General features: G+C 44.2%; 1 protein-coding gene across 1 annotated transcript; it reads right to left on the bottom strand.

Moving 5' to 3' along the window:
- Positions 1-18064: 18064 nt before the first annotated feature.
- On the bottom strand, positions 18065-69292 carry LOC133275274 (alanine aminotransferase 2-like). Its single transcript, XM_061465129.1, has 11 exons — positions 68595-69292; positions 52369-52458; positions 50724-50832; positions 43750-43883; positions 35504-35747; positions 34845-34924; positions 34144-34280; positions 33278-33452; positions 32285-32440; positions 29087-29199; positions 18065-18508 (listed from the first exon to the last, which is right to left on the bottom strand). The coding sequence occupies exons 1-11, from the start codon at positions 68847-68849 to the stop codon at positions 18418-18420; spliced, it is 1584 nt and encodes a 527-aa protein (XP_061321113.1). The 5' UTR covers positions 68850-69292; the 3' UTR covers positions 18065-18417.
- Positions 69293-72089: the final 2797 nt, after the last annotated feature.

Raw genomic sequence — 72089 nt, 5'->3', positions numbered from 1 at the left:
GAGAAGAGACTGATACAGATTGACTTCACAACTCGTTAAAGTTGTAAAGTAGGTATGCTTTTTATTCAGCGCTAAGGCGCACAAGGATAATTCCTCCAAACGCATGCGCATCTCAATGTTGTTTCCCTCTACATTTATTCTCTAAAGTTATACATATTCATAAGGTTACATGATATGCCTATACATATTCATGTCCTATCCCCGCTTCGTATTATAATGAGCTAGAAGGTCCTTCATGCCTGCGCAGTGCCCCCCTAGTCATGGGCAAGGGTCTCAAGATGAAGTAAATGAGTCTTCCTCTTGTGAGTGGGGGTCTTTAAAATGAAGTAAATGAGTCTTCCTCGAGCCTGAACTTTTTACCTCTAGCCGTCATGCATGCTCTCTAGGAATCTGGTCAAAGTGCAAATTGCGAAGCTGGTTTTAATCATAAGTCTGGTCAAAGTTCAAACCACACAGCTGGTTTTAATCAGTAAGCATGATAGGTGTTTGCTGAGCAAGCAGAACTTTTGTTAAGCAAGCATAATTCTTTTAACCCCCCTGTACAAGCCCCCTGTATATTAACTAAACCTCTGTATCAGTCCCCCCTTTTCTATAAAGTGAGTAAATTCCTTTACTCTTCAGACAAGTTCCTTGCGGAAGGTGTCTCTCAGTGCTTTACCATGTGTGTTTAACAGAGAAGTCAAACCCATTATGCGCTGTAACATTTGCCAGTTCCAAACAAATAATCCAATAGACAATACGAAACTAATACTAACTAATATTAAAAAAAGCAAAAATAGGGTGACACAACGTATTCAGTACACCAGTTGCAGTTGGTGACCATCCGAAAAGTACATCCCACCAATGGTGGCTTGTATCTTGTTCTACCCTTAATAAAACTTTGCATATTTCTTCTGTGTCATGATGAACTGTAATTAAAGTTTTCTTTCCGTTTTCCTGGACCTCTTTCATTATGTTTATCAGGGCAGGATGTTTTGTTAATTGCCTCACCAGCGTAAGGTTCATTCCAATGGGGGCAGGTGATAGCTTGTGGTACATTGTGTAATTGGATTTTATCAGTTAGTGGGATACAACTGGTGCTGAATACGTAGTCACATCCAACAATCTTAATAAAGTTGCAAATACACAAATTAGAACGGTTCTTAGCAGCTACGATTTAGTTATCGTCTATCTTGGTCAATTGCTGAGGTGAGTAGCTCGAGAGAGGACACCTTCAACACCGGAGCGGGGGGGAGATCAGCGTCCAGGAGCCCCAACTCAGAGCGACAAGAGCCACGGAGGGAGCCTCAAGTCCTTGACAGGACCTGCCCAGGAGCCGGCAGCTCAGCTGACACCAGCAGCTGACTCACACGGGGCGGAGCCTGAAGCAGCGGCACCAACCCTGATCTCAAACCAGTTCCTCTCCTACAGTGGGCACAAGGTCTTCATTCTCACAGTCCGTGCATCTGCCTTCCAAGACTTGGGTGGTGCAGTCAGAGCCTTTGGCAGTGAAGACTGAGGCAAAGAAGTCATTCAGAACCTCAGCCTTCTCCAAATCCTGTGTAGCTAATTCTCCCGAGAGCTTCCTGAGGGGGCCTACATTCTCCCTAGTCTGTTTTTTATTTGCTATGTACCTGTAGAATCCCTTCCTGTTATCTTTAATATTTCTAGCTACGTTTAATTCTAAATGAGCCTTAGCTTTCCTAACCTGGTCCCTAGCTTCTCGGACAATATCCCTGTACTCTTCCCATGCCACCCGTCCTTGCTTCCACCTTTTATAAGCCTCTTTTTTCAATTGAATTTTCCTCAGGAGCTCCTTATCCATCCAAGGAGGTCTCCTGGCCCTCCTGCTGCACTTCCTTCTGGTTGGGATGCAACACTCCTGAGCTTGCAGCAGGTGATCCTTGAATATCAACCAACAGTCTTGGGCCCCTCTGCCCTCTAGGGCTGTATCCCATGGAACCTTCCGAAGCAGGTTCCTGAAGAGGCCAAAGTCTGCTCTTTTGAAGTCCAGGGCAGTGAGCTTGCTGCACGCTCTTCTCACTGTCCTGAGGATCTCAAATTCGAGCATCTCATGATCGCTGCATCCAAGGCTGCCCTGGAGCATCACATTTCCAACGAGCCTTTCCCTGTTGGTGAGCAGGAGGTCAAGCATGGCACCTCTCCTTGTCAGCTCCTCTATTACTTGCAGAAGGAAGTTGTCTTCTACACAATCGAGGAACCTCCTGGATTGCTTGTGTCAGGCTATACCGTCCTTCCAACAGATGTCAGGGTGGTTGAAGTCACCCATGCGAACAAGGGCCTGAGAGTGTGAAGCTTTTCCTATCTGTCTATAGAGTGCTTCATCCACAGGTTCTCCTTGATCAGGCGGTCTGTAACAGATGCCCACAGTAATGTCTCCCATAGCTATATTCCCTTTAACCCTGACCCACAAACTCTCTGTGGACTGCTCACCTGTTCCCAGACAGAGTTGCATATTCTCCAGCCTATCCCTAACATAAAGGGCAACTCCCCCTCCCCGCCCGCTAGGCCTGTCCTTCCTAAAGAGCCTGTAACCTTCCATTCCAACACTCCAGTCATAGGAGCCATCCCACCATGTTTCTGCAATGCCTATTATATCATACCCCTGTAGATGTGCCCACATCTCTAATTCCTCTTGTTTGTTCCCCATGCTACGGGCATTTGTATAGAGGCATCTGAGCCGAGCTCCAAATGAAGCCGGCTCATTGGCTGGAGCAGCTGGGATATCTCTACATTGCTCCAGGCATTTATTATAGGTTCTGGCAACTGACTGGGTGTGTTGGAATGGAATGATGCTCCCCTCCCCCAACACATCTAGTTTAAAGCCTCCTTGACCTGTCTGGCAAGCCTCCTACCAAAACTGTTCTTTCCCTTCTTTATCAGAGCAGCTCTACCAGCCCCCAGTAGACCTGGCCTACAAGCTTGGGTCCCATGTTCAAGACACCCAAACCCCTGACTATGACACCACCCTTTTAACCATTTATTAACCTGGCTAATCCTCCTAGCTTTTTTTAGGTCCTCCCCTGTACCCTGGAGAATTGATGAAAAGACCACCTGAGCTCCAGAGCCCCTAACCACCTCTCCCATGGCTCTGTAGTCCTTTATGTTCCCCAGGCTGCTACTATCTATGTCCCTAGCACCCACATGTATCACCAGGAGTGGGTAATAATCCGTGGGATTTACTAGAGCAGGCAGCCTTTCTGCCACATCCCTGATCCGTGCCCCCAGTAGGCAACACACCTCCCTTGAGACGGGGTCTGGCCGGCGGACAAGTGCTTCTGTCCCTTTTAGTGTAGAGTCCCCTACTACTACGACCCGCCGCTTTTTCCTAGCAGCACCAGTAGAGATCTTTAGCAGAGCCTCAGCCGGTTGTTTCTGGCTCGAGTGCGCTTCCTCATTAGCCCCCTGCAGGACAGCAAAGCTGTTCTGCATGGAGACAGGGGATTTAGGGGGAAGCCCCTCACTTTTGATTGTCCTTTTCCTTCTTTTTTTTTTTTGTCACTAATTCCCAGCTTCCCGGGTTAACGGCCTCTTTCTTTCCTTCATGAGGTAGAGGTGAAGCTCGAGGCCACTGGACAGTTTGGGCGTGGAGCAAGCATTCCTGCTTCCTCTCAGCTTCCCTGACATCTCGCAGTCTATTAACAGTATCCCGCAGCTCAGCCAGCTGCTGCAGGAGCACCTCCACCAGGGAGCACCGAGTGCAGCCCTGCCCATTGTGCACCCTCCCCTCAGGAGACCAGTGCAGGCACTTTCTACACTCAGAGCTCTGCACTGCAGCCTCCCCTCTCATCGGCTCTGTCTGGGTGCCTATGCTGGCCACCACCGGGGCAGCCAGAGCAGAGCTCCCAGACCGGGCCCTGATCATACGACAAGTGCTCACCATCCCGCTCTCCTGCCCGTGCAAACTGCCGCGCAAACTGCCTCAACCCGCTCTGTTCGCCACGCTCCTGGCCTGTTTGGACATCTTTGTCGCTGACATGGACAGTGGGATTGAGTGCGCCCTCAGCAAGTTTGCCGATGACACCAAGCTGTGTGGTTCGGTTGATACCCTGGAGGGAAGGAATGCCATCCAGAGGGAACTTGACACACTTGTGAGGTGGGCTGATGCCAACCTCATGAGGTTTAACCATGCCAAGTGCAAGGTCCTACACCTGGGTCGGAGCAATCTCAGGCACAGCTACAGGTTGGGCAGAGAAAAGATTCAGAGCAGCCCTGTGGAGAAGGACTTGGGGGTGTTGGTTGATGAGAAAATGAACATGAGCCGGCAGTGTGCGCTTGCAGCCCAGAAAGCGAACCCTATCCTGGGCTGCATCAAAAGGAGCGTGACCAGCAGGTCAAAGGAGGTGATCCTGCCCCTCTACTCTGCTCTTGTGAGACCTCACCTGGAGTACTGTGTGCAGTTCTGGTGTCCTCAACATAAAAAGAACATGGAACTGTTGGAACAAGTCCAGAGAAGGGCCACGAGGATAATCAGAGGACTGGAGCACCTCCCGTATGAAGACAGGTTGAGGAAATTTGGGCTGTTCAGCCTGGAGAAGAGAAGGCTTTGTGGAGACCTCATAGCAGCCTTCCAGTGTCTGAAGGGGGCCTATAGGGATGCTGGAGAGGGACTCTTCATTAGAGACTGTAGTGACAGGACAAGGGGTAACGGGTTAAATCTCAAACGGGAAGTTTAGGTTGGATATAAGAAGGAAATTCTTTCCTGTTAGGGTGGTGAGGCACTGGAATAGGTTGCCCAGGGAGGTTGTGAATGCTGCATCCCTAGCAGTGTTCAAGGCCTTGGGTGATATGATTTAGCGTAAGGTGTCCCTGCCCATGGCAGGGGGGCTGGAACTAGATGATCTTAAGGTCCTTTCCAACCCTAACAATTCTATGATTCTATGATTCTATCATGTTGACAAAAGCACAAGCAGTTTGTTAACATATGCAGCCTTGGCCAATATATACAAGCACAGTTTTTTGAATAATATCTGGATGAACTTCAAAATGACAAATGCCTTGTTCTATATCAAGACATATGTCCTTAGCATCAATTGTGTTACCCTCACAAATGAATCCCTGTTCTTCTCGTGTAATACAAGACTGTAAATTTATAGTCTGCCACTTCTCATTTTCCTCCTGAGCCAGGGCCCACAACCTATGTTCAGAGGTGCAAAGTATTGTTCCCTCATGATTCAACCCTAATGCAATAATGGGGTGGATAGTGTAAATTGTGGCATTATGTATAGTGAGCACAAATGCTGTAACCATGTTTGTATAGTAGGATCATAGGTGAAATTTACTAGGGTCCACCAAGATTGGAGCTTTCTTTCGAGATCATTATCATTATCCCAAACAGCTTTTTGGAACTCAACAGGAAAAACCCTTTCACTTCCTTCCCTTATAATTAAGGCGGCTACTGATTGCATCCACAATTGTGCTTGTATACAATTAAGGGCCATTGTATACATTGTCCTGGGCCATGTCAAGCGCATCTATTATCAAACTTTGGTCCTGTTCCTCAACCTTTTTCCATTTTGTTAACACTTCTGAAACTTGCCACTGGCTAGTTCCTAATGCTAGTAGAGAAGACTGTAGGGGTTGTTGGAGTTTTGTCAAGTCACTGGTTGCAGTGGCCAGTTTATCCATTAGTCCTTCTGAATCGATTCCATTTAGGACCCCCAGTCCCATTCCTAACATCCCAGTCAAATCCCTCCACTTTCTACCTTTGAGGGGTGCTTGTCTTTGTGACCATATTGTCCAGCCTTCAAAGGATGTCTTTAGGAAAGGAGAACAGGCTGGCTGAATTTCAGAGATATTGGCTTGCATTAATAATTCAACACGTTTGAGAGACCATTCTGGGTTAAATATCAGTTGTTGTTGGCCCGTATTTCTTATTACATATGGACCAATTTCATAAAGTTTATGTTCGGGTGGCATAACAGTTGTAATAGTGGGTTCAGACACAATACTCTTAGGGGGGGTTGTTGTGGGAGGTCCAATATCTATAAAAAAAATGAATTCGATCCCTTTTGAATTATCTTTATCTTGCCAAGCACAAATTATGTTCGCTGATTGGGTCAATGTAAAATTATACCAACAGCTATTTTTGGGTTGTTTTTCACTATCACAGGTCACTTCTCCACGTCGGGTGCCATCCCCTAGAATTAGGGTTGGTTACTGGGGATCATGTGGATTTTCACTAGAAAAGTCAAAGAATTGGCATCTCACTTCAATTTTTTCTCCCATGTTTCCCCAGACCTTACTATTTGAGGAGTATGTCATCCGGTCTCCTGCTGCCTTTGCTCTCTCCCAGAATATCCTTTTGTCAGCTGATGTAAGGCTAAAGGCATATTCTGTTTGGTCTCCATGAAGGACCATTATGTCTAGGGGTAGAGGTTGTTTTAATAGTTCGTGTACATCTGATTCGGTAATCCCCTCTCCTTCTAAGCACATGGTTATCACATATAGAGTAATTCCACTCCAGAAATTTCTGAGTGTTGCACTCATGGTACACTTATCTTGTTCGCGTAAGCTTTACTTTCAGTTCATTGTGGCCCGGTGTGACTTTCCAAGGGGCTCCTGGAGCTTTCTTTATTCGAGTATGATGAATCCAGGCATTCTGCTCCTTAATTTTAATAGCCGTGAAAGTCGTGAGTAACATCTGGAATGGTCCTTTCCATCTTGGTTCAAGGTCTTCTTCTCCTGCAGGTTTGAAAGACTTTACGTACACATAATATCCAGGTTGTATATTATGTACTGGACTATTCAATCCCCTGCTCCAAGTTCCAGCCATGTATTTTTCAGTTTTTCTAAGTTGTTTCCCTAATTCAGTTATATTGGTGCCCATGATCTCTTCTCCCGCTTGGGGAGATGTTCCTTGTTGAACCCTATATAGTCTGCCATATAAAATTTTGAAGGGGCTCAACCCTTCTTGTGTTCTTGGTTTAGTCCGAATTCTCAGCAGGGCCAGTGGGAGTGCCTGGGGCCAAGGTAGACTTGCCTCTTGGCCTAGTTTCACAATTTTTTGTTTGATCAAATGATTAATTTTCTCCACTTGAGCGCTCGACTGAGGATGATAGGGGGTATGAAGTTGCCAATCAGTACACAAATATTTGCTAATTTGCTGTACCACATTTAAAATTAAATGTGCTCCCCTGTCTGAAGATATAGTGGCTGGGACTCTGTACCATGGTATTATTTCCTGTAACAATTTCTTTGTTACTTCTTGGGCTTTTGCACTTCTAGTTGGAAAGGCTTCTGGCCACCCTGAAAAGGTATCTGTTAATACCAACAAATGTCTATACCCCCCTTTTCTTGGCAGTTCCGTAAAATCAATCTGCCACTGCTGTCCTGATCCATTACCTCTACCAATTTGGCCCTCTTTGGGTTTAGGAGTATTTTGGGGATTTGTTTGAAGGCAGAGATCACATTGGTGAGTTACTTGTTGAATGGTGGCATATAAGTTTCTAGCCATAATTTTGTTTATCAAATATTTATGCAAGGCATCCACTCCCCAATGTGTTTTTTTGATGTTCATTCCTCACTAGGGACCATAACAATGATGAGGGAACAATTATTCTCCCTTGTGGTGTGTGAGCCCACCCATCCTCATTGACTACTCCATCTTGATCTGTAATTAATTTTTGATCCTCCTTATTATAATTTGTCTTACCTTCCAGGGAGATGTTCCCATCAGAAATTAGGACTCCTTCACTAATTACTTCACCCCTTGCTGCTGCTTTTGCCTCTCTGTCCGCAAACTCATTCCCTTCTTCCAGCTCTGAGCTCACCTTTTGGTGTGCCGTAATGTGCATGATTGCTACCTTCTCAGTCAGTTGGACCGCTTCCAACAGTCTCACAATTTCTTGTGCGTGTTTAATGTTTTTTCCTTGCAAGTTCAACAGTCCTCTTTCTTTCCAAATGTCTCCATGTGCATGCACAACTCCAAACATGTATTATGAGTCTGTATAGATGTTTATATTTTTTCCTTTTGCTAGTTCCAGAGCTCTAGTTAGTGCGATCAGTTCTGCCTTTTGTGCAGAAGTGTTTGTTGGTAAAAGTCCAGATTCTATTACTTCTCTGCAGGTGGTGACTGCATATCCAGCATGTCGTTTTCCACTGACAACATAGCTGCTTCCGTCAGTAAACCAGGTTTCTACATTGTCCAAAGGAGTATCTTTCAGGTCTGGATGGATGGAATATGTAGCCTCAATGGTTTCCAGGCAATCATGATGTACAGGTTCTCCTTCGTTTCTGCTGAGGAAAGAAGCTGGGTTGACAATGTTAGTTACCACTATCTCTACATCATCTTGTTCCACCATGATGGCTTGATATTTCAGGAACCTTTGAGGGGAAAGCCAATGCTCACCTTTTACTTCCAGTACTGCAGACACTGTATGGGACACTAGCACTGTCATTTTCTGGCCCAGGGTAAATTTGCGAGCTTCTTGGATATTTAGCATGACTGCCACAAGGGCTCTAAGGCACCCAGGCCGTCCTTTGGCCGCAGAGTTCAATTGCTTAGAAAAATAGGAAACTGCTTGCCGATACAGGCCCAAGTCCTGTGCTAGTATCCCCAAGGCAATCCCCGTCTGTGTGAGCTGGGTTTTGTGCCAACTCTTAGGGTTTTCCCATTCGAACACAAAGATTTTCTGGCTGGCTTTGTGGAGAGGGAGGCAAAAGCTGGTTTTAATCGTAAGTCTGGTCAAAGTTCAAACTGCACAGCTGGTTTTAATCAGTAAGCATGATAGGTGTTTGCTGAGCAAGCAGAACTTTTGTTAAGCAAGCAGAATTCTTTTAACCCCCCTGTACAAGCCCCCTGTATGTTAACTAAACCTCTGTATCAAGACTAACCGCCACATCACTACAGCCGCCTTTCAGATATCTGTAGAGAGTGATAAGGTCCCCCTGAGCCTTCTCTTCTCCAGACACACCCCCCCCCCCCCCAGTTCCTTCAACCAAGGGACATCCTATGTCACTCAAAAAAAAGCTGTAACAAAATCTGACTGAAAGTTCATAATATAGATTATGAATTAAAATCAGACCATGATGCTCTTGTTTGTAAAACAATCAACCTACTCCCTCAAAAAACAGGAAAATGTTTCTGCTCCAGAAAACACTCAAGTACTCAATACAAATAAGAGAATAGCCTGCTTTGTTTTCTTTTTTGTTTAGTGGTGCTGGCATATGCATGTACGCATAGGGAAGCAGGACTAGCTTCCCTTTCCCTAAACTTAATTTCCTTTTGAATTACCAAACACCACTAAAGTCACCTGAGGTATCCCTGCAAAAAGACAACATTATGTTGCTCTGCAAGTTTAATCTCATACAAGCCATGTTAGAAGTTTTTTTTAGAAGGAAACAACTGCTAATACCAAACAAACCCCTCATCAAAACTTTCAGGCCACAACTGATCAGCCTTACCTGACCGATTGATCCCCTCTATGAAGAGAGAAGTCTGGCTTGCTGTTCTGGGTTCAGCAGTAGCAGTCATGTTTTTTCCTTTGTGGTAGCTGGTGCAGTGCTGTGTTTTGACTTCCAGCATGAGAACGGTGTTGGTGAAGCCGAAGTTTTCAGTTGTTGCTAAGTAATGTCATCAGGAGTCATCATCACATGACGAAGAAGAAGAAGAAGAGGTAACTTCTCGACCTCGGACCTCAACCGAGCTGCGGAATATGCAAAAAGATTTTACTCGTCAACCAGGGGAGCACATCATCACCTGGTTACTCCGATGCTGGGACAATGGGGCCGATGGTCACGAACTAGAAGGTACAGAAGCCAAGCAGCTGGGATCACTTGCTAGAGAAGGGGGAATTGACAAAGCAATTGCAAGAGAGAAAAAGTCCCTCAGCCTTTGGAGGCGGCTCTTGGCAGCTGTGAAAGAAAGGTTTCCGTACAAGGACGATGTTACGAGTCGTTCGGCCAAGTGGACTACTATAGACAAAGGCATCCAGTCTCTGAGGGAATCGGCCATCGTAGAGATGATCTATCACATCAAGCCGAATAACGGGGATACACCCATAGATCCAGATGAAGTTGAATGTACACGACCCATGCGGCGAAAACTTACACGGAATGCACCGTCATCATATGCCCATTCATTGGCAACAGTAACCTGGAATGACATAGTACCACTAACAGTGGATGAAATGGTTCATAAACTCCGAGAGTTTGAAGACAATCTCACCCCTTCCATCATCTCAGCTGTGAAAGAAATGTCCCAGGACCTCGAACAATTGAGGGATGATCTATCTGATTTATCCAGCTCCTCACGTGCACCAACACATGTCTCAGCTATTAACAAAAGACGTCCTATTGTTCAAGAGGGGAGATACAGGAGGTATACACCACGGGGTACCCTATGGTTTTACCTGCTGGATCACGGAGAAGACATGACAAAGTGGGATGGAAAACCTACTTCAGCTTTGGAGGAACGGGTGAGTGAACTGAAGAGGGGAGCAAGGGCCAAGACTAATCGTCCCAGGAGAGCTACGGCTTCAGTCTCTGGTGAGCAGTTTCCCATTGCAGTTTCCAGCATGGAAGAGCTGATTTTACTCCAGCTCCTGTGATAACGAAGAATAATTCCTTTCACCACGACTTAAGTGTCCAACACTGTGACGACCATTAGAGGGGCCCTGCCTCCAGCCAGGTGGAGGTAGGGGACAATCGGATTTACTGGACTGTGTGGATCAGATGGCCTGGCACATCAGTCCCACAGAAGTATAAGGCTCTAGTAGATACTGGTGCACAGTGTACCCTGATGCCATCAAGCTGTCAAGGGGTGGAACCCATCTATATTTCTGGAGTAACAGGAGGATCCCAAGAGTTGACTGTACTGGAGGCTGAAATCAGCCTGACTGGGAGGGAATGGCAAAAGCACCCTATTGTGACTGGTCCAGAGGCTCCATGCTTCCTCGGCATAGACTACCTCAAGAGAGGGTACTTCAAAGACCCAAAAGGGTACCGGTGGGCTTTTGGTATTGCTGCTTTGGAGACTGAGGAAATTGAGCAGCTGTCCACCTTGCCTGGTCTCTCAGAAGATCCCTCTGCTGTGGGGTTGCTGAAAGTTGAAGAACAACAAGTGCCAATTGCAACCACAACAGTGCACAGGCGGCAATATCGCACCAACCGAGACTCCCTGATTCCCATCCATCAGCTGATCCGTAGACTGGAGAGTCAGGGGGTGATCAGCAGGACCCGCTCACCCTTTAATAGCCCCATATGGCCAGTGCGAAAGAATGGAGACTAACAGTAGACTATCGTGGCCTGAATGAAGTCACACCACCATTGAGTGCTGCCGTACCGGACATGCTAGAACTTCAGTATGAACTAGAGTCAAAGGCAGCCAAGCGGTATGCCACGATTGATATTGCCAATGCATTTTTCTCAATTCCTGTGGCAGCAGAGTGCAGGCCACAGTTTGCTTTTACTTGGAGGGGTGTCCAGTTCACTTGGAACCGACTGCCCCAGGGGTGGAAACACAGCCCTACCATTTGCCATGGACTGATCCAGACTGCACTGGAACAGGGGCAAGCTCCAGAACACCTGCAATACATTGATGACATTATTGTGTGGGGCGATACAGCAGAAGAAGTCTTTGAGAAAGGGAGGAAAATAATCCAAATCCTGCTGAAAGCCGGTTTTGCCATAAAACGGAGTAAGGTCAAGGGACCTGCACAGGAGATTCAATTTTTGGGAATAAAATGGCAAGATGGACATAGACAGATCCCCACAGATGTGATCAACAAGATAACAGCAATGTCTCCACCAACTAATAAGAAAGAAATGCAAGCTTTCTTGGGTGCTGTGGGGTTCTGGAGAATGCACAGCCAAAATTACAGTTCGATAGTAAGCCCTCTCTATCATGTGACCCGGAAGAATAATGATTTTGAATGGGGCCCTGAGCAGCAACAAGCCTTTGAGAAAATTAAACGTGAGATAGTTCATGCAGTAGCCCTTGGACCAGTCCGGACCGGGCCAAATGTAAAAAGTGTACTGTACACTGCAGCTGGGGAGAACGGTCCTACCTGGAGCCTCTGGCAGAAAGCTCCAGGGGAGACTCGAGGTCGACCCCTCGGCTTTTGGAGTTGGGGATATAAAGGATCTGAGGCCAGCTATACCCCAACTGAGAAAGAGATACTGGCAGCCTATGAAGGGGTTCGAGCTGCTTCGGAAGTGATTGGCACTGAAGCACAGCTCCTCCTGGCACCCCAGTTGCCTGTGCTGGGCTGGATGTTCAAAGGCAGGGTCTCCTCTACACATCATGCAACTGATGCTACATGGAGTAAATGGGCTGCACTAATTACACAACGAACTCGAATAGGAAATCTCAGTCGTCCAGGCATTCTAGAAGTCATCATGGACTGGCCAGAGGGCAAAGATTTTGGAATGTCACCAAAGGAGGAGGTGGTGCATGCTGAAGAGGCCCCACCATATAATAAACTGTCAGAAAGTGAAAAGCAGTATGCCTTGTTTACTGATGGCTCTTGCCGTATTGTGGGAAAGCATCGGAGATGGAAGGCAGCTGTATGGACGACAAGTTGCAGAAACTGCTGAAGGAGAGGGTGAATCAAGTCAGTTTGCCGAGGTGAAAGCCATCCAGCTGGCCCTGGACATTGCTGAACGAGAAAAGTGGCCAGTACTTTATCTCTATACTGACTCATGGATGGTGGCAAATGCCCTGTGGGGGTGGTTGAAGCAATGGAAGCAGAGCAACTGGCAACGCAGAGGTAAACCCATCTGGGCTGCTGCACTGTGGAAAGATATTGCTGCCAGGGTGCAGAACCTGGTGGTGAAGGTACATCATGTAGATGCCCATGTACCCAAGAGTCGGGCCACTGAGGAACACCAGAACAACCAAGTGGATAAAGCGGCTAAGATTGAAGTGGCTCAGATGGACTTAGATTGGCAACATAAAGGTGAATTATTTTTGGCCCGGTGGGCCCATGACACTTCAGGCCATCAGGGCAGAGATGCAACATATAGATGGGCCTGTGATCGAGGGGTGGACTTAACAATGGACACTATTGCCCAGGTTATTCATGAGTGTGAAACATGTGCTGCATTTACACAAGCCAAGCGGTTAAAGCCTCTTTGGTATGGATGACGATGGTTGAAGTATAAATATGGGGAGGCCTGGCAGATTGACTATATCACACTGCCACCAACCCGCCAAGGCAAGCGCCATGTGCTTACCATGGTGGAAGCAACCACCGGGTGGCTGGAAACACATGCTGTGCCCCATGCCACTGCCCGGAACACTATCCTGGGCCTTGAGAAACAGATTTTGTGGTGACACGGCACCCCAGAGAGAATTGAGTCAGACAATGGGACTCATTTCCGGAATAACCTTATAGATATTTGGGCCAAAGAGCATGGCATTGAGTGGGTATATCACATCCCCTACCATGCACCAGCCTCTGGGAAAATCGAACGGTACAATGGGCTGTTAAAAACTACACTGAGAGCAATGGGTGGGGGAACTTTCAAGCATTGGGATACACACTTACCAAAGGCCACCTGGTTGGTCAACACCAGAGGATCTGCCAACAGGGCCGGCCCAGCCCAGTCAGAACTTTTACATATTGTAGAGGGGGACAAAGTTCCCGTGGTGCATATGAAGAATTTGCTGGGGAAGACAGTCTGGGTTATTCCTGCTTCAGGTAAAGGCAAACCCACTCGTGGGATTGCTTTTGCTCAGGGACCTGGATATACTTGGTGGGTAATGCGGGAAGATGGGGAAGTCCGATGCATACCTCAAGGGGATTTGATTTTAGGGGAAAACAGCCAGTGAACTCAATTGTATGCTGTTGCCTGCTGTGTAATGCTTTTATAGCCCATCAACTAGATGTCTCCAGGTCACCAGCGACTGGCCCTGACTTCCCTCCAGCCATCATCCCAACAGAGAATGAACTTTGAACATCATGGACCGAATGGACTCGGCAGCATTATAGGTATTGGTCCATGCACTAAGAAAATGATTTTTTCCTCTTGGTCTGTATGTATATGGATGTATATATGTGGGAGAGCGATGGTGTATTGAAAATGTGGGATCTGAGCACGACGTGAATGGTATGGAATAAGGGGTGGATAATGTCCTGGGTTCAGCAGTAGCAGTCATGTTTTTTCTTTGTGGTAGCTGGTGCAGTGCTGTGTTTTGACTTCCAGCCTGAGAACAGTGTTGGTGAAGCCGATGTTTTCGGTTGTTGCTAAGTGATGTTTACCCTGACCAAGGACTTTGTGATGCTCATGCTCTGCCAGGGAGGAGGGGAGGCTGTGAGGAAGCAGAGACGGGGCGCCTGACCCGGGCTAGCCAGGGAGGTATTCCATACCACAGCACGTCATGGCCGGGGTGGGGGGTAACTGGGAGTTACCCGGAAGGACACGGGCTTCCGGGTGGAATTCGTTTTCTTGGCCGGTGTTATCGTATTCTCTTCCCTTGTTATTTTCCCTTATCATTGTTGTAGTTGATAGTAGCGGTGGTGATTTGTGTTGTACATTGGTTGCTGGACTGTTCTTGTCTCAACCCGTAGGAGTTGCACTCTTTCGATCCTCCTCCCCGTTCCTCCGGGAGCGGGGAAGGGGAGAGCCCCGGTGCGGGGGGGGGGACAGACCTCGATTGTTGTCAGCTCGACACCACTCACTGGGAGTTTGTGAACAAGTTACCTGACTGGGTTTAAACCACGACACTTGCTTAGCTCCTGGTTACAACTCCTTACATAAAAAGGTATAATTAATTATGAGCATAAAACATGCCTAAGACCGTCTCTGTGTCCAGAGAATAGTTTTGTGGTAACAAGTTTGACAAATTTCAAGTCCATAAATTGGAGTGATGCAGAAATTAATGATCAAGTACATGGATATGTAAATACTATTTGAACATGAAGTTCAATGCTTCATAGTTGTCCTGGGTTCAGCAGTAGCAGTCATTTTTCTCCTTCTTAGTAGCTGGTGTAGTGCTGTGTTTTTGACTTTCAGCCTGGGAGCAATGCTGATAACACCAATGGTTGTAGTTGTTGCTCAGTAATGTTTACTCTGACCAAGGACTTTCTGAGTCTCATGCTCTGCCAGGGAGGAGGGGAAGTCGAAAGGAAACAGAGACAGGACACCTGACCCAAAGTAGCCAAAGGGGTATTCCATACCACATCACGTCATGCCCAGTATATAAACTGAGGGGAGTTACCCAGAAGGGTTAGATCACTGCTCTGGTCAGGCTGGGTATCGGTCAGCAGGTGGCGAGTGGTTATATTCTCTTCCCTTGTTATTTCCCTCATCATTGTTATTATTATTGGTGGTAGGAGTAGTGGTTTTGTGTTATACCTTAGTTACTGGACTGTTCTTATCTCAACCCATGGGAGTTACATTCTTTCAGTTCTCCTCCCCATCCCTCTGGGAGCAGGGGGAAGAAGGGAGGGGGAGTGAGCAAGTGGCTGCATGGTTCTGGGTTGCCTGCTGAGCTTAAACCATGACAATAGTGCAATCCAGCAAGTGCAGCTTCAGTGACGTAGGAATTGGAGAAATATTACTTTTTCTTTAACATGTGCTTTATTATTTGGAAGTCTCATACATCTGAAGTACCTGTAGGAGAATCAAACTTAGAAGCATGCATTTGAAAGCAAGGATTGTCTGTTACTAATGAAATATTTCAAAGACATTGAAAATAAGCATCTTTTCTTAGGTTTACAGGATTGTTCCACAAAAATGTACATTAACCTTATCTGAATACATACAAATATTGTGGATGGATAATAGAAATCACCACCCTTCCATATAAGATGCATCAGGAACAAATAGTTATCCCTTATAATGTCAGAAACATAAAAGGCCCCATAATAGAATGTTTAGAAAAAACAGAGTTGATGAGATTATATTTTGATTTAAAAGTGTAAGAATTCTGGTCCCAACTTAAAACAAAAAGCCTTTCACACCTGTAAATTATTAGAAACTTTTAAACCTTTAAATTTTTTTTCCAGAAGTATCAGGTGCAAATGCAAGGCAAATATAAAATCTGTTGACTTATTAGATTACAAACACTACCCCATGAAATAGCTGCAGTTAGAAAAATATTAAAAAAAATATTCTAACTCCTGATGTTAGATCTTAGCTTCAGTCTACACTGCATTACAAGTCCAAAGCCAGATTTGATTTGGACACATTTCTAGAACAGGAATGTGCTGTTTACCTCATTTTTACATCCATATTCTGGTTCTGTTCTGGTGCCCTCAACCCAGACTTCTCTCCAGTATCTGAAGGGGGCCTATAGGGATGCTGGAGAGGGACTCTCCATTAGGGACTGTAGTGACAAGACAAGGGGTAAGGGGTTTGAACTTACTTAAACAGGGGAAGTTTAGATTATATATAAGGAAGAAATTCTTTCCTGTTAGGGTGGTAAGGCACTGGAATGGGTTGCCCAGGGAGGTTGTGAATGCTCCCTCCATCCCTGGCCGTGTTAAAGGCCAGGTTGGACAGAGCCTTGAGTGACCTGGTTTAGTGTGAGGTGTCCCTGCCCATGGCAGGGTGGATGGAACTATATGATCTTAAGGTCCTTTCCAACCCTAACTATTCTATGATTCTGACCTCTTAGTATGGTTTTGCTTTCTGAATTTGTTTTATTAGTGCATATTAAGGATGTAGAGAGTGCTAACAGATAAAAGGTTGTATTTATCAACAGATAGTAGCAACATAAGTATTCTCAGTCTGCTGACCTCCAAAAAGTCCATTTCTACATGGATAAAAGGATTTTTTAATTAATTTTTTTTTCTCTACGCCTCCATAGTGGCTTTGTCTAGCAGTGTGCCATTTTAATTTATGAACCTGGAACCACTGGTAGGTGACTGAGAAGTACTAAATTCTTCTCACAGACTTCAGTAAAGAATTGTGAGAAGTATACCAGCTGCTAATGCTATGTCATAGACCAGTGGCTGCTGTTGCAAGGACAATTATTGGCAACATCTCATCTTCTGCACATAATAGATTGGCACAGGCTTTATCCCTATGGTGATTCTCTAGCCCTTGGCTTTAGTAACCTGGATCAGCACAGGAAGTTGAACCAGCTACAAAGGCAGCCTAACAAAGTGCTTGTAGACATAAAAATGGGTTTACTTCTAAATAATAACTTAAACATAATGACTAGATTAAATGAGACATTCTTAATGATTAAACATTGTAAATGCTGAGCCTAAGGCCTGACAAATTCTAATCCTTTCATGGCTGAATACTGGAAGCTATCTTCTTTCAGTCCTTTATCAGTGCTAGAAGAAGGTGTTCATCTTCCAACTCTAGAGAAACAGAAGCTTTCTTTTGTTGTGCAGGGAAACTGGCATAGATTAGTAGAGTAATATAGCTGTACTCCTAGATGGCAACGTTTTCTTTAATACTGGGTTTTAATAAGCACTCGGGGTCATCAGCCAGCAGTATGACTGTGGAAGATTTAAGTGAGCTGTACTACTGTCTTGCACCAAGCATAAAGATATTTTCATTTAAATACCTTTTCCTTCATTAGCAAGCACCCCCAGCCTTTCTCCTGCTAAAGAACATTTGTTAATCCTTGCCATTCAAGCAGGATTTTGGCCAGCTAATGGGTCTCTTGTGGTTCCAAACAAATGGTGTTCAATGTATATATAAGATATGAGCTAACAGGAGACTCATGGAGTTGTTATGAAAGGAAGTGTTCAGTGCCCTTATGCTGGGATAGCATGTTGAACAGCATGAACAAGAAGCTAATATTCCTCATCATGTTTTGGTTTCGTAAAAATAGGGTTCAAGGAGACACCATGTTCACTCCTCTGATCAGAACTGTATGTTCCAGTCATATTATGCTGTGATGGCAGGATTTCTTTTAACAGAAGTTCAAAGGTACACATCTGTCAAAGATTTATTTATTTTTTTTTTAATAAGCAAACTGTACCTACATTCTTAATCAGATTTGGAGAACACTTCATATTTAACATCACCAAAAAAAACCAACAAAACCACAAATAATACTTATAATGTAGGCTTTTGAATTTTTGTTTAGTAGAATTTTAAGATGGGAAACATGTTCCTAGGTAAACAATTGCTCTTTGCATTTTTTTTGTCAAAAAAACCCACACAACAGTAGCATTTTTAATGAGCAACTCCTTTCCCCAGCCTATTGAATCAAAAGTTCATGAATATAGCTTCCAGTCAAGGCACAAAATCCTTTACTGACTTTGTCTTCTCACCACTTTCTTCATGTTCTTCCCTTTCCCTTAAAAAAAAAAAAAAGTTGGTGTAACAACATATTGTATACCAGACATTAAATTTAATAGTCCAATAAGTTGTAGCAGTATTGGAAATTGGTTCTACCTATGCTGAATTTAGTTAAATTAGATGAACAGCACATTCTCAGCATATTTTTGTTCATTTTCTGCATTCACCTTGAAGTGGAGGGGATGAGGAGAAAAAGCCACAGTAGTTTCATGCATATTTTTCAAGAAACTTTATGTGGAAGTCTTTCATTTTCTCCAGTAGGACCTTCAGCTTCTCTGCTGGAGGAAGAATGGTCATTCTGAAAAATAATATTTAAAGAAAAAACAAAACAACCCACGTTATCTTCAAAACAAACTAAACTGTGATCTTCACACAGATCTTGATTAATCTTGGGACACAGCTAGTAATGTGTTAAGTTTAATATCTGTTTTGATGCAATTACCTTATTTCCTGCATTTATGCTCTAATTAAACTATACTATTAAGCTAGAACAATTTGTTTCAGTTGGTTAATATACAGGAATTCAAGAATTGCTATTTTCTATGGAGTGATAAAGAAGGTTATCAGAAATTACAGCAACTCACTTTCCATCTTTACGGTAGTTCTGCCAATAACATATACTGTTTGAGCTTTAGAGGCAGGCAGTTATGAGTAAATACACATTTCTTTCTGAACTGAAAATGTAATTCAGAAGCATTAAAACAATTCAACATCCCACACTCACAGTCACAGGCTGTGGTCATCGTGGGGGATTTTAACTTCCCTAATGTTTGCTGGAAGGACCACTCGGCAACCCAGCCGCAGTCCAGGAGGTTCCTCCAGTGTATGGATGATAACTTCCTCATGCAAATGGTGGATGAGCCGACCAGGAGAGGAGCGCTGCTGGATCTCATCCTCACTAACAAGGAGGATCTGGTTGAAGCAGTAAGGGTTGAGGGCTGCCTTGGTTGCAGCGACCACGAGATGGTGGAGTTCAGGATCTTGTGTGGTAGGACTAGTACAATATCAAGTAGAATTGCAACCCTGGACTTTAGCAGGGCAAATTTTGGCCTTTTCAAGCAATTGCTAGGGGAAATCCCATGGGCAAGGCGGCTTGAAGGTAAAGGGGCCCAAGATAGTTGGTTGACATTCAAGGACTGCTTTTTCCGTGCTCAAGATCGGAGCATCCCGACATGTAGGAAGTCAAGGAAGAGGGCCAAGAGACCTGCATGGCTAAATAGGGAATTGCTGGGTATGCTCAAGTGGAAGAGGAGAGTTTACAGGTCATGGAAGGAGGGGCTGGCCACTTGGAAGGAATATAAGGCTGCTGCTAGAGGATGTAGGAAGACAGCTAGGAGGACTAAGGCATCCTTAGAATTAAACCTGGCGAGAAGGGTCAAGGACAGCAAAAAGAGCTTTTTCAAATACATGGCAGACAAAACTAACACCAGAGGCAATGTAGGCCCACTGATGAACGGGATGGGTGCCCTGGTGACAGAAGATACATAGATGGCAGAGTTACTGAATGCCTTCTTTGTCTCTGTCTACTCTGCTGCAGGCAGTCCTGAAGAGCCCTGTACCCCTGAGACCTTAGATGAAGTCAGGTCAACGGAGCGGTTTGCCTTAGTCGATGAGGAATGGGTTAGAGATCAGTTGAGCAATCTGGACATCCATAAATCCATGGGTCCAGATGGGATGCACCCACAGGTGCTGAGGGAACTGGCGGAAGTCATTGCTAGACCACTCTCCATCATCTTTACCAAGTCTTGGGAAACGGGAGAGGTGCCTGAGGACTGGAGGAAAGCAAATGTCACTCCAGTCTTCAAAAAGGGCAAGAAGGAGGACCCGGGTAACTATAGACCGGTCAGCCTCACCTCCATCCCTGATAAAGTGATGGAACACCTTATCCTTGGCGCCATCTTAAGGCAGATCAAGGATAAGAGGGTTATGAGGGGCAGTCAACATGGCTTCACCAGGGGGAAATCATGTTTGACCAATCTCTTAGCCTTTTATGAGGAAATAACACGGTGGATGGATGATGGCAGAGCGGTGGATGTAGTCTACCTTGACTTCAGCAAAGCATTTGACACAGTCTCCCACAGCATCCTCACAGCTAAATTGAGGACGTGTGGACTGGATGATCAGGTAGTGAGGTGGACTGCGAACTGGCTGAAGGAGAGAAGCCAGAGAGTTGTAGTCTATGGGGCAGAGTCTAGTTGGAGGCCTGTAACTAGTGGAGTGCCTCAAGGGTCAGTACTGGGACCAGTATTATTTAATATATTCATCAATGATTTAGATGAGGGAATTGAGTGTACTATCAGCAAGTTTGCTGATGACACTAAGCTGGGAGGAGTGGCTGACACGCCAGAAGGCTGTGCTGCCATCCAGCGAGACCTGGACAGGCTGGAGAGTTGGGCAGGGAATAACTTGATGAAATATAACAAGGGAAAGTGTAGAGTCCTGCATCTGGGCAGGAACAACCCCAGGTTCCAGTATAGGTTGGGAAACGACCTGCTAGAGAGCAGTGTAGGGAAGAGGGACCTGGGGGTCCTAGTGGACGACAGGATGACCATGAGTCAACACTGTGCCCTTGTGGCTAAGACGGCCAATGTCATCCTGGGGTGTATTAGAAGGGGGGTGGTTAGTAGGTCGAGAGAGGTCCTCCTTCCCCTCTACTCTGCCCTGGTGAGACCCCATCTGGAATATTGTGTCCAGTTCTGGGCCCCTCAGTTCAAGAAGGACAGGGAGCTGCTGGAGAGAGTCCAGTGAAGGGCATCAAAGATGATTAGGGGAGTGGAGCATCTCCCTTATGAGGCAAGACTGAGGGAGCTGGGTCTGTATAGTTTGGAGAAGAGGAGGCTGAGGGGTGACCTTATAAGTGTCTATAAATATATAAAGGGGGAGTGTCACGAAGATGGAGCCAGGCTCTACTCAGTGGCAAACAATGATAGGACAAGGGGTAATGGGTACAAACTGGAACACAAGAGGTTCCACTTAAACTTGAGAAGAAACTTCTTCTCAGTGAGGGTGACGGAACACTGGAACAGGCTGCCCAGGGAGGTTGTGGAGTCTCCTTCCCTGGAGACATTCAAAACCCGCCTGGACACATTCCTGTGTAACATTATCTAGGTGTTCCTGCTCCGGCAGGGGGATTGGACTAGATGATCTTTTGAGGTCCCTTCCAATCTCTAGCATACTGTGATACTGTGATACTGTGATACTGCAGTTTTTAGTCCGGTTTTGGTTTCGGTTTCTTTTTTTTCTGAATATTGAATATGTATGTAAGACCTGCAGCACAAAATATTTTTCCCACACTTGGTACAGGCATGGACTTGCACTAGCTTGTTCCTGGAGCTGCATGCACCCAGATACCCAATACAAGTATCTGCATTGCAGAGCTTTCACAGCTAAAGTTACCCTCTGCTTCTTTGCTTCAGACCAAAGAAGACTAAAATCCATTATAAATTCTAGCTATCATCAGAGGCTCAGCTGGCATAAATTCCTGTTTGTTGGAAGCAAAAGTAATAGAGTTTATGTTCACAGTTTTGGAATTAGAAGATTTAGTCCAACATCTTGTTTTGCTAAAGCGAAGAATTATTGTCCTGGGTTCAGCTGTAAAAGATATTTTTCTTCTTCTTAGTAGCTGGTGCAGTGCTGTGTTTATGACTCGAGTTTGAGAACAATGCTGACTCATAACACATCAGTGTTTTAGTTATTGCTAACTAATGCTTACCCCAATCAAGGACTTTTCAGTCTCTCATGCTCTGCCAGTGAGGAGGGGCAGAAGAAGCCAGGAGGAAGCAGAGACAGGACATCTGACCCAAAGTAGCCAAAGGAGTATTCCATACCACAACACGTCATGCCCAGTATATAAACTGGGGACAGTCACCGGAAGGCCCAGATCGCTGCTCGGGTGGGGCTGAGTATCGGTCAGTGAGTGGTGAGCAATTGTATTGTGCATCACTTGTGTTTATTGTTTTCTTTTCCTTTTCCCCTTTTATTTTTATATTCTCTTCCCTTGTTATTTCCGTCCTCATCATCATCATCCTCATTATTACTACTATTATTATTACTATTATTATTAGTGGCAGCAGTAGTAGTTTTGTATGGTACCTTAGTTATTGGACTGCTCTTAACTTGTGGGATTTACATTCTTTTGATGCTACTCCCCATCCCTCAGGAGCTGAAGAACGGAGGGAGTGAGCGAGCAGCTGCATGGTTCTGAGTTACCAGCTGGGCTTAAACCATGACAGTCCTTTGTGACACACAGGGTGGGGCACAAAGGGTTAAGATAACAACAGATCTGACCAGAGTGTGTCAAAACATATTTGTGATAAGCATTCAGTGTTTTGGATCAATAGTCACTTATCACACTGTTGATTTACTTGCTCTCAGAGTTGAAGTGCTTGGTCTTAGAGTTTCAGCATGTCACACCTTACATGCAGCCAGTATTTGCTGTTTCAGTGCTTATCAGTTTTGGGGCCTGGGCTAAAGTTCTCATTTGCTGTACTTGATGGTAATGACTTGCAATACAATAGAATCATTGATCATGAAATTGATCTGGTATGGGTTCTCATTGTGGTCTCCACCTCTATATTTTGGGAGGCATATAATGGGGCCCTGAGCAAAAACAAACCTTTGAACAAACTAAACGAGAAATAGTTCATGCAGTAGCCCTTGCACCAGTCCAGACCAGGCAAGATGTGAAAAATGTGCTTTACACTGCAGCCGAGGAGAACGATCCTACCTGGAGCCTCTGGCAGAAAGCTCCAGGGTCACTCAAAGTCGACCCCTCAGCTTTTGGAGTCGAGGATACAGAGGATCCGAGTCCAGCTATACCCCAACTGAAAAAGAGATACTGGCAGCCTATGAAGGGGTTCGAGCTGCTTCGGAAGTGATTGGCACTGAAGCACAGCTCCTCCTTGACACCCTGGTTGCCCATGCTGAGCTGGATGTTCAAAGGCAGGGTCTCTTCTACACATCATGCAACTGATGCTTCATGGAGTAAATGGGTCGCACTAATTAAACAGTGAGCTCGAATAGGAAATCCCAGTCATCCAGGAATTCTAGAAGTCATCATGGACTGGCCAGAGGGCAGAGATTTTGGAATGTCACCAGAGGATGAGGTGATGCATGCTGAAGAGGCCCCACCATATAATAAATTGTCAGAAAGTGAAAAGCAATATACCTTGTTCACTGATGGCTCTTGCCTCATTATGGTAAAGCATCGGAGATGGAAGGCAGCTGTATGGAGTACCCTATGACAAGTTGCAGAAACTGATGAAGGAGAGGAGGAATCAAGTCAGTTTGCAGAGGTGAAAGCCATCCAGTTGGTCTTGGACATTGCTGAAAAATGGCCACTACTTTATACTGACTCATGGATGGTGGCAAATGCCCTGTGGGGGTGGTTGCAGCAACAGAAGAACACTGGCAACGCAGAGGTAAACCTATCTGGGCCGCTGCACTGTGGAACAATATTGCTGCCCAAATGCAGAATCTCGTGGTGAAGGTACGCCACATAAGTGCTCATGTACCCAAGAGCTGGGCCTCTGAGGAACACCAGATCTACCAACAGGAGGATCAAGCTGCTAAGATTGAAGTGGCTCAGATGGATTTAGATTGGCAGCAACAGGGAGAATTATTTTTAGCCCCATGGGTCCATGACACCTCAGGCCATCAAGGCAGAGATGCAACATACAGATGGGCTTGTGATCGAGGGGTGGACTTAACATTGGACCCTATTGTCCATGACGATGGCTGAAGTACAAATAGAGGGAGGCCTGGCAGACTGACTATATCCTACTCCCACCAACCGGCCAAGGCAAGTGCCATGTGCTTACCATGGTGGAAGCAACCACTGGGGTGGCTGGAAACATATGCTGTGCCTCACCCCACTGCCCAGAACACTATCCTGGGCCTTGAGAAACAAGTCTTGTGTTGACGTGGCACCCCAGAGAGAATTCAATCAGACTATAGGACTCATTTATGGAATAACCTTATACACACTTGGACCAAAAAGCAAGGCATCAAGTGGGTGTATCACATCCCCTATCATGCACCAGCCTCTGGGAAAATCGAATGGTACAGTGGGCTGTTAAAAACTACACTGACAGCAATGGGCAGTAGGACTTCCAAACATTGGGATACACATTTATCAAAAGCTACATGGTTGGTCAACACTAGGGGATCTGCCAACAGGGCTGGCCCAGCCCAATCAGAAATTTTACATACTGTAGAGGGGTGTGGAGACAGTGTTCTCACAGGAGAATGCATAATTGGTACATAAACTCTGAATAATCCTGAAAGATACAGCAAGGCCATGAGATGCCTGAAGAAGCTTAAGCAAGCAAGATAAGAAGAAGCCAGAATTCACTGAGTTAATGAGAACTGTTGACTGTTGGCAAGCTTTCAAGGTCAAGTTCTCACACCTGTGCTTAACCAATTATATGTTAGTCACTAAGGGTCTTCAAGACATGTATCCAATCATAATATGCCAAATCACTGTAAGTGCATGTAAGAAATAGTATATAAGGAGTTAAGGCTTTGTAATAAATTTGGCAATAGTTTGATCACATTGATCATCTCTGCGTTGTCCGTGACTCCCGCATCAACAAGTGGCACCCGAACAGGGACCCTCCGATCGGTAACTCAACAAAGACGAGTTTGAAGGTCCAACGAAAAGGAGAGGGCGGAGAGCTGGCTGAAAGTCAGCGCTGCCCCGGCGCTGAGAAGTCTGACGTCTGCAAAACTTCGGGAATCTCGTCCTGATCAGGTGAGCGGCCGGGGAGGAGATGGGGCACTTGCTATCCAAAGAGGAATAGGCGGTGGTGAAGCTCCTCCAACACATTCTCTCTAAGAGAGGACTGCAATATGATAGTGCCACCTTACAGAGGTTGTTAAAGTGGCCCCGTGATCGCGAGGTTAGTAAAGGGACCAAAGGTGCACAGAAACACTCTACGCTTTGGAGATTGGTGTTCGAGACTTTGAAAGAGATGAAATTGGAAAGGGCTGGGGTAGCTTCTGTATTTGCCGCCACAGCTCCAGAAGGGGCTGTCTCCCCTAACCCCCATCATAGTGCTGTGGCTATGACTTTTGCACCTCCTGTGGTACCTGGAACGGTGCTGAGAGAATCAGCGCCCCGAGCCGATGAAAGCAAGAGCCAGGTCCGCAGATGAGACCGAATGAGAGACACCTGACAAGAAAGACATAGCTGCGAACAACGGAGACCCTGAGTTCAACCCAGGATCAGACTCCGAGTCCCCTGAATCTGAGCCAGATATATATCCTCTGCTTCCAGACTCTGACTCTTTGTCTCCCGGGTCGGTCTGCTCAGCTCATCAGCAACTACTCACTGGCCTTGGAGACGCTCAGCTGCAACAATGATGAAAAAGCTTGAAGCCCTCGAGACTGGGATTGAGACATCTCCATCAGTGCCTCCACCTTATCCTCTGTAAAACCGCTTCCTTAAAGAAGGCAAACAGGGGGAGGAGGTGGGAGAGGTATCGGGGGGCACAAATCCTGCGCACTGTTGGCAGGGGTTAATCAAAGATGCGATTATTACTGGTGTTTTTTCTGCAATGGGCCTCTCTGCATATCCTGTGTTTACTACACAGCAGGGGGTTAAACAGTGGGAAGCTTTTGATCTCAAAATAGTTAAGGAGGCCTGACAAGCAGTGACCACATATGGGTTAAAATCCTCTTATACTCAAGCTATATATGTTATGATTTTTTTTGCGATTGACAGGAGACTTTAATGACTCCCCTGCTATAATACATGGTCAGGCATTAGGTTCAGGTTATATGACTAAAACTCTGGGTATTCTGGTCCAGTACAAGGATTTGGAAATCGGCATTTGGAAAGGTCCTGTGGAAGTAAAACTAACAGGTTGAGGTTATATGTGTGTAAATTACAGATTCCAGTTTGCGGTGGGTGCCAGCTTGGTAGGTGTAACCCTGGAAAGAGTCAGCATCACCCCAGGACACCCCCCTTGTCAGTGATTGAATGAATTGAAATTTGAGCTCAGGACATGCGTTTTATGGATGTTTTCAGCCTTTCTTAAAGTGAAGCGAGCAACCTTTTTTTACATTAAAAGTAAAAAAGAAAAAAAAAACACAACAGAAAAAAACACCCACCATCACCACCCCCACCCCCCTCCCCCGAACCTCCAGGGAAGAGAGACCAGCACAGGATACAAACGTATTGTGTGATTTTCTGCTGGTGGGAAGGTCTCTTTAACCAATTATATGTTAGTCACTAAGGGTCTTCAAGACATGTATCCAATCATAATATGCCAAACCACTGTAAGTGCATGTACATAGTATATAAGTATATAAGGAGTTAAGTATATAAGGAGTTAAGGCTTTGTAATAAATTTGGCAATCACTCGATCACATTGATCGTCTCTGCGTTGTCCATGACTCCCGCGTCAACAGAGAGGGATAAAGTACCTGTGGTGCATATGAAGAATTTATTGGGGAAGACAGCCTGGGATATTCCTGCTTCAGGTAAAGGCAAACCCACTTGTGGGATCTCTTTTGCTCAGGGATCCAGATATACTTGGTGGGTAATGCGGGAAGATGGGGAAGTCTGCTGTGTACCTCAAGGGTATTTAATTTTGGGGGAAAACAGCCAATGAACTCAATTATATACTATATAACACTTGTATCGCCCATCAGCTTGATGCCCATGTCTGTCACTCTTTGCTTTGAAAAGAATATATGTGCTCTCATGATCATCAGCAGAGAATAAAGTCATGGGAAAAGCCATGACTGAGGAAAAGTCCCCAAGTCACCATCAACTGACCCTGACTTCCCTCTGATCATCATTCAAAGAAAGAATGAACTTTGATGAAACCAGACAAGCTCAGCAGTGACCAGATGAGTTCAGTGGTGTCGTCAGCAGGCAACAATCCAACACTACACACCATCTCTCCTGCCCTGAAAGACTGTTACAAGAAATGCAGCCTGACACTGTTAGAGAGGGTGAAGTTTTTACAATAAAATAATCATATAAAATAGTAAAATGATTATATTTGAGAAATTTATAAATCAATAGTGAGGCTTTGTATATTAGAAGAAGTTGTAACTTTGCCGTTTTGTATCATAGTAACTCTGTAACTACATGATACAATGGTAGTCTTGGTAGCAAGAGCTAACATAACTGCATATGGTGAGGGGAGTATAGGTGTATGTATTGTAAAACTCTACCCAAGCAGAACCTAAGTTTAAGATAGCCAAAAACAGCATACCACAAGCATCCTGGTGAAGATAAGAGAATGCTAACGTCCGGAAGACGACTGGGACCTGGCCAAGTAGAGGAAAGGTGAAAAGGACAACCCGAGGAAGACTTCTTATTTCATCTGAGGAAGACTCCTTACTTCATCAGGGCGACCACCAGAGGGGGCGGCGCAAGCGCAGAAGAGGCTGATGTCGTAATAGATTGATGTAGCAATCTTTGATGCATATGTATTAGTCAATGATGTAATCTGTGTTGAATATGTATTAGTTACAAAATTTTTAGTGTATAAATTGCGAACGCGATGTGACGGGAATCGGAACCAGATTTGGGTGCGTACCCCTGGTTCCCGGCGCCTCAATAAAGCACCTCATATAACCATTCCGGTGGTTATGTGTCAGTTCTTACGCCAACAACACCATGGACTGAATGAATTCAGCAAACTTCATAGGGATGGTCCATGGACTAAGGAATTATACCTGTCTCTTTGTGTGTGTGTATGTATATATGAGACAAAAAGTGATGGTATATTGAAAAATGTGGGACCTGAGCATGACATGAATGGTATGGAATAAGGGGTGGATACTGTCCTGAGTTCAGCTGTAACAGTTATTTTTCTCCTTCTTAGTAGCTGGTGCAATGCTGTGGTTTTGACTTTCAGCCTGGGAACAACCCTGATAACACACCAGTGTTTTAGTTGTCGCTAACTAAGGCTTACTCCAATCAAGGACTTTTCAGACTTTGCCAGTGAGGAGGGGCAGAAGAAGCCAGGAGGAAGCAGAGACAGGACACCTGACCCAAACTAGCCAAAGGGGCATTCCACGCCACAACACCATATCATGTCCAGTATATAAACTGGTGGGAGTTACCTGGAAGACCCAGATCACTGCTCGGGTTGGGCTGGGTATCAGTCAGTGGGTGGTGAGCAATTGTATTGTGCATCACTTGTGTTTATTGTTTTCTTTTCCTTTTCCCCATTTAGCTTTATATTCTCTCCCCTTGTTATTTCCCTTATCTGTATCGCTATTCCTGGTAGGAGTAGTGGGTTTGTTTTATACCTTAGTTACTGGACTGTTCTTATCTCAACCTGTGGGAGTTACATTCTTTCGATTCTCCTCCCCATCCCTCCGGGAGTGGCAGGGGAAGGAAGAGAGTTGGGAGTGAGCAAGCAGCTGCGTGGTTCTGAGTTACCGGCTGGACATAAACCACGACAATTATTCAGCATGTTTAAGAAGCAGATTTATAGGGAAGATAGATAGTGCATTTTTCATGCGGTTTCTCTGTATGGAAACACTGTTTAAACACACCCCCCCACACCCCCCCAAAAGAAAGCAGGACAATTTTTATAATGCCTTAGGCAACTTTTAAGAGTAGAGTATTAGCTATTATTATTTTTTGTATTCATGGAGCAGGCATTTAAAAGGTCAGTGTATAAAAACAGAATAAAACTATGTCAGCAATCTGTGAAAACACCGTAAAAGCCTGAATAGCTCATCTAGCAGTACAAGTCTTTGGCCGAGTTGTCAGTGCACAGAAAATGTCCAGTAGAAAGACAGACAAGAAACTGAAACAAAAATCCTTATATTTGAACAGAAGAGAAAACACTGCCATGGTACTGAGCTGATTACAGTTTGTTTGATTTTAAAGAACCAGAAACTGTACCTGAAATGGTAGCTTCCTTCTTTTTGGCCGAATCCACTTCCAGGTACAACACATATTCCAGTCTCTTCCAGAAGTTTCATGCAATAGAACATATCGGGTGCCATTTTATGAACCTAAGGGAATGAATGCTTTTGAACTATTGAAGTCAAAATATTCCAAATATATAGAATTTTATTACTGTTTTTCTTCCTGAATCCTTATCTTACAATATTACTTTCCTATTCTGCTTACTAAAGAGAATGAAGAGCAGTTGCTAGTAGGACAGCTCACACTGAATTAAATAAGAGTATCTCATGGAGGAACAAGGCTGAAGAACCTAAACAAAAGAAAGGTTTTAGATATTCTTGGTTTTCCCCTTAACTTGCTTGGAGTATTTTGTCAAATGTCTCAAAATTGAACTTATAAAAATCTAACCAACTGACATTTGACAAGATTAAATTAATTTGAGAGCTGTGTTCCACTTACTATTTTTTCTCCCGAATTATCTACTGACTAAAAGTCTCCTGATTAATAACTATGTAAGTTCTTAAATAGATGCAGGTTATATGCCTAATCAAATAATCAGCTGAAAACTAGACCTATTTTATCCTCAGCTAAGCTGATATATTTCCCTTTAAAAAATATTAGATGTTAGGGAATACAGCTCTAGTTAGGATCAAAAAGACTTGTAATTCAGTAACATAGCTCACTGGCCCAAATACATAAAGGTAAAATTTGTAAGAAAGTTTCCCTCCCTCTTTCCTACACTTCCTGAATGGGGCTTCTTTTGCAGGGTCAGTAGTACACTGCCATTCACAATGCTCGTCACATCTCCTGGCCTACCTAACCCAGGTACAGGCAGCAGCTTGGAATTTGCACAGGTCCAGCTACTTGCCCACTGTATGACAATCTATTTAACACTAACATCCTTGGGCAACATTCTCAACCTGGAAGCCTTACCACTGTGATGAAATGATCAGGCTTGTTTTCCTCTCTTAAAATAAAAGTCATGTTATATTTAAGATCATACATAGTCAATGAAATACTGCTTTTGTAACTATATGTGCTGCAGGTCTTACATACATATTCAATATTCAGAAAAAAAAAGAAACCGAAACCAAAACCGGACTAAAAACTGCAGTATCACAGTATCACAGTATCACAGTATGCTAGAGATTGGAAGGGACCTCAAAAGATCATCTAGTCCAATCCCCCTGCCGGAGCAGGAACACCTAGATAATGTTACACAGGAATGTGTCCAGGCGGGTTTTGAATGTCTCCAGGGAAGGAGACTCCACAACCTCCCTGGGCAGCCTGTTCCAGTGTTCCGTCACCCTCACTGAGAAGAAGTTTCTTCTCAAGTTTAAGTGGAACCTCTTGTGTTCCAGTTTGTACCCATTACCCCTTGTCCTATCATTGTTTGCCACCAAGTAGAGCCTGGCTCCATCCTCGTGACACTCCCCCTTTATATATTTATAGACACTAATAAGGTCATCCCTCAGTCTCCTCCAAACTATAGAGACCCAGCTCCCTCAGTCTTGCCTCATAAGGGAGATGCTCCACTCCCTTAATCATCTTTGTTGCCCTGCGCTGGACTCTCTCCAGCAGCTCCCTGTCCTTCTTGAACTGAGGGGCCCAGAACTGGACACAATATTCCAGATGGGGTCTCACCAGGGCAGAGTAGAGGGGAAGGAGGACCTCTCTTGACCTACTAACCACCCCCCTTCTAATACACCACAGGATGACATTGGCCTTCTTGGCCACAAGGGCACAGTGTTGGCTCATGGTCATCCTGTCGTCCACTAGGACCCCCAGGTCCCTCTCCCCTACACTGCTCTCTAGCAGGTCGTTTCCCAACCTATACTGGAACCTGGGGTTGTTCCTGCCCAGATGCAGGACTCTACACTTTCCCTTGTTATACTTCATCAAGTTATTCCCTGCCCAACTCTCCAGCCTGTCCAGGTCTCGCTGGATGGCAGCACAGCCTTCTGGCGTGTCAGCCACTCCTCCCAGCTTAGTGTCATCAGCAAACTTGCTGATAGCACACTCAATTCCCTCATCTAAATCGTTGATGAATATATTAAATAATACTGGTCCCAGTACTGACCCTTGAGGCACTCCACTAGTTACAGGCCTCCAACTAGACTCTGCCCCATAGACTACAACTCTCTGGCTTCTCTCCTTCAGCCAGTTCGCAGTCCACCTCACTACCTGATCATCCAGTCCACACGTCCTCAATTTAGCTGTGAGGATGCTGTGGGAGACTGTGTCAAATGCTTTGCTGAAGTCAAGGTAGACCACATCCACCGCTCTGCCATCATCCATCCACCGTGTTATTTCCTCATAAAAGGCTAAGAGATTGGTCAAACATGATTTCCCCTTGGTGAAGCCATATTGACTGCCCCTCATAACCCTCTTATCCTTGATATGCCTTAAGATGGCACTAAGGATAAGGTGTTCCATCACTTTACCAGGGATGGAGGTGAGGCTGACCAGTCTATAGTTACCCAGGTCCTCCTTCTTGCCCTTTTTGAAGACTGGAGTGACATTTGCTTTCCTCCAGTCCTCAGGCACCTCTCCTGTTTCCCAAGACTTGGTAAAGATGATGGAGAGTGGTCTAGCAATGACTTCCGCCAGTTCCCTCAGCACCCGCGGGTGCATCCCATCTGGACCCATGGATTTATGGATGTCCAGATTGCTCAACTGATCTCTAACCCATTCCTCATCGACTAAGGCAAACCGCCCCATTGACCTGACTTCATCCGAGGTCTCAGGGGTACAGGGCTCTTCAGGACTGCCTGCAGCAGAGTAGACAGAGACAAAGAAGGCATTCAGTAACTCTGCCATCTCTGTATCTTCTGTCACCAGGGCACCCATCCCGTTCATCAGTGGGCCTACATTGCCTCTGGTGTTAGTTTTATCTGCCATGTATTTGAAAAAGCTCTTTTTGCTGTCCTTGACCCTTCTCGCCAGGTTTAATTCTAAGGAGGCCTTAGTCATCCTATCTTCCTTCCTACATCCTCTAGCAGCAGCCTTATATTCCTCCCAAGTGGCCAGCCCCTCCTTCCATGACCTGTAAACTCTCCTCTTCCACTTGAGCATACCCAGCAATTCCCTATATGAGCTTACTCTATCTCTGGAATAAAATTTCATCATTAGAAATGGCAGGCACAAGTGTGTGAAGGTTAAAATGGACTGGGGTAAAAATGACTGACTGACCTTTGCTTCCTCAATGGCTTTGGAAGGAATAAAGATCCGTGGGAATGCATACATAGCTCCTTGAAGTGGATTGCAGTGCATTCCTGGTATCTTGTTAAACATGTCTTCTGTTAGTTTGGCTTTTTTGGCAAGACTGTTCAAAACAGACTCCTTCTCCTGTTTGAAAGGAAGGTGTTCAGTTTGATGTATTTGAAGCGGCAATAAAAACACCAGAAAAACCTATGATGCTTCAATAAGCCTCCTCAAATTAAGCACTTTCAGGGCTTTGCAGAGCTATTAGAGCAAATCATGTTCCTAATTCCAGTCATACTCTTCAAGACATCAGTGCAAAAATGCATTAGCAGGATACAACTACAAAGCATTGTACATAACCAGTAACCTGCAGAAGTCTCTATTTGCAAGCCCTCTTCTTACATTCTTCCTTTTGAGCATTCAGTCTTGGCTATTTTTTGAAATCACGTTAGTTGAACCTTTGATCTGACTCAATACTGTAATTTCTTAAGGCAGATTCAGTTTCTTTTTTACAAATGAGAAACTATGTATACTTTAATACAGAATGCCATGTTGTTCAGTTTATAGAGGCACTGGATACCTAAGAACAAGGCTGATTTTACAAGTTTATTTGAACTTACATTCCTGTTTAGATTTTAGTAAAAGCAAATCTTAGTAATTCCTATGTCTTGCTAAACACAGGAGAGAAGTTCAGCAAGAAAGCTGATCTGATAATGCCTTCTTAGTTTTTTTTTTTTTTTGGCTTCTAAACAAAGGAACTGTGAAAGGAATAAAAAATACTTTGAAAGGTAGTCATATTGAGTTAATTTAAAAAGGTAGTCATATTGAGTTAATTTAAAATACCCTGCAGAGTTCTGTAAACTGGTGTTATTACATGATTGTTGGAGAAGAAAGGAAAGGAGTCTGGTCTCTGTGCATATTTTGAGTTCACAGTACTTAGGTTTAGGAAATGCACAAAAGAACAAGAATGTTATTGCTGACCTTTATGAACTGTGAATATGATTCTTCTCCAGGTATTGGAGGATTCACTACAACATCCATTGCTGCTTGTCCTGAGACTGGAGGACAAAGGCGAACAGAAAGCAACTTAACAAGCTGTCCTTTAATTTCTGGGTGCAAGTTAAGGACCTCCATATAACCTCCTCTGTAGCCACATCTGTGATTAAAGTGAACAGATCAGTTAACCTCAAATGTTAAAGTACTGGAAAAGCAATGAACGTGACTGCAGAAGTGGAAAGACATGAGGATCTTACAATATGTAACACACAGATTGTTGAAACAGCTGCTATACTGATGTTTTAAGATGGAATTAAATGATATGTCATTAAGCCCTGGTATCCCATCCAGAGAAGAAGGTGTACATGCAGCTTCCCCGTTAGACAAGTTAACAACTAACGTGGACTATTCACTCTTAAGAGCAAGAGCACATGGCTGTAGCAGTATTCATTTAATCAGAAAATTCTTTTTCTTTCATCTCTTCCTCCCCAGAACAACCAAATCCAAACATTTGTAATATTAAACATCCCAGTGATTCTTGAGCTGTTCCCTTGACTGTTGGAGACCGTATTTTCCTTTATCACAGGTCCAGTTTAGGACTGTAGGATTTCACCTTTGTGGAACTGAGGCATTAGGTGTCTGAAATAAATATATTTATTATTTGGCACTTTGAAAACCACTGAGCTAATCCATTACTCTGTGCTTTAAATGCTTGTTTTCCTTTTCTTAATTGTTTTCAGTTAAAATTATAAAAGATGGTGGATTACCATCAAGTCACTAACATAAACGGCCATCCAACCAGATTAATGAGGAAGATGAAATATAAAAAAAAAAAAAAAAAGCAGACTTACTCGCCCATGTATCCCTTAGAGGTGGAGTGAAAAGAGGCCAGCTCAACATTGTTATAGTACTCGGGTCCCATCTCATACAGAATCTTTTTGAAAGAATGAAACTGGCATCCTTCAGAGTACACATTGTCCTGGTAAACCTGAACAGTCAGAAGACATTAATATGCTCTGTTCTCCCAACTAAAGATAAAAGATGACCTTTTAGAGAGCCAGGTCTGAAGAAACAGTGGTAACACTCAAAACTTAAAGCTATTAAAAGACACAAGGTTCTTTGTTAAATAATAGTTACTGTAATGATGCATTTTATCTCATATGGCCATACTTAATAGTTTAGCCTTTGGAAGAACAGTGAGTGTCTTTGTATAACTTAACCTTTATTTGCACTTTTTAATTGATTTTTCTTCTGTTTCTTTCATTTGAAGTAGTCTGAGTATCACATATGTTTCTAGGTCAGTTCCAGCAAAATTACTTCTTGTGTCTCCTTGCTCATTTCCCCTACTCTGTCCAGTTCAAATCCAGATTAAGACACCTCTCATATTAATCCTCTGATATTAAGAATATTGCATGTTTGTTCATGGCTTAAAATGCTAACAGAGAATCTGTTTCCTGCACTTAAAAACCACCAGTACCACACATGGAAAAAAATTACACCTTTGTATGTGTACTCTTATCTGTGCTTTACGGAGAAAAGAATATTCCATTACCTCATCAGCCAGAAGAAAAAGTTTCTCTTCCCAAGCAAAGTGTATCACATCTTCAGTGCACTTTCTGCTTTGCACCTGTCCTATGGTTTGATTTTTAAAGCAAGAAGAAAGTTAGTGGAGCATTTTTATTTATAGAAATCTTTTCACCCAGACCTAGTTAGACTATTAGCTTTTCAGTAAGATATCCTTCTTTCTCAGAAAATTGCTACTGAATTTTGTAATTCAATTTACTAAGTGTGAAATTAAGGAACATCTTTGGAGGAATTATGGTTCAAGGTAACAGTCCATCTCAAGCAAAGGAAATGTGAGATATAGTAATTTAACTTATTAAGAGTACTCTGCGTATAACAGATCATTTGAAATACACATATGATGGTTAAGTGGGAGCTAGTTTCTCACTAATCAACCTCAGCTACTCAAAACCCTAAATTATTCTGAGGAAAGCAGTGGTTGCCACTGAGTTCAGAGTGTTTCCGTAACACTGAAAATAAGTTTCTAAAAGTAAGACATGCTGTCCTACTTAAAGCACTCATCTCTACAATTCAGCTTTACGTATTTCATAGGTATTTAGAATTTGCCTGTGATGTCAAATGAATGGAAGAAGGAAAGAAAACCAAAATGGTGATAAAACCCATCCATTAACCAAAATTGCTACAGACCTGTGGGATTTCCAGGATTGATGATGCAGAGGACTTTTGGATTGCAGTATGCCTTAGCTTCCTTCAAGGAACGGCGAAGTTCATTCACATCTAGAGCCCAGCAATTTTCTTCATCCAAATAGTAGTTCACCTGGATAGCATCTAGGTCAGATATGGCTGCTGAATATAAGGGATACTGTGGTATAGGGATCATCACTCCTGTTCGGGATTTTCCACCTCCTGAGACCAGGATCTTTAAAATGGTCTGGGGAAAAGGTAGGAATAAGGAAGAAAAAGTCACACAGCAGAATTAATAGTATACTCTAGAATAAGTTACTAATCTTCTTAAAAAATCTAGAGTTAAGGTATCTAGAAGCATACAGTCAACTTCTTATATCAAAGGGCATTTATTTATTTCAAGTTAAGTTACTGACTGAGGGAGGATGGTCTAACTCAGCTTAATGGAATTCCTCTGAATGTCGTGGCTTCTAAAGACCATGTCTGATCAACTACAAAATTTAGGAAAAACATTCTGAGCATAAGCCAGAGGGAAAATTGGAAACAGGAATATCAAGATCATGATTTTCCTACAGTCCCTAGTTGTAAACAACCAACAACAAAACCAGCTAGCTCTTGCTTGCGGCCTTCCACTCACCTCACTAACCACATGAGGCCAGTAAATAAACCCAGAAATTAGAACTAGGGCCTGTGGAGGTTCTCCTTTGGAACAGAGACACAGAGAGTAGGAGCAATTGTGGCCAGATGGGAATAAAGCTAGAGACTCACATTATGGTTTCATTTTCAAGTAACTAAAGAGACCAAAAGTCTGCATGTCTTGTGCTAAGGTCTGAAACAAGGAGGCACAAAAGTACAAAATGTAATCAGTTCTAAGTAATGTTAAATTTGATGGCTTTGTAATGGAAAATAACTGCGGTGCTTGAAGGCAGTTGACATAGTTTCAGGCCCTCAGGGCCTCAGTACAAAAGGTGTGAGAAAAGAAGAATAGAAGGACAGGACCTGGGGATGGGGAGTATCTGGGACTATCAGAGGTCCAGGGTAGGCACAGATAAACTAACTGATAAGTAAAGGGACAGGATGATTGCTATGCTTGGGGTGTTAATAAACCCATTAAGCTGGTGTAAGCATCTACTCGGGAGTATCCCAGACTAGCAGATGCTCAGGATGAGAGCAGTTAAACTAACTGATAAGTAGAAAGCCAGGATGTTGTTGATTGCTATGTCTGTAATGTTAATTAAGCTTGTTGGGAAAAGTAAACGACCCTTAAAGGCCACCATATTTTTGTATGCATGCCGGAAACTTTTTGGTAAATTATGTAATATGCTCAGTGACCATATGAGGATGACCTGTATAGCAATTCGGGGACACACGTTAGGAGGAGCTATCCCCCGTGTCTCCCGGCGCCGCAATAAAGAATACCTGCTTGTCAACTTGAAACTCTGCTGGCAAGTTTGTTCCTGGAGTTTTCTCCGAATCAGGTCACTCCAGAGTATTTGCCTGTGCCCAGCGACTGTGTGTCTGTGTGTGTCTGTGTAGGTTCCTTACATGTGAATTAAATAGAGTTCACTTGGTGCAGGAATGGAGAGATTTCTTGCCTTTATAATCAAGGGAGTACTCTGAAGTACAGATTCAATCAAAACAGACATCCTTATCATTATGTAATCGATAGTGTAAAACCAAAAATATCTCTTCAGATATAACAGCAATATACTTGAAGTTTCTTGCTGGTTCTAGAACAAAATCTGCCTTTCTGTGCCTCTTGTCATATACTAACTCAGCTGCTAAGCTAATGATTTATAATCAACATAATTTTGCACCCACCACTAGTTTAAAAATACCAAGTATCCAAAATGTATAATCAGGACAAAGTGCAAATTTAAAAACCCTTTAACACTATCTGTCCACTAAGTTGTTTTATCCTTGGAAGTGCCAAATAATGAGACTCATTGTACTGCTGACTTTTCATCACTAGTAAAATCAAACAAGCATGGTACAGACTTGATATGCTATGCTGCCATTCCTGACAAGCTGCCAGTGTAATGAGTAAATTACTGTTTGTTAATCAAATCTTGCTTGCTTAGGAGTTACTTGCTTAGAGTTACTTGCTTGCTTAATAGTTACTGGAAAATTACAGTGCTTTGACATGTTGCTTATAGACCGCGGGTATCCCTTAAAGTAAATGATGCATGGGGAAGGCGATAAGGAGCCTTCCTCCCCACACCCACCGGGAGACAGAATGAGACCCCTTATCTACAGGTCACACAGATGCAGAGGACGCCAGGAGGTGACACGTATATCGGATGAAGAAGAGTATAAAACCAGTGACTTTGGGGAAGTGGGGTGCGTGCTGTTGGCAGAGCGGAGACTCCCCGGCCGCCCAGCGCTGTTTTGCTTGCTGTTGCTTGCTCAATAAACCGATTTGATTCATTGGTCTGGCTCTCGTCAATTTATTTGAGCCACATTTATAACAATTTTGGTGCCGTGACTCGGATAGAGGCAATCTGGTGCGAAGCCCTACACAGGGGAGGCGCCCCGCTGTATAGTGGCCCTTGCTTGGGTGTTTTCTCACCATACCCTCTACCGACAAATCCTAAATTCGACAGCAAGCAAAAGAAAGCCGGCAACCCCGTAATCTTTGTGCACGAAGCTCCGAACGAAGACGCAGGAGTGCGTAAGTATAGGCCGGTTACCCGTTCGGTTGGGGTTGGGTATCCCGGAGTGTGCCTGTGTGAGATGTCCAATTAAGGACGAAGCGAGTGCGGACCCCTTAGTAGTGCAGCTCTCATCTCCCACGAGGGACTGGGCCACGAACAGGGGCCAAAAAGACTGTGTGCGTGTGAGAAGGCACTCCGGAAAATGGGACAGAAGAAAAGCAAGCCTTCTGATTCCATGGGGGGGTCGGAGCTTAAGGCTAAGCTACCCCAAATACCACCGGATAGTCCGTTGGTATTGATGATTAAATATTGGGATGACTACCCTTCTAGGCGGGGTAAGGACGAAGTAAAAATGGTACATTATTGTATGGAAGTTTGGGGAGGTAAGCTGATTAGAGGTTGTCCTGGGTTCAGCAGTAGCAGTCATGTTGGCGCCCACGTTGGGCGCCAAAAAGAACTGTTGTGGTTTAAACCCAGTCAGGTAACTTGTTCACTCACTCCCAGTGAGTGGTGCCGAGCTGACAACAATCGAGGTCCGTGTCCCCCCCCCCCCCACCGGGGCTCTCCCCTTCCCCGCTCCCAGAGGAACGGGGAGGAGGATTGAAAGAGTGCAACTCCTACGGGTTGAGACAAGAACAGTCCAGCAACCAATGTACAACACAAATCACCACCGCTACTATCAACTACAACAATGATAAGGGAAAATAACAAGGGAAGAGAATACGATACCACCGGCCAAGAAAACGAGTTCCACCCGGAAGCCCGTGTCCTTCCGGGTAACTCCCAGTTACCCCCCACCCCGGCCATGACATGCTGTGGTATGGAATACCTCCCTGGCTAGCCCGGGTCAGGCGCCCCATCTCTGCTTCCTCACAGCTTCCCCTCCTCCTTGGCAGAGCATGAGCCTCACAAAGTCCTTGGTCAGGGTAAACATCACTTAGCAACAACTGAAAACATCGGCTTCACCAACACTGTTCTCAGGCTGGAAGTCAAAACACAGCACTGCACCAGCTACCACAAAGGAAAAAACATGACTGCTACTGCTGAACCCAGGAGAGAGGTGATCATTTATATTGGCCCATATTTGGGTCCTGTAAGGACTGGATCTGCCAGTCTTTAAATATTTACGTTAACACAAAGGAACCATTTAGTTTGGAGGAAAGCAAGTATGCAAGTTTATGGATAGGATCCTAGACTAGGACAAATTTATATCCTTTAAAAGAAAGAAAAGGGGGGGCAAAGAAGAAGACGCGGAGTGAGGATGAAATCCCCATTTCGCCTCCCCTTTATATACCACCACCACTGCCACCGCAGCCCTCTCCTCCTCCAACAGCTCCAAACGACCCCTAGTTCCCCCAAGGAGAACAGGCGGGTGACCCGGAGCCAAAGTAGGGCAAGGGAAAGCAGGGGTAATCTATATCCCCTCCGAGAGGTTGCAATGGGAGGAGCGCAACCTGGTATGGGATATGTCTCTGTCCCTTTAAACTCAGAAGACGTTAGAGACTTTAAGAAGGAAATGGGTAACTTATTAGAGGATCCCCTGGGAGTTGCAGAACGAGTAGACCAGTTTTTGGGGCCCAACGTTTACACCTGGGATGAACTGCAGGCCATATTGGGTATTTTGTTCACAGCAGAAGAAAGGGATATGGTCCGGAGGGCCGGAATGAGAACTTGGGACCAGCAACATCAGCAAGGTCCCTTGGCGGATGTTAAGTGGCCCCTCCAGAGACCTAATTGGAATAATCAAAATGAAATGGATAGAGGCTATATGCAAGACTTAAGGACTATCATAGTTCAGGGGATAAGGGAATCGGTCCCTAGGGGACAAAATATTAACAAAGCCTGCAGTGAACACCAGAAGAAGGATGAAACCCCTACGGAATGGTTAGAGAGACTTAGAAAAAAAAATCTCCAACTTTATTCAGGGCTAGATCCTAGTACTCTGGTAGGGCAAGCCTTACTAAAAACACAATTTGTAGCTAAATCATGGATGGATATTAGGAAGAAGCTGGAAAAAATAGAAGATTGGCAGGACCGCGGTTTAGATGAACTACTGAGAGAAGCTCAGAAGGTATATGTTCGAAGGGAAGAGGAGACGCACAAGAAGCAGGCTAGAATGCTGGTAGTGGTGGTCAGAGAAGGACAGAGGGTACCCCCTCCTAGGAAGGGGCCTGAATCCTGACAATCGGGATCAGGACCCCGGAGGCCTCCAAGGGAAAAAGAACAGGGAACAGTGCTTTGTTTCTATTGTGGAGGAAAAGGACATGTTAAGAAAGACTGTAGAAAGAGGATGATGGATGAGAAGATGTTCAAGGAAGATTAGGGGTGTCAGGCGCTCTATCTGCTGGGGACTCGAGAAAGAACAGAGCCCTTGATAAAATTAAAAGTGGGTCCCTGGCAACAAGAAGTTGAGTTCCTAGTGGACTCAGGAGCGGAAAGATCAACTGCTCAAAAATTGCCCCGAGGATGTAAGATATCCCTGGAGACGGTACAGGTTATTGGAAACAAAGGAAAAACAGGAATAAAAATTGATTATTGAGAATCAGAAAACTGGTGGGCTCATAAGTGCCTTTAAGGGCGGCTACCTATATCCAAAAGGGGAGACGATTGGAACAAGGGGAATATACCCGAGAGCCCTAAACTCTGCCCTCAAGGATATTAGGATTCAACTATGGCCGAGCCCCTGAAGACTGCAACTGCTGCCGAGAAGAAAAATGACCTCGCTGCTCCAGGCAACGGAGTAGGCGATGGAGGCAGAGACGTACTAAGGTGGGGATATAGAAGAGCCATAGTTACCAAAAGTTTAGGGTGGAAACAGGCGATGGGCCAGGTGGGTAGTAAGACCTCTACCAAATTTCAAGGGAAGAACTGGAAATCTGGATTTATGAGAGGAGGTAACCCACCAATTTTCTGGATCATCTATTGGATATGGGGATGGACATTAATCCCGGTAAAAGGATATGTCCATCAACCTTTCAAGTGGACCTTGTACAGATGGGAAGATCAACAAGTAGTTCAAAGTATAACCACATCAGGAGGGCCCACTTTTACTGCTAGCCTCTGTCAACGAGTACCTAGAAGCCCGTGTTTAGATCGTGTGGGATTTTACTTCTGCCCAAGTTTGAATCCAGGAAGAGGATATTGTAATCACCCCGGGGAATATTATTGTGCCTACTGGGGATGTGAAACAATAGCCTCAGATTGGGTCCCTGGAAATCCGGACAAGTTTTTAAGGGTACAATGGGGGCCTTATAAGGAACCAGGAGCCGATAGCAGGGGCCTCATTTTAATAAAGAAGGAACAAATCCCACAAGATCCTAAACCTGTAGGACCTAACAACGTATTAGCAGAAAAACCATCAGAGGAAATTCCTAAAATAGACAAAGTGGGGGTTAAAAATGACACAATAATTTCCAGCAACTCAATGATTCTCGTATTAAATGACAGTCAAAATCCTAAGGACAGTAATGGAGACAACTTTCTTTGGAAATTAATGAAAGCTAGTTACCAGTTGTTAAATGCCACCAATCCCAACCTAACCGAACATTGCTGGCTATGTTATGGGATAAAGCCTCCTTTTTATGAAGCAGTGGGAGTTACTACAAAGGCTAGGCGTGTAAATGGTTCTAACCCAGCAGAATGTACATGGGGAAAGGAAAATCAAGGGATAACATTGACTCAGGTCACTGGGAAGGACAGATGTATAGGAAAAATTCCAAAACGTCAAAAACATCTATGTGAAGTTAATACAATTGCTTCTAAACAGGAAAAAAACAGCTAAGTGGTTATTACCAGCCAAAAACGCCAAGTGGGTTTACTCAAACATAGGTGTAACACCTTGCCTGTCGCTAGAATTGTTTAATGATTCCTCAGATTTTTGTATCCAAGTAATGATAATACCAAGAATTCTTTACCATCCTGAAAATTTTATGTATGACCACCAGACTGCCCAAGACCATCACCTGTTTAAAGGAGAACCTTTCACTGCATTAACGATAGCCGCTTTAATGATCTTGGGAGGTACAGGAGTAGGTACAGGAATAGCCTCATTAGTAAAACAAAGTAAAGAATTTCACACCTTAAGAATGGCTGTAGATGAGGACTTATTCAGAATCAAACAATCCATAAGTGCCCTAGAAAAATCTGTACAGTCGCTATCTGAAGTAGTGTTACAAAATCAAAGAGGATTAGACCTAATGTTCCTACAACAAGGAGGGCTTTGCGCCACACTTAAGGAAGAATGTTGTGTGTATGCTGATCATACTGGAATTGTAAGAGATACCATGACCAAGCTACGAGAAGGACTAGAAAAAAGAAAAAGGGAGCGAGAAGCCCAACAAAGTTGGTATGAGTCATGGTTTAATTACTCTCCATGGTTGACTACATTACTGTCTACCATTGCAGGGCCCTTAATATTGGTAATTCTGGGACTAACTTTTGGCCCCTGTGTGTTTAACAAAGTGATTGTAATTGTAAAAAGCAGGCTAGAGGCCGCCCACTTGATGCTCATTAGGGCTCAATACCAGCCACTAGATAAGGAATCTGCAGTAGAAGATGCCTTAATTTTAAGCCACTCCAAAGATTTGATGAACAAAATGGTAAACAGAAAAAGGGGGGATTGTAATGAGTAAATTCCTGTTTGTTAATCAAATCTTGCTTGCTTAGGAGTTACTTGCTTAGAGTTACTTGCTTTGACAAGTTGCTTATAGACCGCGGGTATCTGTTAAAGTAAACGATGCATGGGGAAGGCGATAAGGAGCCTTCCTCCCCACACCCACTGGGAGACAGAATGAGACCCTTTATCTAACACCCACCGGGAGACAGAATGAGACCCCTTATCTACAGGTCACACAGATGCAGAGGACGCCAGGAGGTGACACGTATATCGGATGACGAAGAGTATAAAACCAGTGACTTTGGGGAAGTGGGGTGCATGCCGTTGGCAGAGCGGAGACTCCCTGGCTGCCCAGCGCTGTTTTGCTTGCTGTCGCTTGCTCAATAAACCGATTTGATTCATTGGTCTGGCTCTCGTCAATTTATTTGAGCCACATTTATAACACCAGGTTAAGACTTGGCATCATAAACTCTGGAAAGCCAATTCACTAAAGACCTTTGGAGAACTGCTTGTGTCAGAACACTGTCATTCTGAACTCTGCCACTAGATGTCATTTTCAATAAAACAACAAAAGCCAAACTTTTACAAACAAGCTGTAAGAAGCTGCCTTAATACACTCATACCTTCTACTCTTCAGTGCTTATTATCTTAACCACTGAGGACACCATTATTTAGTCTGAATGGTATGAATCTCCTAAATTTATATTTAGGTCCCTATGTAGTTTACACTACCTTTTCAAAAGGTACAAGGTAATGTATATTAACAGACTTTGTCTCCATGTGCCTGTTTCTTAGCTGGCATCTTAAATCCACATAATTGGATGTATCGCAAATCCACTTAACTTGACTGCAGTACCTGTTAGATCAAACTCACAGGAGTTGTGAGACCAAATGTTCAACAGAGATTTGTATTTCCAAACAGAGATCTGTATTTCCAAAAAATTACACCAAGAAGAGACAGATTTCATTTTAACGCTTACAGTAATACCATCACTTGCACCAGTGGTAAGATATATGTTATCTGGATCTGCAGGAACCCCTCCATCTCTTCTTTCAATATATGAAGCAACATCTTCGCGGATACAATTTATACCTGGACTGGCAGTGTAAGATCCTGTGAAAAATGAGAAGAGAATTGATTAAAATGAATAATCATATTTTCTGTTTGCTAGCAAAACTCCTGAGCTAATATTGTATGAAGTTGTTTGTATGTATGAAGGCTTTGGACCCCCAGGATTGTTTTTTTGGGGTTTGGGTTTGTTTTTTTTTTGTTTGGGTTTGTTTTTCTAAGAGTAGGAAAGGGTGTTGGTTTGTTCACAGAACAAAAGAGTTCATTTAAAATTAGACAAATATAAGTAGCACTAAAATATAAACATAATAAACTAGACTGGTAAAAAGTAGTATTTAAAGGCTACTAGGCAAACTGGGACAGCAACCCCATTTTTACTAACTCCAAGTTGTTTACTTTATGTTGAAAACCACTGCAGAATGTCAACCAACACCTATTTAACTAATGGGAAAAAGGCAAAGAGGTAGCATGTGATAGAGAAAGGGAAATAACTTCTTTAAATCCATGACAAAAATAAGATTTCTATTGGCAATATGAAAATAATATATACCATTTTCTCCAAGTCTGAAACCCTAAAAATCTTAAACTGCTTCTCTCTCCACCCACAGCCTCTCCCACAACTGCTTTTCAGTTATTTGTACCAGAAGCATTTAAGATCAGCCTAATCTATAGGCCTCGTGCAATTTACAGAGCATAACTAATAATCTTAAATAAAGTAAAATGTCAGATGCCTGTGCATATCATTCCTGAGCATGTGCAATAAATAAAGAGGAAAAATAAGCCTAAGTCAAGGTGAAGAATGGATTCAAATTATGAAGCTAAGACTGATGGACAACAAAGTGACAAGTTGTCCATCATATTTGAAAAAACACGGCAGTCAAGTAAAGTTACCAATGACTGGAAAAGGGAAATATAACCCCCATTTTCAAGAAGGGGAAAATGGAAGATTCAGGGAACTACAGAGCAGTCAGTCACACCTTCGTGCCTGGAAAAATCTTGGAGCAGATTATACTGGAAAGCATGCTAAAGGACATGAAAAAAAACAAGGTGGTTGGTGATAGACAATATGGTTTCACTAAGGGGAAATCATGTCTGACCAATTTGGTGGCCTTCTATGATGGGGCTAGGGAACTGAAGGACAGGGGTAGAGCAGTTGACGTCATCTACCTGGACTCGTGCAAAGCATTCAACACTGTCCCGGATGACATCCTCGTCTCTAAAGTGGAGAGACATCGACTTCACACATGGACCACTCAGTGGATAAAGAATTGTCTGGACGGCCACACGCAAAACTTTAGGTAAATAACCGGGTTTGGGGAAGCCTCCCCTAGACACCCGCACAGGTTTTTTCTCATCTTCTTCTATTGATTCCCAGTGCTTCTACGGAAAGGAATATGGAAAGTCCAGGGATCGTGACTGATTAGGAGTGCGGTGAGGCAGTTTGTGTGGGCAGGTGAGCGGGATGGTGAGCGCTTGTCTTATGACCAGGGCCGGGGCTGGGAGCTCTGCTCTGACTGCCCCGGCGGTGATCAGCGTAGGCACCCAGACAAAACCTATGAGAGGGGAGGCTGCAGCGCAGAGCTCGTTGTGTAGAGGGTGCTTGCACTGGCCTCTTAAGGCGAGGGTGCACAATGGGCAGGGCTGCACTCGGTGTGCCCTGGTGGAGGTTCTCTTGCAGCAGGTGGCTGAGCTGCGGGATGTTGTCAATAGGCTGAAAGATGTCAGAGAAGCTGAGGGGAAGCAGGTGATTTGGAGAAATCTCCAGGAACTCGCCAACAAAGTTTAAGTTGACAAGCAGGTATTCTTTATTATGGTGCCGGGAGACACGGGGGATCACTCCTCCTAGCGTGTCTCATCCAAGCATCAGTCAGGCTGTGATTATATTGTCCTTAAACATACATATTCATTGACTGATTGATGGCTTGGCTTCACGAGCGAAGATTTGGGAAGGGCTTTAACCACGCTTACTACAAGCACGATGACCAAGGGCATGTGGGATATGCAAATCTGGTTTGAAAAAAAAAGGGTGCTTATGCAATCAGGAAGTGTCTGACCAGGACTGTCATCTCCTGAGCGATCTCGAGCTACCCATGCGCTGGTCCGCCCGCATGCAAGGTTGGATCTGCAGCTTCCCATGCACCTTGTCACCTACCGTTTTGATCCTCACCTGTCCATACAGACAAGCGAGAGTAAGCCCTTCCAGCCTGCACAGTGGATTTTTTTAGGGGAGTCACAGCTTGTGCAGAACTGGCCCCACCCTTTACACCTGAGGTTTAACTGCCACGGCCTAGGACGGCGACAGCAAAGTCCACAGGTCGTAGGTTTTGTAAGAGTGCCCTTCTCTTTGATGGAAGACCATACAAGGCTAGACGAGCTCCATCAGCCTGGGTTTGAAGACAGGAGTTTTCCTTCTCCTATGAGGAAGGCCCGTCTTCGCTAACGAAGATTCGGGAAGACCTTTACCCACGCATTCTGAACAAGACTGTCATCTCCTGGGTCAATCACAAGCGACCGATGACGCAATAGCACAACATCAAGCGTCTAGGCGGGATTCTGACTTAGAGGCGTTCAGTCATAAGCCCGCAGATGGTAGCCTCGCGCCAGTGGCTCCTCAGCCAAGCGCACGCACCAGGGGTATGAACCTGCAGTTCCTCTCGTACTGAGCAGGATTACTATTGCAACAACACATCATCAGTAGGGTAAAACTAACCTGTCTCACGACATATTCATTAGATTACATACATTACATCATACTTTTAGAGATTGCTTCCTGCATGCACACTAAAGTGTGGTACTGGGCTTTGGGGCCCCTGGTGGTTCTTTCTTCATCACTTTGTTTTAGGATCCTTGTCATATCAGTAACGCCCAGGCCATTCTGACAAAGCTTATCTTAGTAATTTCCTTTTCTCTATAGTTGATAATGAAGCCTAAGGTACTTGAAGTTACTTATTTACAACCCTATTCTTCAGTCAACCCCCTTCTTCGCAGGAGTGCTTGCTCCAGGCCCAAACCGTGCAGGGGCCTCAAGCCTCCATTGTAGCTCATGGAGGAAAGAAGGAGGCTGTTAACCCAGGAAGCTGGGAAATAGTAACAAAAAAAAAAAAGGAGGAAGAGGACAATTAAAACCAAGGGTCTTCCTCCTAAATCTGGTGTCCCCACCCAGAACTGCTTCCCAGATCTGGAGGGGACTAATGAGGAAACACACTTGCAAAATGAACAATTGGCTGATGCGCTGGTAAAGATCACTAGTGGTGCTGCCAGGAAAAAGCAGCGGGTCATAGTAGTAGGGGACTCTATCTTGGAAGGCACAGAGGCACCCATCTGTCGGCCTGACCCAGTCTCAAGGGAGGTGTGTTGCCTACCAGGGGCTTGGATCAGGGATGTTGCAGACAGGCTGCCTGGTCTAGTAAGTCCCACTATTACCCACTTCTAGTCATCCATGTGGGTGCTAGTGATATAGACAGCAGTAGCCCAGAGAACATTAAGGACTACAGAGCCTTGGGAGAAGTGGTTAGGGGCTCTGGAGCTCAGATAGCCTTTTCATCAATTCTCCAGGATAAAGGGGAAGACCTTAAAAAGGCTTAAGTGGATTTGCCGGGTTAATAAACAGTTAGAACAGTGGTATTGAGAACATGGGACTTGATTTGGGCGGCCAGGTCTACTGGGGGCTGGTGGAGCTGGTCTGACAATAAAGGGGAAGAGCTGTTTTGGTAGGAGGCTTGCCAGGCTGGTCAAGAAAGCTTTAAACTTGTTGGGGGAGGGGGGCATCATTCCATCTCAGCACTCCCAGTCAGGTGCCAGCACCTATAATAAATGCTTGGAGCAATGTAGAGATATTCCAGCTGCTCCAGCCAATGAGCCGGCTTCAGTTGGAGCTTGGCTCATATTCCTCTATACAAACGCCCTGTGGATGAAGCGCTCTATAGACAGATAGGAACAGCCTCACTCTTGCAGGCCCTTTTCCTCATGGGGGACTTCAACCATACTGATATCTGTTGGAGCGACGGTATGGCCCAGCACAAGCAATGCAGGAGGTTCCTCAATTGTGTGGAAGACAGCTTCCTTCTGCAAGTAATAGAGGAGCCGACAAGGAGAGGTGACATGCTTGACCTCCTGCTCACCAAAAGGGAAGGGCTTTTTGGAAATGTGATGCTCCAGGGCAGCCTTTGTTGAAGCGATCATGAGGTAGTCAAGTTTGAGATCCTCAGGACAGTGAGAAGAGCGTGCAGCAAGCTCACTGCCCTGGACTTGAAGAGGGCAGACTTCGGCCTCTTCAGGAACCTGCTTAGTAAGGTTCCATGGGATATAGCCCTAGAGGGCAAGGGGGCCCAAGACTGTTGGTTGATATTCAAGGGTCACCTGCTACAAGCTCAGGAGTGTTGCTTCCCAACTAGAAGGAAGTGCAGCAGGAGGGCCAGGAGACCTCCTTGGATGGATAAGGAGCTGCTGAGGAAACTTCAAAGGAAAAAAGAGGCTTATAAAAGGTGGAAGACAGGCTGAGAAAGTTGGGGCTGTTCAGCCTGGAGAAGAGAAGGCTGCGTGGAGACCTCAGAGCAGCCTTCCAGTATCTGAAGGGGGCCTATAGGGATTGTGGGGAGGGACTCTTCATTAGGGACTGTAGTGATAGGACAAGGAGCAATGGGTTCAAACTTAAACAGGGAAGTTTAGATTGGATATAAGGAAGAAGTTCTTTACTATGAGTGTGGGGAGGCACTGGAATGGGTTGCCCAAGGAAGTTGTGAATGCTCCACCCCTGGCGGTGTTCAAGGCCAGGCTGGACAGAGCCTTGGGTAACATCGTTTAGTGTGAGGTGTGTCTGCCCATGACAGGGGGTTTGGAACTAGATGATCTTAAGGTCCTTTCCAACCCTAACATTTCTAAGATTCTATAAGTTGACTTGTGGATCCTAAAATGCTGTTTGATGTCATCTACCTGGACTTGTTCAAAGCATTCGACACTGTCTCGCATGACATCTTTGTCTCTGAATTGGAGAGAGATCAATTTGATAGATAGACCACTCAGTGGATAAAGAACTGGGTGGATGGCCATATGCAAACAGTTGTGGTCAATGGCTCAGTGTCCAGCCGGAGACCAGTAACGAGTGGTGTCCCTCAGGGATCTTTCTCGGTGACATGGACAGTGGGATTGAGTGCACCCTCAGCAAGTTTGCTGATGACACCAAGCTGTGTGGTTCGGTTGATATGCTGGAGGGAAGGAATGCCATCCAGAGGGACCTTGACACGCTTGTGAGGTGGGCAGATGCCAACATTATGAAATTTGACCATGCCAAGTGCAAGGTCCTACACCTGGGTCGGAGCAATCCCAGCCACAGCTACAGGTTGGGCAGAGAAGAGATTCAGAGCAGCCCTGCGGAGGACTTGGGGATGTTGGTCGATGAGAAACTTAACATGAGCCAGCAGTGTGCACTCACAGCCCAGAAAGCCAACTGTATCCTAGGCTGCATCAAAAGGACTATGATCAGCAGGTTGAAGAAGGTAATCCTGCCCCTCTACTCTGCTCTCATGAGACCTCACTTGGAGTAGTGTGCACAGTTCTCATGTCCTCAGCATAAGAAGGACATGGAACTGTTGGAACAAGTCCAGAGGAAGGCTACAATGATGATCAGCGGACTGGAGCACCTCCCGTATGAAGATAGATAGTCTGCGAAAGTTGGGGCTGTTCAGCCTTGAGAAGGCTGAGTGGAGACCTCATAGCAGCCTTCCAGGATCTGAAGGGGGCCTATAAGGATGCTGGGGAGGGAGTCTTCATTAGGTACTGTAGTGATAGCACAAGGGGTAATGGGTTCAAAGTTAAACAGGGGACATGCTCCATTAAGCATTGAGTCCCACGATTCAGTGAGGATATTCGAGGACCTGAACTCAATTTTCAGGTCTTCTACTCTTAATTTTACTCAACTGATAGCTTAGATCAGAACCCATCTGTTTGCAATGTAGGATGCAAATAAATAAACCCCACCCAAAAAATTGCATGTACCCATATTAGATATTTTTATATGTAGGACAGGGGTAAATTTGTCGACCATTTGTTACCCCACATGCAAAGTAAGTGTTGTCAAAGGAATCCCAGAGTATTTGATTTGAACACAACAGAAGTTGAGGACATACCTAAGCCTTCATATATAGTCTGGGAGTAGCAAGACTCAATATTATGAGTAGAGTTTTGCCAAATAAAATTTCACTGTAAGTGAGGTTATTTAGTTAATATCCAGAGGTCAAGACATTCATATTAACTTTGCAGTTAATACATTTAAAGAGGCCAATATAGATGTGGGAACAATGCTTCAAATGCCTTTACCATATCTAGTGAAGGCACTTTTTTGTTAGATGGACAGCTTTTGAAAATAAGGTTTTATTAGAACACATCACTTCAAGCTACATGGAGGGATCAGGTTTTAACCTTTGCTTTTTCCCATGAAAGCAAATTTCTCATTCCCAGACATGAAGAGAACAGCAGTAAGATGTCATGCTAACAACGAAGTGATAGGAGTCACCTCCATTCAGCTGCACATCCACTTGCCTCAGACTACATGTTTACGGAGTGCTGTACAGAGGCTGATGAGCAACTGAGACCAAGAGGAGGGCCTGATACATGATACTAGAGACAGGGAGGGTGGAGAGAAGGCATAAACCAGTACAGCAGATCAGTAAGGTCTACAGTAGTTTTAGTTTTCAAAAATTTGCACGGTTAGTCACTGCTTATCAGTAGGCCACACCATGAACTCTTCCCCTATCATTTTGCCCTAGGCTACTCCCATTTGACTTGTAATCATATAAAACATGATTAGGAAATTTCAGCACTGCAGATATTGAAACTACCATTGCTGATTCTAGTACAAACAGGAACAACTAAAACTTAGACGCTTACCTAAGCTGTTTCCTCCGCAACCCTGCAAGATCCGTCTGGCTCGCTTTTTGGCATCTTCTGGAAAATTTGGGCTGTCCAACAGGTTTGGGTATGTACACAGTGCCACTACCTAAAGTGCCAAGAAAATGTAAATTGGCCACTTCTCAATGGTTATTTTAAGTTGAAAATATTACTCTTAACTTTCTTTGGAAATTAAAATAACAAATACTAGCTAATTTAAAACAAAGGTTATCGATGAAGAGTTTGCAGTTGTTTTGTTAAGGGTAGTGCTTACAGAAGTAAAGAAATCTTCCTGGGTTCCAAGTTCTGCTCATAAAAACAGTTACAGAATTATTAACTATGAGTATTACAAACAGTGAAGACTGGAGTCCAGGTGAGCTATGCATAGTACAAACACACTAAAACACAGTTAATTATTCATGATATCTCTAAACAGCTCTATCCTCCACTCTTTGTGTATTACTAGCACACTTTATTGACAAGAAACCAAGAGTTTAAAATGGAGCAGAACTGAGAAATATGATCAAATTTTGAAGCCCCAGTTACATGTTCGAATAATCCTTCCCAGAAATAACTTATAGTTATTACTAATTTGAATTTGTATGAAATAATTAATTAAAAAAGAAGTGGTGATATAGAACATAGTAAAAGTAGAAACATGACCTAGCAGTATTAAGTTTATGAAGGAATGTAAGACACAAAGAATCTAGATGGTAGGGGGTTGGAACTAGATGATCTTAAGGTCCTTTCCAACCCTAACTATTCTATGATTCTATATCTGAGATCAGATTAATTTCTTCCAGTGTCTCATTTTTATGCTTACATGGTGTAATATGGATAGGCTGTTGTCATCTTCTGGGACAGTGACTGAAGAATTAATCCATGTGTGCACACAGTCATGGGGAGGAAGAATTTCCCATTTACCCAGTACTTTATTTAATAACATTGGTTCTGAATAATTTGTAAGAAGCTCTGGTCTTCCTAGTTTGCTAACAGTTTGCTGTATAGCTCAATTTTATAATCTCATCACCTGGACCCCCAGTTTGATAGGGCTTCAGTTTGTCTTGGAACTCTGAATTTACATTATTATAGACTGTGAATATTACATGTGTGTGTAAGGGATTCTCAGTAAATAGTGTAATACTAGTTTTAAAATTTGCTTGTGTTTTAGGAATAATACACAAAGGTGAATGCTGTTGTAGTCTTTCCTAAAAGTTAACCAACCAGAGGTAAAATGTGCAAGATCAGCAACATTACAACTAGTTGCACCCAACTGCATGAAGATTTTAAACTGTCAGATGAAGAAAGGCATTTGTTTTTTTCTTTGAAGACAACCACTCTCTTTTTTGAAGTGCATTATTGATAATGAATGTGCCGACTGATAACATAGGAGAATTTTCAGGAGAATGTATGGATGGGGAATATATGAAACATAAGGAAAGCTACTGTGTTGAAAGAGGACATTCAGCAAGCAAGGTATAGGACTTCAGCTCAGAAATCAAAATCTGTAATTCTTTACAAAAGAACTATGTTAAGTCTAAGTGCATCTAGGGAATCATTTATGCTACTACACACACCAGACAGATTTTAAGGCGTTCCTGGTAATCTAATAAAAAATTAAGAATAATATTTTATAATTTCTTACCTGACGGAGGAAGGTGATTGGCCTCTGTCCCATCGCATGCGCATCTCCAATGTTGGCTTTAATTACTTCAGTAAAAGGTTTTTTGATTCCCTAAAAAGAGAATATTCACAATGCATTGTTAGGGATGAAGTAGATGATAAGGAATTCCTCTTTTTTGGTATCTGTCATACGGCTGTACCTAAAGAATGGATAATCTCAGAACAAATAAAGTGTTTAATGTAAAGCTTAAGACATTTCTTATATAATACTGCCAGTAAATCTTAAATGCTTTACATAAAAGATGCTGACCTTTAGTACTTTCTAGAGTAAAACCAGTAAAGATACTGCTTGCTTATTTGTTTTCTCTTTAGATTAAATATTCATTGTGCGATGACCCCATTTTTCCATACATATGTTTTACAAAATATATCATAGTAAGGCCCTATATGAAAAACAGCAGAAGTGCTAAATAATCGCCATGAATACTTAAAAGCTTCCTAATCTTGGAAATCTGAACAGAGAGCTGTTTTTCCTATGAGGGACTGGATACATCATGAGAACAGAGAGAAAACAGTTGATGAATGCTGATTAGCAATCACAGCTCTTTAAAAAGTGAAATAAAGGGGAACAAAGACAAGGAACTGACTGGTAGAAAAAAACAAAAACACACCATTGATTTAAATAAAAAAGATTAACTTAAAGGAAAGGCTAACATTATAAGAAGAATAAATAAGGTAGGCAAAAACAAATTTATAGCTTTTTGAATTTTCTAATGAATATTTAAGTATGGGAGATAGTAGAGAGACTTTCTAACAGCGACAGAAATTTCACGTGGATGAATGAACTGCAAAATTAGACCGATACATTTTCTATACACAATTACCTATAACATACTGCTCTGGCTGTAGACTGAACTCACAAAGCCTCTTCCTGTCCCATATATTTACAAGCAAGTTATTGGATTTGGATATAGAACATGTGGCTGACAAGCCTTAACTAATTTTTGCCTTTCTACCATGTGTTAAGACTTCAAAGACAGAACAGAAACCAGATGTGCAAAGGTAACAATCACCAAAATATTAGCAGTCACCAAGGATGCAAATTCCCAGATATACCAAGATTTGGACATGTACAGCTGTGTAATGTGGCTGAGAGGTTATGCAATAACGTGATTCAAATCCTCAATACAGATCCAGTCCATCATTTAACTGATAGCATTTAAGTTTTTCTTTTGCAATAGAAATAGGTAGTTAGAAATGGCATTAAGACAAGAGAGTTGGACTTTCATGATCCTGACTCAAATGTGTTATTTTTATAGAGACTTAAATTTAGCAGGATTTAAAAAAAAAACAAAAAAACAACCAAACCTGTGGAGACTGTTCTCACGGGAGAATAGATACTTGGTACATAAATTCTGAATAATCCTGAAAGATACAGCAAGGCCATGAGAGGCCCGAGGAAGCTTAAGCAAGAAAGATAAGAAGAAGCTGGAATTCACCGAGTTATGAGAACTGTGGACTGTTGGCAAGCTTTCGAGGTCAAGTTCTCACACCTGTGCTTAACCAATTATATATTAGTCAATAAGGGTCTTCAAGACATGTATCCAATCATAATATGCCAAATCACTGTAAGTGCATGTAAGCAATAATATATAAGGAGTTAAGGCTTTGCAATAAATGGCTTTTGTCTGATCACATTGATCTCTGACTGAGTCCACATATTTTTTCTGCAGCACAAACCTTCACTTAAAATAATTGAAAGTGACACACAGACTCTATCATATCATTTGCTTTTATGTTTGCTGATCTAAGTGAGTGCTTAAATAAGAGTTGTATTTCAACATTAAATAAGGAAATAAGAATAGGGATGCCAGATAAAAATTACAGGTATCTGAGGCTGAAGTTTAGCAATTTGTGAGTAAAGCAAGTAGCTAGAAATAGGTTCTTTTCAAACTATCTGGGGTCCACCGATAGCTCAACATTATTTCATTCAAATTTGAAAATAAGCAGGAAAAGAAGCAAAGAAGCTACATGTAGAAGAACAAATTAAGTTTGCCTGAAAGTAAGAAAAGGTCCCACAGGTTGTGTTTGCATTTGGTCCTTCTTACAGCAAACAGAATCAGCCTCACTAGATTTGCACAGCAAATCAAATTTGGTAAAGAATAAGGGATACATTCTTTGCCTTACATTAGGCAGTCTAAAAAAACACAGCAGTTATCAGTAATAAATGAAATTAAAATACCTTGTTTTACCAGATTAAAACCAGAACAAACCTCTAATAACATAAATACATTATGTTAGACAAATTAGATGGGTTTTGCACACAAATAAATACTATTGTGATCTGCAAAAAAAAAAACCTGCTTCATTGGTTATTGAAATGCTGAAAGGCACTCTGCATTTCATAATGCACCTGTGGAATTTTTATAGTGGTACAGACTTTACAACAAGGTAACAGACCTTTTTGGTGTCCATGTCAAGTTTATTGCGAATTATTTCATAGCTTATTAGCATGGGTACTATGCAGATCTCTGCTAGTGCCCAACTCAGTGTTTATGCCATCACTGCCTTTGGGCATCAACTGCAGCACTTAATCCATAAACCCCACACTACCTTTGCTACTAAAATGATTGATCTGGAGAAAACAGAAAACCATACATAACAGTTATCTTACTGTAAAGTCTTAGTAGAGAAAGAACAATGAGGTTTTCTGTGCTGTACATGCTGCTCCTACATACCTGCTTAAAGGGATGTGGTCTTCTTGACTAATTCGTACTTCTTGGTCTCAGCTACAAGAGATGTTGCCTTTTTTGTCTTTCAAAAGAGAGATATGTTTTTAAATAACTGGGGCCTTCACCTTCCCTGACATGCGTTATTAATATCAGCAATTGCTTAGAACTGTCTTCACAAGATTCACTATATCGCCTCTTAGTGAAACCTAGAAAAAAATGGTTCTGACTACTTGGGTTTTTTCTCATCTTCTTCTATTGATTCCCAGTGTTTCTATGGAAAGGAATATCATAAGTTGTATAGATTTATGTTTGATTCCTCCATAACAAAATATCCCATCTTAGCATTTCAGAAAGAAGGAACAGGAAACAATAAAAGGCAAGAACAAGTGTCAAATGTTAATGAGTCAAATTTTCAAAGCAAATCAGAAGCTGCATCAAGGGAAGTTTAGACAGTGCCTATGACTCTGCAGATGAGTTCAAGGTGGAATTCACTCAAATCCTTAAGACAGAGTAGCATTAGTCACTGGTTACTTGTGTCATGGTTTCCCCTATGTCACCATCTCCTATGGTGATGGCACTAGTGTGCATGAGTATCCAAGGGAAGATTAACATCAAATACATTTTGGAAAGTCTATGAAAAGATCTGTATGAAAGGAGGAAGTGTGAATGTGATGTTGATAACTTCAACATCAGGTTGTAGAACAGTCAGAAACATGCTGCAACAGGACATAGTTTGTTAGGGCAAGATTTATTTCACTGCAGAAGGCTAAGCAGTCTTTGACCACGTCAGCAACATGCCTGTGCTAAGACAATTTATGCCCCTGACAAGCCAAGGAACATGGGGGGGGGGGGGGGGGCAGAAACTAGGCCATTAAATTGTTTTGCTTTCTTCTAGTGATAGAGAGCTGCCCCCATATTCTTCCCTGTTCATGCGCTCTCATATTTTCTGTCTCTTGCATCCGCTCTCTCTCTCTGAGTACAATCAGGCTTTCAAGGTGTGTTGTTGAGGCAGTCTGACTGGATTGTAACTACTCTCTGCCAGTAGGCGGAGATTTGGAAAAGAAGCTTTCAGAACAAGAGCTCTAATAACAAACTTGGGAGCATTAAGTACCAGATTGATACTCATGTCTACTGAAGAGGGTATGAATCACATGAAGGAGGAAAAACAATCCCCAGTCCTTCAAAACAACTACTGCTACAACTTTCTGCCTTTTGTGACACCTCACACTGTCTGAACAACCTGATTCAGCCTCATCTTGGGAACAAAACCAATCTGCTGCCATTCTTTAGAAATTGTTAGCAAAGGGAATAATTGTAGTAGCCATTTTAACAGCTGAAGAAGCCTTCTTGCACTTCGAAATTCAATTGTAAAGTAGAAAATACAAAAATGCCTTTTTTTTTTTCTTCCAGTTGCCATCTTCTTGATAATGAAAGTCTTTTAACTGAATAAAGGACTCTTCCCAGATTTGTAATAAGTTCTTTGGAGATCAGTTCCTTCAACAGTTAGTTCTGTCACTCTCTTCAGAAGAAATGCAGCCCTTTAAGAGACCAGATGAAAAGCCTCTGAAACCTGAAACAGGTCAGACAGGATTATTGTGACTGTCAGTGTTCCGACTATCACAGAAAGCTGGGAGAAGGGATTTTCACATGTGAAACAGAATTCATTGGTGCAAAGTCCACACAAATCTTTATGTAAATAACTGGGTTTGGGGAAGCTTCCCCTAGACACCCCCACAGCCTCAAGAAACCCAGCAGGTCTGGAGTACAGTATGAAATAATGAGCTGTCTCTCAAGGAGAGAAGTCACAAAGCAAGAACTGTTGAGAGAATTATCAAAAAAAAAAAAAAAACAAAAACCCAAACCAAAAAACCACAACTATATGATGCCAGAACATACACTTTCCCAAAGAACTACCATGAAGGCAGTGCATTGCCAAGAGCTGGTTTGTCTCTTTGGAGTTTTAGTATATCTGGAGGTTCCCTTTATGACGGTACCATTTAAGAATGCTGACAAATTGCAAACTAACACTGTGCCCAGAAAGTGTAAAGGGTGCAAAATGACCTAAAGCTGTCTTTGCTGAAGTCTTCAGTGAATTTCAAAGGAAAATCCTCAGTCAGTAGAATGGCTTGTGTGATTGGGTAATAGGAAAGAACTGAAAAGGGTTCCTCTGAAGAGTCCATAAAAGCGTGAAGTTCTTTCAATTCCAGAAAAGCAACATGGCATTTCAGCTATTTCTAAATTTCTGAATTTGTCTACTCTTGGCTGCTCCTTTGTTTCATTTTCATTGCCATTGTTTTGTGCCTCCCTGTGATGATTACCAGGCAGTAACATCACACTATGAAACACTGTGCTATTTCCTTAGCACAAGCTGAGTCTGTTATGCTGTGACTTGCACAAACAAGCTGTATAAGAGAGCTGGCAAAACCAAACATAGTTGAGATCTACACTGTAGTAGGCAAGTTGTTTCCCCCCCAACCCTTCTCAAAGGGCCAAGAAAGCACTACCCAGAGGCTCTTAACTAATAGGGACTTGAAGGCCTAAATTAGCATTCCAATCTTTTTATTAAAACAGCTCACAACAGAAAAATAAACCTGACCTGCTTCCCACAAAGTAAGGCTTTGAGTTTGTGCTACACATGTGTAATTCAGGAAGGGGGAACAAGTGGGGTTCTGGATTTTGACTTGAAATGGCAGTGATGACTTGCATGCCCCCTAATATCAAATGAGAAAAATTGGTAGGGCTGACCATTAACTGGCACATCTGATTCAGGGATTTTGGAACAGGGCTTGTCCTCAAGTTACTTTTGCCTTCTACGGTGTTCACAGTGCATTTGCATTTAAAATTTTGCCGATATGAATAGAGCCCTCGATTTTAACATGACTGTAAATGACAGCATTAAAATAATCCTCATTAGAAGGAGATTAGACATTAGGACCCTCTTAACTTGAAGACCTATTGGTAAAGGGCTATTTTGGAATAGATTCTGTTACTGTATTGAGCAAGAAAAGATTAAATATCTGGATCTTGTGGACTCTGCTTTTTTGAAAGTATGATTTTGGCAATTGTACTCTTAAAACTTATTTTCTTTCATATTCATCTGCAGTAGTTTCACCCTGCTAAAAAATGTGGGGTTTACTACAGATTCTCTTCCACATGCAACATGTACAGGCAACTGAGGAACAACAGGTCTTAATGAAGTCAAATGCTCTTGCTTAGAAGATACTTTCTTAGTGTGCACACAGGCATGCATTCAAGGCAAGAAATTATAGGATGGTAATTTAAACTTAACATCTTTCATTACTGGGTGTACTGGTCAACCTTGTATCTTTTTCTTGGCATGTCAAATTATATTTCTGCATGTCAAGCTCTAAACTGTTTTATCTTTCCACAACTCTCAGGGACACTGTCAACTTATATTTACAATGAAGTCTGTATTCTAAGTCAGATTTTTTCCTATTCAATTTAAAAACCTAAAGAATTAGTAAAATTAAAAAAAAATAAATAAAAAAGCTCTACAGTTTTTTAACCAAAATACTCTAGCAGAAGCTGCCAGAACTACATAAGTGACTTGAAGAATAAACGTGCAATAGGAAACTATTTGCAATAGTTACACAAATGAAAAACAGGAGCACAGGAGGTGAGGGTATAGCCCTTGTACTGTAAAAATAAGTCATACTACAGTGGCTGTTCAGGAAGTAATATCCAACCTTCAATGTGTACAGGCACCTTAACTGGGTATTGAAGGCACCTAGTTCACACTCTGTAGTAGAATATGCTAACCACCTGTGCTGATCTGAAAGGACCTTTCTAGATGCTACCAATATATCTCTGCACACATACCACCCTTCTACCCCTTTCTACCCTACATATTTGCTTCAGTAACTTTAAAGTTTTGAACAGGGACTTAATGCTGTGTGGCTTACAGTAAACCAGGCATGGTTTCCAAAATTACATGAGTTCCAGTCAGTTGCTGAGATGAGTAGCTCAAGAGAGAATGCCTTCAACACCTGAGTGGGGGGAAGCTCAGCATCCAGGAGCCTCAATTCAGAATGGCAAGATCCACCAAAAGAGCCTCAAGTCCTCCACAGGACTTGGAATTGCCCAGGAGCCGGCATCTCAGCAGATGAGAGCAGCTGACTCACAGGGGGCGGTGCCAGGAGGGATGGCACCAGCCCTGACTGGTTAAAATCTCGCTCCAGGGATCGCGACTGATTAGGAGTGCGGTGTGGCAGTTTGTGTGGGCAGGTGAGCGGGATGGTGAGCGCTTGTCTTATGACCAGGGCCGGGGCTGGGAGCTCTGCTCTGACTGCCCCGGCGGTGATCAGCGTAGGCACCCAGACAAAACCTATGAGAGGGGAGGCTGCAGCGCAGAGCTCGTTGTGTAGAGGGTGCTTGCACTGGCCTCTTAAGGCGAGGGTGCACAATGGGCAGGGCTGCACTCGGTGTGCCCTGGTGGAGGTTCTCTTGCAGCAGGTGGCTGAGCTGCGGGATGTTGTCAATAGGCTGAAAGATGTCAGAGAAGCTGAGAGGAAGCAGGTGATTTGGAGAAATCTCCAGGAACTCGCCAACAAAGTTTAAGTTGACAAGCAGGTATTCTTTATCATGGTGCCGGGAGACACGGGGGATCACTCCTCCTAGCGTGTCTCATCCAAGCATCAGTCAGGCTGTGATTATATTGTCCTTAAACATACATATTCATTGACTGATTGATGGCTTGGCTTCACGAGCGAAGATTTGGGAAGGGCTTTAACCACGCTTACTACAAGCACGATGACCAAGGGCATGTGGGATATGCAAATCTGGTTTGAAAAAAAAAGGGTGCTTATGCAATCAGGAAGTGTCTGACCAGGACTGTCATCTCCTGAGCGATCTCGAGCTACCCATGCGCTGGTCCGCCCGCATGCAAGGTTGGATCTGCAGCTTCCCATGCACCTTGTCACCTACCGTTTTGATCCTCACCTGTCCATACAGACAAGCGAGAGTAAGCCCTTCCAGCCTGCACAGTGGATTTTTTTAGGGGAGTCACAGCTTGTGCAGAACTGGCCCCACCCTTTACACCTGAGGTTTAACTGCCACGGCCTAGGACGGTGACAGCAAAGTCCACAGGTCGTAGGTTTTGTAAGAGTGCCCTTCTCTTTGATGGAAGACCATACAAGGCTAGACGAGCTCCATCAGCCTGGGTTTGAAGACAGGAGTTTTCCTTCTCCTATGAGGAAGGCCCGTCTTCGCTAACGAAGATTCGGGAAGACCTTTACCCACGCATTCTGAACAAGACTGTCATCTCCTGGGTCAATCACAAGCGACCGATGACGCAATAGCACAACATCAAGCGTCTAGGCGGGATTCTGACTTAGAGGCGTTCAGTCATAAGCCCGCAGATGGTAGCCTCGCGCCAGTGGCTCCTCAGCCAAGCGCACGCACCAGGGGTATGAACCTGCAGTTCCTCTCGTACTGAGCAGGATTACTATTGCAACAACACATCATCAGTAGGGTAAAACTAACCTGTCTCACGACATATTCATTAGATTACATACATTACATCATACTTTTAGAGATTGCTTCCTGCATGCACACTAAAGTGTGGTACTGGGCTTTGGGGCCCCTGGTGGTTCTTTCTTCATCACTTTGTTTTAGGATCCTTGTCATATCAGTAACGCCCAGGCCATTCTGACAAAGCTTATCTTAGTAATTTCCTTTTCTCTATAGTTGATAATGAAGCCTAAGGTACTTGAAGTTACTTATTTACAACCCTATTCTTCAGTCAACCCCCTTCTTCGCAGGAGTGCTTGCTCCAGGCCCAAACCGTGCAGGGGCCTCAAGCCTCCATTGTAGCTCATGGAGGAAAGAAGGAGGCTGTTAACCCAGGAAGCTGGGAAATAGTAACAAAAAAAAAAAAGGAGGAAGAGGACAATTAAAACCAAGGGTCTTCCTCCTAAATCTGGTGTCCCCACCCAGAACTGCTTCCCAGATCTGGAGGGGACTAATGAGGAAACACACTCGCAATATGAACAATTGGCTGATGCGCTGGTAAAGATCACTAGTGGTGCTGCCAGGAAAAAGCAGCGGGTCATAGTAGTAGGGGACTCTATCTTGAAAGGCACAGAGGCACCCATCTGTCGGCCTGAGCCAGTCTCAAGGGAGGCGTGTTGCCTACAAGGGGCTTGGATCAGGGATGGTGCAGACAGGCTCCTGGTCTAGTAAGTCCTACTATTACCCACTTCTAGTCGTCCATGTGGAAGCTAGTGATATAGACAGCAGTAGCCCAGAGAACATTAAGGACTACAGAGCCTTGGGAGAAGTGGTTAGGGGCTCTGGAGCTCAGATAGCCTTTTCATCAATTCTCCAGGATAAAGGGGAGGACCTTAAAAAGGCTTAAGTGGATTTGCCGGGTTAATAAACAGTTAGAACAGTGGTATTGAGAACATGGGACTTGATTTGGGCGGCCAGGTCTACTGGGGGCTGGTGGAGCTGGTCTGACAATAAAGGGGAAGAGCTGTTTTGGTAGGAGGCTTGCCAGGCTGGTCAAGAAAGCTTTAAACTTGTTGGGGGAGGGGGGCATCATTCCATCTCAGCACTCCCAGTCAGGTGCCAGCACCTATAATAAATGCTTGGAGCAATGTAGAGATATTCCAGCTGCTCCAGCCAATGAGCCGGCTTCAGTTGGAGCTTGGCTCATATTCCTCTATACAAACGCCCATAGTATGGGGAACAAGCGAGGAATTAGAGATGTGTGCATGTCTACGGGGGTATGATATAATAGGCATCACAGAAACATGGTGGGATGGCTCCTATGACTGGAGTGTTGGAAAGGAAGGTTACAGGCTCTTTAGAAAAGACAAGCCCGGCAGGCAGGGAGGGGGAGTTGCTATTTATGCTAGGGATAGGCTGGAGAGTATGTGGAGAGTATGGAACTCTGTCTGGGGACAGGTGAGCAGTCAACAGAGAGTTTGTGGGCCAGGGTTAAAGGGAGAACAGCGATGGGAGACATTGCTGTGGGGATCTGTTACAGAACGCCTGATCAGGAGGACTTGTCGTGGTTTAAACCCAGTCAGGTAATTCATTCGCTCACTTCCCCCCCTTTCTTGCCCTCCCCCTGCTCTCGGAGGGACGGAGAGGAGAATCAAAAGAATGCAACTCCCACGGGTTGAGATAAGAACAGTTTAGTAACTAAGGTATAACACAAATCACTACTGCTACCACCAATGATAATAATGATAAAGGAAATAACAAGGGAACAGAATACAACACCTCACCACCCGCTGACCGATAACTCGCCCCCCAAGCCCGACCAAGCTCCGACCGATACCTCCTCCAACCCTGCAGTCTCCCAGCCCTTCCGGCTAACTCCCAGTTACATCCTGGGCATGACGTGCTGTGGTATGGAATAGCTCTTTGGTCAGTTTGGGTCAGGTGTCCTGTCTCTGCTTCCTCCTGGCTTCCCCTCCTCCCTGGCAGAGCATGAGGCTCACAAAGTCCCTGGCCAAACCAAAACATCTCTATCAGCTCTGTTCCCGAGCCGAAAGTCAAAACACTGCACTGCACCAGCTACCAAGGAGGAGAAACATGACTGCTACTGCTGAACCCAGGACAGGTCCGTGTCCGTCTACCCCCCCCCTGCACCAGGGCTCTCCCCTTCCCCGCTCCCGGAGGAACGGGGAGGAGGATCGAGAGAGTGCAACTCCTACGGGTTGAGACAAGAACAGTCCAGCAACAAATCACCACTGCTACTATCAGCTAAAACAATGATAAGGGAAAATAACAAGAGAAGAGAATACGATACCACCGGCCAAGAAAGCGAGTTCCACCCGGAAGCCCCTGTCCTTCCGGGTAACTCCCAGTTACCCCCCAGCCCGGGCATGACGTGCTGTGGTATGGAATACCTCCCCGGCTAGCCCGGGTCAGGCGCCCCGTCTCTGCTTCCTCACAGCCTCCCCTCCTCCCTGGCAGAGCATGAGCCTCACAGAGTCCTTGGTCAGGGTAAACATCACTTAGCAACAACCGAAAACATCGGCTTCACCAACACTGTTCTCAAACTAGAAGTCAAAACACAGCACTGCACCAGTTAACACAAAGGAAAAAACATGACTGCTACTGCTGAACCCAGGACAGGTTGATATGCTGGAGGGAAGGAATGCCATCCAGAGGGACCTTGACACGCTTGTGAGGTGGGCAGATGCCAACATTATGAAATTTGACCATGCCAAGTGCAAGGTCCTACACCTGGGTCGGAGCAATCCCAGCCACAGCTACAGGTTGGGCAGAGAAGAGATTCAGAGCAGCCCTGCAGAGGACTTGGGGATGTTGGTCGATGAGAAACTTAACATGAGCCAGCAGTGTGCACTCACAGCCCAGAAAGCCAACTGTATCCTAGGCTGCATCAAAAGGACTATGATCAGCAGGTTGAAGAAGGTAATCCTGCCCCTCTACTCTGCTCTCATAAGACTTCACTTGGAGTACTGTGCACAGTTCTCATGTCCTCAGCATAAGAAGGACATGGAACTGTTGGAACAAGTCCAGAGGAAGGCTACAATGATGATCAGGGGACTGGAGCACCTCCCGTATGAAGATAGATAGTCTGCGAAAGTTGGGGCTGTTCAGCCTTGAGAAGGCTGAGTGGAGACCTCATAGCAGCCTTCCAGGATCTGAAGGGGGCCTATAAGGATGCTGGGGAGGGAGTCTTCATTAGGTACTGTAGTGATAGCACAAGGGGTAATGGGTTCAAAGTTAAACAGGGGATGTTTAGATTCCTTCTTTACTTTGAGTGTGGTGAGGCACTGGAATGGGCTGCTCAAGGAAGTTGTGAATGTCCCTCGCAGTGTTCAAGGCCAGGTTGGACAGAGCCTTGGGTGACATCGTTTAGTGTGGGGTGTCCCTGCCCATGGCATGGGCATTGGAACTAGATGATCTTAAGGTCCTTTCCAACCCTAACATTTCTAAGATTCTATAAGTTGACTTGTGGATCCTAAAATGCTGTTTCATATGCACATGCCTTGCACTTATGTGTAAGCCAACACAACCTGACATGGAACTTGACATTATGTAAAAGCTAAGCAGGAAATGGGGACAAAAGGAGAGTTTAAGTGGACAGAGAAATCAGAATAACAGGTATGAAGTCACTTCACATAGTAAGGTCAGTTAAAATTTGCATGAATGCAAAGTAACAAATCAGGTATGTGTGCTGCCCATGTAAAGACAAAGCAAGCTTGTTATCACTGATTAAGTAAAAAGTGCTCTGTCCAGTGACTACATTCTGACATTGAATTCATGTTTAGGCTAAGACTTCTAGTCTGAAATATAAGTCAAGTCAATACTTGATATGGTGGCCATCTGTTAGGAATTTTAAAACAAAGGGTTAAAAAAAATAAATCTTGTTTGAAAATATATTTATTAAGATATGTGTATGCGTTAGCTTCCTTTAAGAAGTTCCCAGAAACACCAAGGAAAATGGCTGAAGTCAGTACTTTCTCCTCCATCACATTAGTATGCCAGAATCAGCTGATTATTACCATTAGCAAAGGGGAAGAGAAATCAAGTTTTCACATTTGAAAGACTAATGCAATTTCGAAATTCTAAAAAATACATTCAGAGAAGTGATTCAAGGAAGTGATTTTGCATGAATATTTTCAGCTGAAAAGACAATATAGATCAGAACCTTCATTTTCCACCTAGATGAATACAGGTCACAGGCCAAGAAAACTCATGAGGTCCTCATCTGTACTCCCGAGCAATTAATCTTATTCTGCTTTAATATAGAGTATTCTAACTTGTCACCTACATTAGCTTAATCCTGAGCTCATTAGTTGAAATCAATGCTTCAGTTTCATTTATTTTTAGGTCTTTTTTTAAAGAACTATCCCTTCAATTACCTAGACAGCAACTTCTCGAGTAATATGTTAGTCCTTATTCTCTGTGCACTGTGGAGTTACAGCTCCTTTTGTAATCATTTGCAGGTAATATAGAAAAGAAGCAAGTACCAGGTAGAATAACAGAGGAATATTTAGAATCTGAAACAGCAGAACAAAACTCAAAGATGAAAGCTTACACTGTGCAAACAGCTTTGAGTAACTATTTTATAGTTTGCATGACAAGCTAAGTTACACAAGAACGCTGTCTAACTGAATTGAACCAAGTTTAAACAGGGAGAGCCTCTACTGTATCTGATTAGACAGTGTCTGCATTTCAAATGCCTTTAGTTTGGGAACAAATGACCCAAAGGCACTTTGTCAGAACAGGACAAATGCAGGTTTACTATCCTTGTTTCATCTCTGACAGCCCTTGCTATTAGCAGCCAGTGTAGCACTTCCATGGCAGTGGAGTCCATGCTCTCATGCCTGTGCATATCTCCTTCCCCATCATATGTAGGTGCTATGTGGCATCCCTTTTGCTGTCAGTGAAGAGTAATCATGGATCTAGAGATGCTGTGGGGCATCACCTTCCTCTGACAACCACTTCAGCCTCTTTATCAGGCAGTGTTAGTTCTGCTGGCAGTGGTTGACCTAACTGTGACCTTAAGGTTGAGAAGGATGAAAGGAAAAAAATAAAAATATTAATAAAAAAAGTAGTTGTCCAGTTTCAATTAAAAGTAATCAAAGAAGTGCCAATAACCTGTGATCACACAGAAGTCAATTTTAAACCAAAAAAAAAAAGGACATTTAGATAACCTAAAATATTTCAATTATAAGGAACCCAGGTACTCCTCAAGGCTGTATACTTTACCAGACAGTTTGATTAAACAGTAGGAGTAACAGTATTATCAGAAAGGCAAAGGGGAATGACTAACTTGAGCAGTGTGGAAGAAAATAATGTCTTCCAGCTGCTTCATTAAGGTGATTTGTGTTCTCTGCAGATCCATCATCTCAACTTTTACAACAATACTGTACTCCTTCCCTGACAACCAGGAGGGTTTTGGTCAGGTTAGTCACAGCAGAGCATAGTCATGTGCCTGATTGATAATGGGTACCATTATCCCATGAGAATGGCTTACAGAAAAAAAATCTAAACAATTTTTAAATTAAAAATGCCAGGCTGCAAGCACAAAACTGCCATAACAATATTTTAGTAAAGCAACTGGCAATAAGTTGCTCTTGCAATTGGTAAAAAGTGCCTATTTATTGTCTTTGCAGTGACTCAGATGGTAACTGAAGTAAACAGGAGTTGAGAGGAGTTATTGGAGATTGTATTATATTTGTTTTGTCAAGTAATACTTCTTGCCCTGTGAGGTTAACTTCAAACCAAATATACTCAGTGAGAACACATTAAGATTTTATACTCTGGAAAATGCACTCACTAGGGAATCTAGTTGCATAAAGACAATGACACCTTTATAAACAAGTTTTACAGCAAAAATCAGATGTTCTGAAGTGAAGTCTCCACCAATCTAAAGTTTTTAAGTAGAGTTCTAAAGAAGGAGCTGTTTTCAATAATTACTAAGACATAAGTAGTTGATGTATTTTAATACACAGTGAGCTGAAAAACACACTCTTCACCTTCTAGACCAAGGGGAACCAAGTAGCACAAAGACCAAAGATTTAAAATAATCTCATTAGCATTGCTATGGCACTGCTTTTGCTCTGATACAGAGGGTTGACCATTGTACAGGGGGGGTTGTACAAGGGGGTTGTACAGGGGGGGTAGAGGAATTTATTTAAACAAAAGGACTATCTGTTGTAAATGCCTGCTAAGCGGAACAGAGACCTCCGGTCCTGTTAATAAGCAGACGCCTGAATCTACTGATAAAGGGGAGAAGCAGAGGATTTATGGCTGGGACACTGATCAAACTCTACTGATAAAGGGGAGAAGTAGAGGATTTACGGCTGGGACACTGACCAAACTCTAAGGCCACACATAAAGACTAAAAAGGTGAAAAGTGCAAGAAGAGGAAGACTCATTTACTTCATCTTGAAGACCCCTACCCACAGGAGGAAGACTCAGTTACTTCATCTTGAGACCCCTGCCCATGACCAGAGGGGGCACTGCGCAGGCGCAGAGGACCTTCTGGCTCATTATAATACGAAGCGGGGATAGGACATGAATATGTATAGGCGTATTGTGCAACCTTATGAATATATATAACTTTAGAGAATAAATGTACAGGGAAACAACACTGAGGTACGCATGACTTTGAGGAATTATCCCCGTGCGTCTCAGCGCTGAATAAAAAGCATACCTACTTTACAACTTTAACGAGTTGTGGAGTCAATCCGCGCATCAGCTCAAAGTGCTTTACATACACTAATGAAAATGGTCTTGCAGTACCTGTAATAACATACTAGCAAGGCTTTCTGAACCAGCAAAGGCAGGGAATAATATTTGCAATCATAGAAAAACAGCTTGCCAGAAGCTTTGTTCAAACCAAAATCCGGCAAGTTCTCATGATGCATGAGGAGGCTGTGGTGTGGACAGCACAACCCCAAAGCCATGCCTGCATTGCTAAGGATTGGGGTTTTCCAATGCTAATGTAAGGAATAAGAAAACAAATCTGAAGAACAAAATGTGAGCACTGATTTACTTTATTTAGTGCTTTTTGGCCCAGACCCTCAGGAGTATCTTGTATCAGGCTTTGTTGCCTGACCCCCTAACACACTAACCGCCTACAACTTTGGGCAGCATTTGTGCTCTAAGGGCTTGTCCCCAAAGCACTTCAACTCCTGCAGTGAAGAAAACACCAGCACGGTATTGATGGGCTCCACAGGAAGCATTAACCTCCCCGGGTCTGGAAAACCCAGAGGAGCGCTGGATGTGCCAGAGGAGCCTGGGAAGAGTTGGGCCCACCTCACACCTTCCAAGCCCACCAGTACTACCCCAGCAAAGGCAGCATCTCCAACATGCTCGTGAACGTTTTAAAGGCTCTGTCATAGAATCACAGAATCAACCAGGTTGGAAAAGACCTTTAAGATCAAATCCAACAGATCCCCCCAGGACTGCCAAGGCCACCATTAAACAGCATCACTCTACACGGTTTTTGAACACCTCCATGGACAGAAGCTGGTCAGTCACCTTCTTGTATAACCGGTGGACATGGAATTGCAGCAAAAGGTCAGAGTGGCTGTAGAAATGTAAACATTGCGTTGTGGGTGTGCTTCCCTGATGCAATCAATGACACCGGATCAACAGCAGCCGGAGGGCGGGTTTCTTTCCTTTGGGTTTCTCTCCCCTCCACCCCCACACCGAGTGCCCCGCAGGGGAGGGAGCGGTGCCGGCCCGGGGAAAGTAGGGGAACGGCCGGTGTGCCCCAGCTACGGCTCCGCGCAGCGGCGGGAATAGGACGGGTGCTGTGGGTGATCTGCGAGTTGTTAACTCAGTACGAAGCATCGCACCGGCAGCACAGCCGGCCCCCTGCACTACCCCACCCCTTTTCCCGAGTCGCTCTACGGGCCCCGCGGGGTATCAATGGCCCCGCTGAGCCACCCAGCGCCCCAATGAGGATCAGCGGCGGAATGCCGGGGCGGTGCCAGCGCGGGCGGCGGCGCGTTCGCCGCGAGAACGGGCGGGGGCGCCCTGCCCAGCTCTGCCTCACCTTCCGCAGCTCCTTCTCGATCTCGCCGGCTTTAAGGACGATGGGCCCTCGCACCGCATACTCCAACGCCTTCACCAGCGGGTTCATGGACTCCAGCGTCAGGATCTTCTCCCTGCTCGCCTTCTCGCTGATCTTCACCACGGAGGCCTTAGCAGCGGTGCTCCAGCGCACCGACCCCTCCCGTGCTGGTCGCGGGAGCCGAGGACCCCGTGAGGGCCAACCCGCCGCCAGAGAACCGGCGCATCGCAGAAGCATATTCTTCCCGCCGTCCCCCGGGCCCCGGTAGCCTAGGCTTGCCGCGGCTTGCTTGGCAGCCAACACGAACCGGTGCGTGGTCCTTCGGATAGCTCCTCACACACTGTTGAGAACGCTGGTACCGCGGATCGGTGCGGCCTGTAACCGGGGCGAGGGAGGGACGCGGTCAGATGTAATGCAAGGAACCGGCACAGTCACGCCAACACGCTCGATCCCCCCATGTCCAGACCCCGCAAACTTGGTCACAGTAGAGACAGCCGATCTTCGCAGCGCTTCGGTGCTGCCACGGTAACCGCGGATGCCGCTATTGCATCAGCCCAACGCTGCAGACCCTGGAGCCCAAACTACAGCAGAGTTCCACATTACACTCTACTTCACGAACACACTTAAACACAGGCTACTCAGCCCTGTATTGCCCGGCGGGCTTTGTAGTTCCGGCGGCCCTGCGCTGCGCCTGCCCACAGCATCAGGTGATGGGCGGGGAACGGCCGTTTTCGCAGTATTCCCGCTTGCGTGTCTGCGTTTTCCCGGCGTTGGAGGAGCCGTGGAGGGAGTGAGTTCGGGGTATTCCTGTCTCTACATGATCTTGTCCAAAGCCCCTTTCCACGTTCCTTGTAACCCCTTTAGGCACTGGAAGCTGCTCTAAGGTCTCCCTGGAGCCATCTTTTTTCCAGGCTGAACAAGCTCAGCCTGTCTCCAGAACAGAGGTGCCTTGCACCTCCTCTGGACTTGCTTCAACATCTCCACGTCCCTCTTGTATTGTTGCCCCAGAGCTTGACGCAGGACTGCAGGGGGATCTCACCAGAGCAGATTAGAGGGGGAGAATCCCCTCCCTCAACCTGCTGGCCATGCCCCTTTTGATGCAGCCCAGGACACTCAGTTTCTGGGCTGCAAGTGCACACTGACAGGTTATATTGAGTTTTTTGTTAACCATCACCCCCAAGTCCTTCTCCTCAGGGTTGCATCTAGTCTTCCCCAGCCTGTATTTCTGCTTGGGATTTCCCTGACTAACGTTCAGGACTTTTCACTTGGTCTGTTGAACTTCATGAGGTTCTCAAGCCTGTCAGGGTCCCTCTGAATCCCATCCCTTCCCTCCAGCATGTTGACTGCACCACAGTTTGGTGTTGTTGGCAAACTTGCTAAGGGTGCACTCAATCCCACTGTCCATGTCACCCACAAAGATTTTGAGCAAACAGCACCAGTCCCAATACCAACCCCTGAGGGATACCATTTGTCATTAATCTCCATTTGGACATTGAGCTGTTGACCACAACTCTTTTTAGTGCAACCATTAGCTAATTCCTTATCCACTGGGTGGTCCATCTGTCAAATCCATGCATCTCCAATTCAGAGACAGGACACTGCAGTCTGCATCTCCTTCAGACTGATATCCCCCCCGCCCCCCGTATTTTAAACCTTTTTAACTTTGTAAATATCAACTTCCAGAGCCTGCATATTTTGACACTTTTCCTTTAAAGTTACCACCAGTCATGTATCTGGAAAGCTGAGTGTTACCTGAATCTGGCTTTCTGACTGATAATTAACAAGCAGTGTCATGGTGCTTTTTCCAAGTTTGATATAATGCAGTTCAGAATCAAAGATTTGGTAAGACTTGCCAAGGTTGATATAAGGCACCCGGGCCCGTAATAAACATACCTGCTTTATAACTCTCTTTGAGTTGCAGAGTCTGATTCTGTGCTTCAAGGTCATATTCACCACAAAAACAGAACTGGTTTTGCAGTAAGCTTTAATCAGGTCACCTGAAATGTGCAACTTATTTTAAATTCTAGTGTTTACATTCAGTGTATACAAGTATACCTCCCAGACGTCTTGATTTGAGTGTGGTCAGGGTTCACTAGAAGCAAGGTTGAAATGCTACCTAGCCAATTAAAAATCAAAGTCTAACAACTTTGGAACCACAAATTTTGCTGGGGTGAGAACACAAATGAACCTTTGCTCTTGGTCCAAGCACTGCTGTTCCACCCCCCAATCCACCCCCCAGGAACAGCTGGCATAGCAGAAAGTTTCCAGACAGCACTGCCACAGTATCTGTATCAGAGATCCCCAGGAATCAGAGGTATAGACTGCCTCCAGCTGACAACCCAAGCAAGACCTCAGACCTTGTTTGCCAATGCTGCAATGTTGCTTGTTAGCACATCATGTAGCACAGCAGCAGTGGAACAAGACTAACAAATTAATGATCATAAAATGCGCATTGCACAAGCTAAAGTACATGTTTTTAGTAAAAAATCTGATGAATATACGTGAACTTGAAAATCAACAGTCTGATTAATTTCCTAAGTTTAGAAACACACAGAGGAAATATATAGGGTGAAAAAAAGCCCTTCCATGTTCAATGAAGTAGTGTTTGTGTCATAGAGGGTGTATCTGTTGCTTTAGTTATGATAAATGCATCGCCAAACATTATTGTAATGCAGATACCTTCAGGAAAGCAAATGGTGTATGATGAGCTTGCAATGCTGAGGCAAAGTTGTGCCTATCTTCTTGGTTTTGAAGTTAGCAGCTAAGTTCCTGATGATTTCAGGAGTCAGTACTCTAGTATCATAGTGACTGAGGTTTTGAGCATGCCATTTGGACTTATTGTGACTTGACATATCTACCTATCATATGAGGAGAGAACTTACCTCATGAGCTGTGAAATTAGTTAATGGATGTTTGTAACAATCTTGTGCAATTACATGTTAAGGATTGTTGTGGTTTAACCCCAGGCTGTAAATTAGAACCATGCAGCCCTCACGCTCACTCCCCCCACATTTCTTCATTCCCCCCCTGCCCCCTCGCTCCCAGAGGGAAGGGGAGGAGAATCGAAAGAATGTAACTTCCACGGGCTGAGATAAGAACAGTCCAGTAACTAAGGTATAACACAAATCACTACTGCTACTGATACACGGATAGACTCCACAACTCGTTAAAGTTGTAAAGTAGGTATGCTTTTTATTCAGCACTGAGACGCACGGGGATAATTCCTCAAAGTCATGCGTGCCTCAGTGTTGTTTCCCTCTACAACATTTATTCTCTAAAGTTATATATATTCATAAGGTTGCACAATACGCCTATACATATTCATGTCCTATCCCTGCTTCATATTATAATGAGTTAGAAGGTCCTTTGCGCCTGTGCAGTGCCCCCTCTGGTCATGGGCAGGGGTCTCAAGATGAAGTAAATGAGTCTTCTTCCTGTGGGTAGGGGTCTTCAAGATGAAGTAAATGAGTCTTCCTC

The sequence above is a fragment of the Pezoporus flaviventris genome, unplaced genomic scaffold (genome assembly GCF_033815535.1).
Source record: "Pezoporus flaviventris isolate CSIRO_AGI_PZ_B2104156 unplaced genomic scaffold, CSIRO_AGI_Pfla_v1 ptg000038l, whole genome shotgun sequence".
NCBI classification, from domain to species: domain Eukaryota; kingdom Metazoa; phylum Chordata; class Aves; order Psittaciformes; family Psittacidae; genus Pezoporus; species Pezoporus flaviventris.
The sequence above is the reverse complement of the archived record's forward strand: the minus strand, read 5'-3'. Positions and strand labels throughout refer to the sequence as shown.

Coding starts and splice junctions, on each gene's coding strand:
- LOC133275274 (XM_061465129.1), bottom strand. CDS start 68,849: ATGCTTCTGCGATGCGCCGGTTCTCTGGCGGCGGGTTGGCCCTCACGG. Junction 35,748..43,749: donor GTGCAAGTGATGGTATTACT/GTAAGCGTTAAA, acceptor CCTTTTCCCCAG/ACCATTTTAAAGATCCTGGT. Junction 29,200..32,284: donor AAGCCATTGAGGAAGCAAAG/GTCAGTCAGTCA, acceptor TCATTCCCTTAG/GTTCATAAAATGGCACCCGA.